Raw genomic sequence first — 72089 nt, forward strand, 5'->3', positions numbered from 1 at the left:
AATTAAAATATTGGGTGCGAAAATGTTTTAAGAAAAATGATAGAGGATAAAATGATCATTCATGCAAACGTTGGATGTAATTTTATCATTATACCTTTTAATTATTAATCAATATTTTAGATTGAATTAGACCAATTTAATTTTTCTTGATTAAAAAAAGTTGTCTAAAACTCAATTCAAGTATAGCAAAATCTACTTCAAAAATAAAAAGTGGTTAATGCATCATAAATTCAAGTGTAAAATAAAATTGTAACAGAATAAATCAATTTTCAAAATCCAAAGTTGATAACTTTTAGATAAATAAAATGAAGGGATTAATTATTTTAAAGAACTAATATATTTAAAGTTCATGATTGATAAGAGAGGAAATTGGTTGGAGATGCAGCCATAATGGTTACAATTTTAGGCCTAAAAGGCTAAAAGGACCCCATGGTTAGGATGGCAATGGGGCCAATTGGAAACCCTTTATTCAACTACCCTTTTGATTATATTAAACAATGATATTTTATACAACACTGAAAACATTAAAGTATGAAAAAATAATACAATATGACATAAAAATTAAAATTTTATGTAATACAAACTATTTGTGTGTTGAATTTTGTATGAACATAAATATATTAAATATGACATGAGTACATAAATAATTGAATTTATGTTTTACACACCGGTTATCAATTAAGTCTTAATTTTTTTTGGTAAAAAATACAAATATCTCTCTATTATAGGATATTATAGTCCTTCAATTATAGGACATTATTTTATTTTATCTCCTTACTATTAAAAGTTACAAAATGGTCACTCAACTATTCATATGTTCCAAACTCGTCATTCTCTGTTAAAAAAATGATGACCATCTGAGAACATGTTAATTGTATATATTGTATTCATATTTTAATAATGCATATTGGCATCGTCGTTGATTTCAAACACAGACTCGACAACATAATGTTTCGAGTAATGGCTCAATGATGTAATTTAAATGGAGAGTCAATCACAAAATAGAGCTCAAATGATTAATGTATCATTTTTTATTATATATTAGTCAACAAGTTAACAGACGATGTTAATTTTTTTTAAAAAAATGATAAGATTGAAACATATGTTGAATGATTATTTTATAAATCTTAATAGTCAAAAGACTCAACAAAGTAATTATCTTTGGGACTATTTTGTAACTTTTAATCGTCGATAAACTCAACAAATTAACATCCTATAATTAGGGGATGCTTTGTATACTATACCCCCATTTTCATGTCATTGAATCAATACTCCGTTGTATGAACTAAGGAGAAAATAATGTTGGATTGAAATATAATTTTTGAATGATGTTAGAAGGATCGTTATATTTAGAGGTTTTCGTAAGAGTGAAATTAAAAATTTATTAAGGGGGAGTCAAAATAAAATGAAGAGGCCTGATAATATATACTAGTACCTACTATTTTTCAATTGAGGGGCTGAATAGAATTTATTTTATTTATTTCTAAAAAGTTTAATTTTTTAATATTAAATTAATATTAATAAATTAATTGGTAGGGAACAAGACTTTTATTGATCCTTGTGATGATCAGTCCATTGGGTCTTAGATTTGAATACAAAATATTTAAACATTTACCGTTAAATAATTAATTCTCTCGTACATATACTACTTTATAATTACAATACATTATTAAAAAAATCGAATGATGTTATTTTTAAAGGTAAAAAGCCCTCCTCGCCATCAGTCGCCACCCTTCATTCACACCATTTTCTTTCCCCTTTTCAACTCCAAAATCCATCACTTCAACCTTCAATTCAGCATTTCCCAAACCCCATTTTTTTGCCATTCAATCCTTTGGGAGGGAACAGTTTTTTTTATCCAAACACAATGGGGAGAATTGGGAGGAATTCAGAGATTTCAGAAGGTGAAAAGCCAGAGTTGGTCCTTGAAATTTGTTCAATGTCAACCATTCCAATCGCATGTCCACATAAAAACCATTCCAACAACACTCATTTCGTCGATTGGTATCGCCTTTTGGGAGTATGTTTCCAATGTTTTTTTTTCTTTTTTCCAGGCTGTCAATATTCCCCAGAATGTTTTCCCGGATTGTCCGGGCCGTTTGGCTCAGTTAATTTTTTCTTTCTTTTTCGTTTTCCCTTTGCAGGTGGCTGAAAATGCAGGATTCCAGCTTATCAAAAGGCGTTATCATAATCTTGGTAAGCAAGAAAATGGAAAAAAAAATGAAAGAAAATACAATGAAAAATCAAAGTTTATTGAAATGGTTTGATTATTTTTTTATCATTATTAAAATTTATTTCGGGTTTTCCAGCTTTGCAACTTCATCCCGATAAGAATAAGCATCCAAAAGCTGAGATTGCCTTCACGCTGGTTTCAGAGGTTAGATTTACTTTTCTTTTCTTCTTTTCCTTTCTTCTTTTCCTTGAATTGGATGTTAGAATAAATTGGATTGATTGCTTTTGGTAGAAATATACAACCTTAAATTGTTGGGAATTTTAAATTAGTTTTCTGCATTGAATATCCATACGTACATCTCATCCATATTTGTTTAAGTATTGGTATTAACGGATTTAAATAATTATCCGCAATCAGAATAATGATAGTTAAATAACGGTGAAAGAATCGTCTGAAACCGTTATTTCAATATCGTGATATTTGTAATGAATGCAATAACATCTGTTATTGTCGCAATCGCAATAAACACAATCGTAATTATAATTTAGTGACTTCCAATGATTAGTGAAAGTATTATTCTCTTTAAGTGTTAGGTTCGAACCATTAACAAAAATTAGAGTATTATTGTCTTTAAGTGTTAGGTTCGAACCATTAACAAAAATTGTGTCTTATCAACGATTAAGAAAAATTAAGACAATTCTTTACTTGCACTTGCAGGCATATGCATGCCTTTCGGACAATACGAAGAGAAGAGCTTTTAACATAGAGAGATGGAAACACTTTTGCTACGAATGCAATGGAATCCCATTTTCAAATGACAATCCCCTCTTCATCTCCGAACGTTCATCAAATTATCCCGGCAACTGTTCAAAATCGGGTAAATTCCTGCGAAATTTAAGAGAAATTAGGGATAGATTCAAAGAAGAAATCAGGGTTATAGAGAATAGCCTGAGGGCAAATAGAAGGGAATTCGCGGCATCAACAAGCAGCGGTTATGGGAGCAAGGTTAAGATCGTAAGAGAAAGCCGGGTTTTTGTGCCATCGGATTATGTGTTGGAAGGTTACCCACATATGAGGGATCAAATGAACAAGAAAAGCGAGAGAATCTGGGAATTGAAGAGAGCAAGTGTAGATGAAAGAGGCAGACATCATTCACCTATTTTTCAGAATTCTTCAGAAACTGGAGGAATGTTTAGGGGAATGCTTAAGAGCAGATCTGTTTCTATTCATTCCTTTTCTTTCATTTAAAAAAAAATAAAAGAGTAAATTACACTTTACTATCTAAAGTATTATCTTTGTTCTGTTTAGTATTCAAACTTTTTTTTAACTATATCTAACGTTTGGTTTAAGTTTCATTTTAGTATCCCTTGTTAAAAATTTAAGGTGATGTTGACTTATAACCTCAAGGTAATGTTATGTCATCATTGAAAAAATAAAAAATATTTCATCATCAATTCTGTTAATTTTTTAACCTTGGGATATCAAATTAAAATATAATCTAAATATTATATATGATTTAAAAAAATAAAGTTTAAGTACCAAAATAAAGAAAAAGTAATAATTTAGATACTAAACATTTAGTTTATCCAAAAGAAAGCAGTCCAAGAAATTTCTTTTGCGAAAAGAGATGGAAAAAGATAAAAGGGTTCAATTGGTTTTAAAAAATATTTTATATTCTCATTTCTGTTTTTTTTTTTTATTTTTTAAAATTTAGAAAACATGTTTAGTTAATATAAATGAAAACTTGAATCCAAAACTAAAATAGTAAAATTGTATTTGATATCTAATTTTTTAAAATAGAAATACACAAATAGTTATTAAATAATTAAATTAAACTATAATTATTAAAAAAATCATTAATATAAATTTAACATGTGAGTTATCAAAATATAAAATAATAAAGTTGATGAGAAATTTTATAACCCAAAATTTATTTTAGTTCATAATAAGAATATAATATGAATGCATATTAGACATCGATTAAATTTTTAAAAAAAATAAACAAAAATATTGTTATAAGCAGGAGCATATAAAAAGTTTCATTAACATAAAGGAATATGTTTAGTGGTAATTGAAACCCTCAAACTTTTGAAAAAATAATTAGTATAGTCCCTGAACTTTTTTGGACCAAATATGATCCTTAAAGTTAGAAAAAAAATTAACTTAACCCTTTGAATAGTAAAATCAAACGTTGACTGTCACGACACTTATATAACAGTTCACAAACTTACATGACAATATACAATATTGATGTGACATTTCATGATATTATTGTGACAGTATACAATGGACGATGATGTGGTAGATAGACTTAATTTATTGTTTTAGAAAGTTTGAGGACTTATTTAATTTTAAAAATAAAAAAATTATTTAAATTAAAAATATAAAAAAATTTATTAAGATATTAAATACATTAAATATAAAAATGCTATAAAATTAAACTATTAACCAAAATTGTATCATGTTAACTCTAAAATAATTTTTTAGTATTAATCTACTTATAAGATATTTTTACCAAAATAACTAATTATTTAGATCACAATTTTTTCATCTTATATTAAATTAATATTAAAATATTAATATAAATAGTACTTCAATTTTATTAACTTTATGTTTATGATTATAAAATTTAAATATATTATTAATTCATAATGTTAATTTGATTAAGAGTATTTGATTAAAATAATATAAAAATAATATATTTTTATTTTTATACGAGGGTTTGACTTATAAGCCTATGACAATGAAACTATTATAAATTATTTGAATTTAGTTCGATAATAAACGTGTTAAATTCAAAATTCTACAATTACTTTACGTATGGGTTCTATAGAAAAATAACTTTATTATTTTCACTTATCGAAATGTTTAATCATTATATAAGGACAAATTTTTAACTCTAAAATAGTTTTTTGAAATAACTTAAATAATTATTTTTAATCGTTAAAATCATATTATAAATTATAATAAAAGTAAACAAAATAAATTTATTTATATAAATTTATCTTTTAAAATATTATTAAAAATACTCATTGTATTAATAATATGATAAGCATAAAAATTTTATAAAATTTAGACAGTGTAACAAAAAAAATTATAATTTTTTTCGTGAATATTTTAAATTTAATATTAAAAGTTTGCTTAAGTGATGGCCTTTGTCTAATGTGCGGCTCTGAAGAAGAGAAGGTAGTCCAGATTTTACGAGATTGCTCTTATACCCAAGAAACTTTTATTTGTGCAGGTAAACAGAATATGTTCTTGTCTAGCTGGTGATTACTAGTTTGGATCTAACTAGTCTTGCTTGTTTTCTTGTATTGCTTTCGAACCTCTAGAATAGGAGGAATCCCAACGTACATGATAACAAGATTCAACCCCATGGATACTGGCCATCAATGTTGCTTCCCTTCAGCACAACTACCTATTAGCCAGGTGTCGCGATCGTCTTTTAGGTGGGCCCAAAATTGGCCTTCGACTTGAATGAAATGATTTGAGTCGCCACCAATCATTTATTTTAAGAATAAAACGGGTTGATCAGACACTCTAATTTCTTATTTGATCTGCATCTTACCAGCAATATGTCGGATTCGGGAGTCGTTTACAGTTAAGGAAGGGTTAGCACCCTTAAACTGCACTTTCAATACTAGTTAATTCCCGGTTATCTTTAATTAAGAAAATTATAAGTTTAAATTAAAAGGTAAAAATATGATCCAGATTACTTACATCTGATCGATTTTAAAAGTGTACCCTTAAGAAGTCATGAAAAGCGTTAGATAAGAAAAAAAATAAAGAAAATGAAATAATGAAATAAAAAAATAAGTAAGAAAAAATAAATAAAAATAAAATAAAGATAAAGATAAATAAGAAGAATACTATAAAGATAAATATATATATATATATATAAAGAAAATAAAAACAAATATAATAAAGATAAAATAAAAATTAAAAATAATATATATAAAATAAATAAATAAATAAAGATAAAGAAAATAAAAATAAAAATGAAAATGAAAGAAAGATAAACAAGATAAATACAATAAAAATAATTAAAATAAATATATATATATATATATATATAATGATGATAATAATAATAATAAGGGTAATATATATATATTAGAATATTAATAAAAACAAACAGACAAATAATATATATATATACACATAAATAAATAAAATACCTAAAAAATAAAATAAAATAAATAGAAACTAGAAAATGATAAATAAAAATAATAAATAAAAAAAGTCCAAAAGAAATAATAAATATATATATATAATAAAAAATAAAAAATAAAAAATAAAAAAATATGAAAATATAATAATAATTAATAAAAGGGTTAATTTCGAAGAAAATCAAAATTAAAGGGCCAATTTTGAAAAAAAAAATTAATGTTGAATTTGCAAATTAGGGCAAAATGAAAGTTCCAAAAACGGGGGACCAAAACTGTAATTCCCCCTTCTTAAATAAAACACGCGGATCCCTTCAGGACCATGGGTCGGGTCACGGGTTGGTATAAATATCAACCTTCATAAACACATTTTTATTTTTTTCATTTTTTTCATTTGATCAAAAATGGATCAAAACCCTCCCTTTTTTTCTCTCAAATGTTCTTGTGTTCTTCATGAACACGAAGAACAACCACCGTGGTTTCCAGAAACCAGTGGCTCGCGGCGGCAAAATTTTTTCCTTTTTTTTATTTTTCGAAACCTTTTTTCCTCTATCTTTTAAAAATCAAAACGGTTTTTGAAAACAAGCCTCGGGGAGTGTAGATCTAGAAAAGAAATTTTGAAATCTTTTTTCCTTTTTTTTCAAACCAAAACGATGGGAAACAAACAACTCCTACATGCAAGCATCGACCGAAAAAATGTGAGATTTTTACCTTTTATTGCTTTTCGAAATTGTTACAAAATGCTTCGAATACTCTTGTATTTGCTTCGTAATATTTGTGCCTCTCTTGTGTAATATTGTGTGTGTTGATTTACATGTAAATTTATAGCCTAGGAGAAACGCTATTTTTAGATCTAAAGACTCCTAATGGGACTCTAACACTAGTCTATTTTTTTACTTTTTGGTGCACCGAAAAAATTAGGGTTGGCCGTTGGTTGCGTGAGGAATCGGTGGCGGCACTTGAGGAGATGGGTGAGAAGCGGCTGGAATGAAATGAAGGGTTAGGGTTTCAAAACCTTAATCGATTCGGGTTGCTCGGGCTGCTCCATTGGACCAGTTCGGGTCCTGGACCAAGTCGTATGTTTTGGCTTCTGTTGGGCCACTGTTGGGTTGTTTGTACTTGGGTTGTGCGCTTGGATTTATAAAAGGAAAAATGTATTATTTAAGTAGAATATATATATATATATATATATATAATGTTATATATGGACGAAAATTGGTGTCCACAACAGTCCCTCTTTGCCCATAGTCGTGTAACGGGAATAGGTAAAGATTACAAGACACAATTTTCGTCTATGAGTGTGTCCTTGAGTTTAGTATCGAATATACTCCGTCGTAGAGTTGAAATCCGATATTAAGACTGGTTTGTCAATTTAAATTGAATCACAAATTGAGTCCCTCGTCGCGAAGTCGAGTCCCTCTTGAAATGATATGGAATTGAAGCCGTAGTTCAGAATTTGAATCGAAATGTGGCTTCTTGTTGCCAAATCGTAGTCAACTTCAATATTCTTCTCGGTTTAAAGACCTTGGTTTGAAAACTTGATTGGAAAATGGTTCATTGACTCCACCATGTGGTTGATAGGTCCCCGAGCTGAACGGAATTGAACTAAAAAATCTTCGTTGACAGATAGTTTTTCTCGACTTAAGTTATGCTGCTAGAAAATGGTTTCTTGTCACTAAAGCACAGCTAGCCCAGGTCTTCTTCTCGACTTAAAGACCTCAGTTCTGGAAAGTAGTCGAGCTGAATGGAATCGAACCCGAAAGTTTTCATTGACCGACAACCCTTCTCGCCTTGAGTTATGATGTTCTAAGCTGGGAGATTGCCCCAGATCTTCTTCTTGACTTGAAAACCTCGGCTTCAACCAAAAAGTAGTTTCTCGATGATACCATGTGGTTGATGTGGCATCGAGCTGATGGAATTGAACTCGACAGTTTTTGTTGACAGATATTTTTTCTCTACTTAAGTTATGTTGTGAATTTGACATGCCCTTGAGCTGAATAGAATCGAACTCGAAGGTATTTGTTGATAGATAGCCCTTCTCGCCTTGAGCTATGCTGTAAATTTAATATGCCTCTGAGCTGAATGTAATTGAACCCGAAGGTCTTGGTTGACAGATAACCCTTTTCTCCTTGAGTTATGCTGTAAATTTGATATGCCTTTGAGTTGAGTGTAATCAAACTCGAAGGTCTTTGTTGACAGATAGCCCTTCTCGCCTTGAGCTATGCTGGAAATTTAATGTGCCTCTGAGCTTAATGTAATCGAACTCGAAGGTCTTGGTTGACATATAGCCCTTCTCGCCTTGAGTTTTGCCGTAAATTTGATATGCCTTTGAGCTGAGTGTAATCAAACTCGAAGGTATTTGTTGACAGATAGCCCTTCTTGCCTTGAGTTATGTCTGTAAATTTGATGTGCCTCTGAGCGGAATGTAATCGAACTCGAAGGTCTTGGTTGACAAATAACCCTTTTCGCCTTGAGTTATGTTGTAAATTTGATATGCCTTTGAGCTGAGTGTAATCAAACTCGAAGGTCTTTGTTGACATATAGCCTTTCTCGCCTTGAGCTATGCTGTAAATTTGATGTGCCTCTGAGCTAAATGTAATCGAACTCAAAGGTCTTGGTTGACAGATAACCCTTCTTGCCTTGATTTATGCTGTAAATTTGATATGCCTTTGAGCTGAGTGTAATCAAACTCAAAGGTCTTTGTTGACATATAGCCTTTCTCGCCTTGAACTATGATGTAAATTTGATGTGCGTCTGAGCTGAATGTAATAGAACTCGAAGGTCTTGGTTGACAGATAACCCTTCTCGCCTTGAGTTATGTTGTAAATATTATATGTCTTTGAGCTGAGTGTAAACGAACTCGAAGGACTTTGTTGACAGATGGCCCTTCTCGCCTTGAGTTATGCTGTCAATAGTTCCTTTACGTGAATGATGGCTCCCCTTCACGGGTCTAAGCCGGTCATAATTTTTCAGGTGGTTCTGTTGAATTAATCGATTGATGGATTTGGCCAAGAGGGGGGTGAATTGGCAATTAAAAATTTGATGGAAGCTTTTGCAGAAAATTGAAAGTAATTGCACAGCGATTTAGAGTGGTTCGACTTTCTCAATCAAAGTCTACGTCCACTACCTTAGCTATCCACACTAAGGATTTTCCAACAAATTCACTAATTTGTTCTTTCTTTTGAGGCCAAAGAGATAACCTTACAACGCCCTCAAGAATATACCCCAATTCTTGAGAACACTCTTTCCCAAAGAGAAGATTACAAATTTGCAAACTTACAAGGAAAACCTCAAAAGGTAAGATGTTTGCACAATTTTAGAACAAGAAAAGAACACTCAAAGATAATTACAAATGAGCACAAATGGTGTTCTTGAAAGAAAAATGAATATTGAAAGGAAAATTGGCTTGATTTGCACAAACTTAGTGTTTGATGCTTTCTCTCTTGTTTCTCTATGATTTCTCTATGATTTCTTGTTGATCAAGGGCTTCAGAACTTGTTTAAATACACCTTGAATCACTTATGAACGTTGGGGATGATTAGTGAAGATCATATAGCCGTTTTAGTGTGAAAACAATTAATAAAACAGCTTGGAGCGTGGGGGAATCGGTTCCTCCTCATAGGGAATCGGTTCCCTAAGTGTAAAATTCAAATATTTTGACCGTTGAACAGGGGGGAATCAGTACCCCCTATGGGGGAATCGGTTCCCTCCGAGCATTCTGGAAATCTCGGAGCCAAACCATTCAGGGGGGAATCGGTACCCCCTTGGGGGGAATCGGTTCCCTCTGAGTAATCTGGAATTTTTGGCTTTGAAATGGTTTGAAATACTTTGAAAGATTATTTTGAAATTTTTTTAAGATTAAAACTTAATTTTACACTTAAGTAAGGATTAAAAATGATTTTTGAAATATTTGGAGTAATATTTTGATATTCGAATAATTATATCGAATATACTTAGAAAATCATTTGGAAAATCTTAAAATTAATTTAACTTAATTTGTTATATCGAAATATCAAAATGTTTTCAACAATCTACCCCTTTTTGATATAACAAAACATTTTAGTAATTTTAAGATTTTGAAATCAAGTTTTGAAATTACTCCCCCTTACTTTAACACTTCTCCCATTTATCATTTTTAAAAATTTTAAAAACACACACTTCTCCCCCTTTTTGTTAAATCAAAAAGATTCAAAGAAACGTGAAAATCATTTAGCCAATTGATTAGGTATATGTATGCATAAGCTGCTAAGATCACAATCAAGAGAAACGTTAGCCATTAGTTCCATAATCAATATTCATAAGCAATGTGATATGGCAAAATTGGTCATATTGCTAATAATGATGTAAATGATGCAATAATGAATAAATCACACCAAACATATAAGTTCACACCATCCATAAATCCAAACAAATTCACAATCCACAAATTCAAACATTCCAAAATATTCAAAATGTTAAAACAATAAGTTTGGAGTTCAAAGCAAAATATAGAATCAAACATCCGTAGGAGGATCGGGAGGAGGAAAACGAGCTCGCATAGCGGCCATCTCGCGTGAGAGTGCATCAATACGTTCATTCATTGAAGCGTTGTTTGTTCGCATCTCTCGGAGAATCTCTAATTGTTGAGCTCCCATTGTGGATAAATGGGACTCTATAGAAGTAAAGCGCGAATCCATGGTCGCATATCGGAAATCAAATGTCTCCATAAAGGATTGAAAATATGGAGGCATTTGAGTTGATTGTTGTCCGTGCTCCTCGGGTTGCTCAGGCTCATCTTCGGCTTCATCGATATCCCTCATTAATTGTTCAAACTCTGGATCTTCGTCAGCTTCGAGTGGAGCTTGAGAAGAACTAGCTCCCGGAGTAGTTGCAGAAGATCGAACCCATTCACCGGTTTCTTTATTTTTGACCCATCCCGCTCTTGTTAAAGAAAGAAGATTGATTTGTTTCTTAAGAGGAAAGGAGGCATCTAGACCAACTCGAAGCTCGGCTTTATAAAAGAGATTACTAAGGATACAACCGTAAACTAGTGAAGAACAGAGTTTCTTATTTGGCACTTGGTTAACGGTTTCAACAATCTCAGCAAAGATAATTTTGGAAAGGTTTATTTTTATATTGTGTTCAAAACAATGCAACCACCAAAGATCTAAAGCTCTGAGAGTAGAATAACGACCCCCGGATGGTCGAAACCACCAAGTGATCATGAGATGAAGAAAACACTCATGAAGATCTAGAACACTTGCACTATCATTTCGTTTATATCGTGAGCCTAAAACTTGTTTTTCATTTGATAAACCTTCATTATCCAAGCCTAAGGCATTGGCTATGTAAGCCGGATCAAGATGGAAATATTGACCTAGGAGGTAGGAACGTACTCCTATGGTTTTGGTTTTGTCACGATTTTTGATACAAACGGCATTACAATAGAAGATACGAACAAGTTGATGATAGACAACGGGTTCAAGTTCAAAAAGTTTATCAAATTTCCATTCGTGCAAGATAGGGAGATATTTAAAGTTAATAGCAACCATAGCATGAAGAGATGGGATACGTTCTTCCCTAATCTTATACGAGTCAAAATATTGGTAAAACCAATAACGATAATCTTTAGGACCCGGTTGATTGAAACAAGAATTTTGGATAGTCAAGTTAGGATCAAGATTTGGAATAGGATTTTGAGGAATAAGAGGAGGATTTGGAGGTGGATTTGGTTGACGACTAGAACGACTAGATGAAGATTTAGCACGTTTAGGATTGGACATTGTAAAGGAAATCGGAATAGATTGAATAACCTACAATTTTAAAAGCAAATGTATGCAATTCAATTAATCCCAAAACTCAATTGAGTCCTCAATATTTCAAGGTTGTCTAAATCAATTCTAATAGGCAAAGTTTTTGAAAAACTTTTTAAAAATATGGTTTTGAGAAACAATATATGTATAGTTTTCATAACAACAACATAATTTAATCAAAACACAATAATTTGAAAATTAACATTTTTTTTAATTTCGAAAATTTAAAAATTTTTGGAAAATTCTTGTGTTTTTGATGAAATTAGTTGTAACATCTAGTTTCTAATCACTAAACAATCAATGCCCGATCACTATTTCAACCTAGAACTAATTAAAACTAATCCTATGTTCAAAATCAATGAAATAGAGAGTTTAGAAAAATTTACCTTGAAAGATGAAGATTGAGGGGATTTAGATGTTGTTTGCACGATTTTAATGATTCCAACAGGTTTAGAAGATGATATTTGATTCGAATTCCGATTAATATCGTTGATTTGAGGCAAAAATGGAGATTTTAGAAAAGTTGAGAGAGAACGGCGGAAGAGGGTTTGAGTATTTTGGGTGTTCTGCCCGATTTAACAGAACCCTAGGGGGGTATCGATTCCCCTGTGGGGGGAATCGGTTCCCCTTCAAAGGGGGAATCGGTTCCCTCATGAGGGGGGATCGATTCCCTCTGCACCAAAATGCTAAAATTTGATTTTTAAGCACACAAAATGCTAAATTAATCTTCTCTAGTGGTATAGGCAACTCATATATTGAAAAATAATTATGTTCAAACAATTAAATTAATCTTTAATCGATATTTGAACATAAAATTAATTTTTCATCAAGAATCATAAACTCCCCCTAACTAATAGCAATGAATGCAATCAAAAATAACTATTATGAGCATTTTTCAATATTTATTAAAAGTGCTGAATTATTTAAAACACTAAGTGAAGATAGGTCAGTTAAACCTAATTCTCTCCTAAGTGTCCAAAACCTTTCCTTATCTAAGGGTTTTGTAAAAATATCCGCTAATTGATGCAAAGTATCAACAAATTCTAGAACTACATCTTCCTTAGTGACATGGTCTCTAATGAAGTGATGTCTAATTTCAATGTGTTTAGTTCTAGAGTGTTGGATGGGATTTTTAGTGAGACAAATAGCACTAGTATTGCCACACTTGATAGGAATAGTACCTACTTCGATTCCATAATCAAAAAGTTGTTGTTTCATCCATAAAACTTGTGCACAACAACTACCGGCTGAAATATATTCCGCTTCAGTGGTAGATAATGCAACACAATTTTGTTTCTTTGAAAACCAAGAAATCAGCATATTTCCAAGGAATTGGCAAGTACCGGAGGTGCTTTTCCTATCTAATTTACATCCTCCATAATCCGCATCAGAGAAGGCATGCAAGCTAAAACTAGAGTCTCTAGGATACCAAAGTCATAAACTAGGAGTGTCCTTAAGGTATCTAAAGATTCTCTTAACAACTAGTAAATGTGATTCCTTAGGACATGATTGAAATCTAGCACATAAGCAAACACTAAACATAATGTCCGGTCTACTTGCAGTTAGATAAAGAAAAGAGCCAATCATTGACCTATATAATTTAACATCTACACATTTACCTCCTTCATCTAAGTTAAGCTTTGTTGAAGAGCTCATTGGAGTGTCATGAGGTTTCCCATTTTCCAGTCCAAACTTATTGAGCATATCTTTGACGTACTTAGCTTGATTAATGAAGATGCCATCTTTTCTTTGCTTGATTTGGAGTCCCAAGAAAAATGAGAGCTCCCCCATCATGCTCATCTCAAACTCACTTTGCATTAGCTTAGAAAATTCTTGGCAAAGAACATCATTAGTAGAACCAAATATTATATCATCAACATAAATTTGAACTACTAATAAATCTTTACCTTTATGCTTTAAAAACAATGTAGTGTCAACCTTTCTTTTTGAAAAACCTTTTTTTAATTAAAAAATTTGACAATCTTTCATACCAAGCTCTAGGAGCTTGTTTTAAACCATAAAGAGCTTTTGTCAATTTAAGAACATGATCTGGAAATTTTGAATCTTCAAAACCTAGAGGTTGTTCCACATACACTTCTTCTTTTATAAAAACCATTTAAAAATGCACTTTTAACATCCATTTGATATAATTTAAATTCATGAAAACATGCAAATGCTAATAACATTCTAATTGCTTCCATCCTAGCTACGGGAGCGTATGTTTCATCATAGTCTATGCCCTCTTCTTGAGTATACCCTTGAGCAACAAGTCTAGCCTTGTTTCTCACTATATTACCACTCTCATCAAGCTTATTCCTAAATACCCATCTAGTACCTACAGTAGATTTATTACCAGGCCTTTCAACTAATGTACATACTTTACTTCTCTCAAATTGATTTAACTCTTCTTGCATAGCCATAATCCAATGTTCATCATTTAATGCTTCTTTAATATTCTTAGACTCTATGCATGAAATAAATGCAACATAATTACAAATATTTCTAAGAGAAGATCGAGTTGTTACCCCTTTGGATGGATCACCTATAATCTCACCACCCTTGACATAGTTGTACTCTCTTGGATAAGATACTTCCCTTTCTTCAATGGTTGGATTCTCAAGAGGATCATGAGTTTCCTCATTCTTCGTTTCTTCCTTTGATGATGGTTCTCCAACATCATGTCTAACATCATTTGTATTTATAACACCTACATCATCATTCACACAAGAATCCTTCCTTGGAAGGGGATTATCATCGAAAACAACATGTATAGACTCTTCTACAACTAAAGTTCTTTTATTAAATACTCGATAAGCTTTAGAATTTAAGGAGTAACCCAGAAAAATTCCTTCATCACTTTTAGCATCAAATTTGCCAAGGTTTTCTTTACCGTTGTTTAAAACAAAACATTTACATCCAAAAGGATGAAAATAGCTAATGTTAGGCTTTTTATTTTTGAAAATTTCATATGGAGTTTTCTTTAAAATTGGCCTAATCATTACTCGATTAACAACATAACAAGCAGTATGTGTGGCTTCCGCCCAAAAATATTTTGGCAAATTATTTTCACAAAGCATGGTTCTAGCCATTTCTTCTAAAGTTCGATTTTTCCTCTCAACAACTCCATTTTGTTGAGGGGTTCTAGGTGCTGAAAAATTATGACTAATACCATTAGAATTACAAAATTCAATAAATCCAAGATTTTCAAATTCAGTGCCATGATCACTCCTAACACTAGTTATAGAGTAACCCCTTTTCATTTTGGATTATTTTTGAAAATGTGATGAACTGTTCTAATGCTTCATCTTTAGTATTTAAAAATAGAACCCAAGTATATCTAGAATAGTCATATACCAAGACAAATGCATATTGTTTTCCACCCAAGCTAGTAGTCCTAGTTGGCCCAAAAAGATCTACATGGATCAATTGTAATACTCTACTAGTTGATACGTCATTAATGGATTTAAAAGAAACACGCTTTTGTTTTCCTTTAGCACAAGCATCACAGATTTTATCATTATCAAATTTAAGCTTAGGCAACCCTCGAACTAAATCACCTTGAATTAGCCGTTGCAAAACACTCATACTAGCATGTCCTAGTCTCCTATGCCATAACCAACTATCATGTTCATCCTTAGCAACTACGCATAAATTAGTCATATCAAAAGAATCTAAATGCACCATGTAGATGTTCCCTATTCTATGACCAACAAGCATAATCCGATTAGATGCAATGTCAATGACTTTACAACCATTAATTTCAAATAAGACATTGAATCCTTTATCGCATAATTGACTAATACTCAATAGATTATGCTTTAATCCATTCACATATAAAACATTTTTAATTTGTATGGAAGAGGTATTACCTATTGTACCAATACCTTTAATGTGACCTTTTGAATTGTCTCCAAAAGTCACTTCTCCTCCATTTTTGGCATTAAGCTCAATGAACCGGCTTTTTTCTCCGGTCATGTGTCTTGAGCATCCACTATCAAGGTACCATGAATTTGAATTTGTTTCCCGTGCCTTGTAGCAATGCTCCTTTCCCTACAAACATAGATTAATTTTTGATTTTTGGTACCCAAATTCTTTTGGGTCCATATTCATTAGTTTCCAAAATCCTAGTCCCCTTAGGTATCCATTTGTGTAGGATATTTTTATCTTTAGTAGTAATAAGTTCTTTATGAACCCACATACTTCTAACGATTTTTCCATTAGAGGTTCTTTGGGGACCTCTATGATTGTAGTTTCTAAAACTTTTTCTAACAAAGTTGGATTTTGAATTTCCACCTTTTTCAAAATGTTTTGTTCCAACTTTATCAAAAGAAGTTTTAAGATCGTCAATATTTTTTGGATGATCAGCATTGATCTTTGAAAGTAAATTTTGCAAATCTAAATTTTTCTTTTCAAACTATTCTAGTTTGATTTGCAAATCTTTGATTTTACTTTCAAGATCGTTGTTGGTTTTGGATATGAGTTTGTTTTCATTTTTCAATTTTGAAACATCGTTTTTATATTTTAAAAATAATTTCTCATAATCCGAAGCCAACCCATTATATTCCTCTAATAACTCATCATAGGATAAATCATCAAAATCGGATGAGTTAGAGGTTACCTTAGAATCTTCCCCAAATACCATCAAGCACAAGTTAGCTACTTCTTGTTCCTCTTCATCGGAACTTTCTTCATCGCTCCATGTAGCCACATGAGCCTTGTGCTTATTCTTTGATTGACCCTTTTTCTTTAATTGTGGGCAATCATATTTAACATGCCCTGGCTTTTTGCATTCGTAGCAAATAATTGGGTCCTTCTCTTTCGGTTCATTTTTTAGGCCTTCATTTCATTTGAATTTTCTTCCTCGATAAGGTCTCATCATTTTTCTGAACCGTTTGGCAAACAATGCCATTTCCTCGTCATCGTCATCGTTATTCGAATCACTCTCATCTTTTGTGGATTTGAGAGCAACTCCAATGTTTTTCTTCTTCTCCTTCTCCTTTGGTGTCTCGTCAATCTTGTCGAGGTCCACCTCATCTTCGAGCATCATTTCATGAGTGAGGAGTGACCCAATTACCTCTTCAAGAGTTAAGGACGTTAAGTCCTTAGACTCGATGATTGTCGTCTTCTTTGATTGCCACGATTTTGGGAGGGAGTAGACTAACTTCCTCACAAGGTTTTCATTTGAAATGACCTCTCCATATGATTTGAGACCATTGACAATCATTGAAAATCTATCCGTCATAGCTTTGATATCTTCATTTGGTTTCATCCTGAAATTTTCATAGCTATGCGTTAGAATACTAATTTTAGATTTCTTTACCTCATCGGTACCTTCATGAGTGACTTGAAGTTTGTCCCATATTTCTTTTGCGGTTGTACACGATGAAACTCTTCCGTATTCATCTGGTCCAAGTGCACAAAAAATGATATGTATGGCTTTGGAGTTGAGCTGGAACATTCTTGTCTCTCCTTCACTCCACAACCTTGGATGAGTGAGAGGTTTGATGTATCCTTCTTCTACAGCATTCCATGCTCCCATGTCACTTTCTTGAATGAAGTACATCATTCTATTCTTCCAATAGGCATAGTTAGCTCCATTGAAGAAAGGAGGCTTGTTGACGGGCATCGAATCGAGACCGGAGTCGAAGTTTGAAGCGGAGGCCATTGATGACTTTGATTATCGATATAACTCTTCCCGAATCGACTCAAGAGGCGATTAAACCTTCAAATGAGTTAGGCTCTGATGCCAATTATTGAGTTAATCGATTGACGGATTTGGCCAAGAGGGGGGTGAATTGCCAATTAAAAATTTGATAGAAGCTTTTGCAGAAAATTGAAAGTAATTTCACAGCGATTTAGAGTGGTTCGACTTTCTCAATCAAAGTCTACGTCCACTACCTTAGCTATCCACAATAAGGATTTTCCAACAAATTCACTAATTTGTTCTTTCTTTTAAGGCCAAAGAGATAACCTTACAACACCCTCAAGAATATACCCCAATTTTTGAGAACACTCTTTCCCAAAGAGAAGATTACAAATTTGCAAACTTACAAGGAAAACCTCACAAGGTAAGATGTTTACACAATTCTAGAACAAGAAAAGAACACTCAAAGATAATTACAAATGAGCACAAATGGTGTTCTTGAAAGCAAAATGAATATTGAAAGGAAAATTGGCTTGATTTGCACAAACTTGGTGTTTGATGCTTTCTCTCTTGTTTCTATATGATTTCTCTATGATTTCTTGTTGATCAAGGGCTTCAAAACTTGTTTAAATAAACCTTGAATCACTTATGAACGTTGGGGATGATTAGTGAAGATCATATAGCCGTTTTAGTGTGAAAACAATTAATAAAACAGCTTGGAGCGTGGGGAGAATCGGTTCCTCCTCATAGGGAATCGGTTCCCTAAGTGTAAAATTCAAATATTTCGACCGTTGAATAGGGGGAATTGGTACCCCCTATGGGGGAATCGGTTCCCTCAGAGCATTCTGGAAATCTTGGAGCCAAACCATTCAGGGGGGAATCGGTACCCGTTGGGGGGAATTGGTTCCCTCTGAGCAATCTGGAATTTTTGGCTTTGAAATGGTTCGAAATACTTTGAAAGATTATTTTGAAATTGTTTTAAGATTAAAACTTAATTTTACACTTAAGTAAGGATTAAAAATGATTTTTGAAATATTTGGAGTAATATTTTGATATTCGAATAATTATATCGAATATACTTAGAAAATCATTTGGAAAATCTTAAAATTCATTTAACTTAATTTGTTATATCGAAATATCAAAATGTTTTCAACAGGTTCCCCTTAGCAGGTCTGAATCAAGTGATATGATTTTTGGATGACTCTCCTTCACGGGAAAGCAATATGGTATTCTCCTCAGATGGTTCCCCTTAGCGGGTCTGAACCAACTGATATGATCTTTAGATGACTCCCTCTCACAGGAAAGCCATGTAAGATGTTCTTCGAGTGACTCCTCTTTGTAAGAAAGACAAGTGAGGCATTCTGTCAATCAGATATCATCCGCCATTGAGTTGAAATCTAGCTTTTAACTGGAAAATAGTCGCTCGTCATTGAGTTAAGTTGAACTGAATTCGTTCTGAATTGGCTCTCGAACCCGTATGAAGTTGATTCTGAGATATGTTGATCTTTCAATATGTCAAGTTGGTTGAGGTGTAGCTTTTTGCTGCTGAGTTAAGCAACCACCATCGATCTTTAAAGGTGCTTTGGAATTGAGTATCTTTCGTCTTGAAGTTAAAAATTGACTCTAAAGCTGCAAAAATTATGTATGAGAAAAATGATAAATGTGATGCTCTTAAGTATGTCAAAGATGCATGCAACATGAATTAGTTATGTTTTATCTCCTGGATGAAGTCTCGTTCTTTGTCTGTCGATCTGGTCTTTGGAATCGATCGTGCCCCATTTTCTTCTCGGGTTTCAGCTTCAAGGACCTTAAATATTTGAGACTGTCCTGTTTGAAAATATTTTTGCCCTTTCTCTTATTTTAGGAAAAAAATATAAGAATTTTGTAAAACATTTCCTTTTAATTCAGACTCACAATCGAATCGAATCATAAACGTGAGTTCATAGAAAATAAAAGAATCAATAGCTCTTTCATGCTTTCAGAGTTATAGCTCTTTGAAAAATATTCAAATTGATGAGTTGGTTTTAGGTTGACCTCTATTTTCTAAGGTTTCAGCCATAAAAAATGTTATTTTTTCTCGATCATTACAACAGGCCTTTTTTCTTGGCTTGGCATTTTAATTAGATGCGGACAAAATGATGCAACTAGCATGATCAATTACTAGACCTTCTATTTCGATCCTCTGAAATCTTCCATCTTTTCAAGCTTTGTAAACTCTTCTAACAAAGGGAGTGCAAAAATATTGGTCTAAAAATGAAATTCTTGAGTGCTCATGTGAAATTGACTATAACAGGTGTTCCTTAACTCCCTTAGTCCATTTTTACCGAAACTCCTTATTTAGATAAATTTAATTTAATTTGTCATTGTTTGGCTAGCTGAATCCATAAAGTTGGGGCGTTTAACCAATTGCTCTAGAGGGACAGCTCGATATTATAATCACCTTTATTAGGCTAGCTGAATCTTATCCATAAAGTCAGGGCGTTTAACCAATTGATTTAGAGGGACAGCTCAAGCTTTATTGTATAGATATTATAATCACCTTTATCTAGTTAGCTAAATCTTATCCATAAAGCCGGGGCATTTAACCAATTGCTTTAGAGGGACAACTCAAGCTTTACTGTATATATATAATATTATAATCTGGGTATACGGGTCCAATTTCTTAAGTTTGTCAAGAAGAACCTGTTACAGTCTAGGTGTTGTTGAAAGCCAAGGAATCTCATTTTTAGAGTTCAATTTCCAAGTAACTAACCTAAACTAGATTCACCTACTCGAATATTCCATATGTGAAGATCATTATCATCATCGAACGTCTTCAAAAAAAGTATAATAATGTCATACGCAAGGGATGCCCCATGTTGTCCGCTCCTATGCATACCTAATACCAAGCCTCTTATTTATTCCCTTATGTGAGGAGAAGGCTATATCGGTTCTCGTAAGAGAAAGATATGTTGTTCGAGTATATCTTATGAGGTAAGTTCAGAGTCCTTGTTTTACCACTTTTAAATCATGTCACTTTGTCAAAGATCTGTAACTCTAAATTATTTACCGAGTTTTTTTAATTTAGTTGATATTCAAAGAATTTCAAGTTGTAAATTTGATTCAATGCTCATGCATAAATTCATTGAAATATCCTTATAAAATGAAATATGAGGAAGTTCAAAAGCAAGTTACAAAAAGAAATATGAGAAAGTAAAAAAACAAAGTTCAAACAGGATGCTACAAAATGGAATAAAACCTCATTAGGATGCCCCACTATTTCTAAAATGTCGAGGATTAGGTCCTTCATCTGTACTTTCTCCCCATTTTTCAACTGTTTCACTTGTCGGGGCTTCCTTTGATGTACCCTCATATACACCAATTTCTAATTCGGGAGTGTCCTTGCTTTCATCGTAAAATTACAGCTCTTTTCTGTCCATCATTAGATAGATCAAGGCTCTAAATTCAACACATTCTTGTACATCATGTCTATTCTTATTGTGATAACAACAATGATTATCACCTTCGGAGTCTTATGTGATAGGATGTGGTGCAAGAAACCTTGTAATTATCATTTGTCTCCATACCTAAGCAAGAGGTGACTTCACTTCGGAAACTCTGGTTTTGGCCTTTTTACCCTTCTCCTCGGTGATTGCACTTTCCTCATTCTCTTGATGATTAGGCAGAGGGTTATGTGCAATGTGGGGTGATTCTGTATTGTTGAAATGAATTCATCTCATGTTGTGCATTCTTTGGATAATCCTCTTAAAGGCGAGGCGATTTTCAATAGCATGCCTTGGAACACCACCATAATATTCAAAGTGTGCATTTTCTTCATACCACCTGGGGTATGGGGGCTTTAAAGGTTACTCTCGATATGGTGACACCACATGTGCATCGAACAGCTGTTGATAAAGCTCCTTATATGTCATGGGGATGGGATCCAAATGCTCCTTTTCTTTTCTTGGTTCCCTCTGATTTTGTTTAGAAGTAGCTGACGGTACAGCAGCAGTTGTTTTCATGCTTGAGATCGTAACACCTTTTTTATCATTGTAGGTGTTGACATTTTTGATCTCTCTATCTTTGTTCTTCAGAGGAGGTTTTCTACTCGACCTACCTCCTTGTTTAATGGTCGTTTCTACCATCTTTGTTTTGACTTCTTCACTAAATTTTGGAATGCGGTAACCATCTGAATTATTTTAAAGTCTTGGTAAGACTCCAAGTGAAATTTCCAACTACGGAGTAGACGGTACAATTACTCTCTCAGATGCCCATGCCCTAGGAGCATTCTTTTGATTCAAGCCAGACAACCTTGAAATAATTTGGTCAACCAAAACGTTTTAGTTCCTAGTGATGGAATCCAATGTATTTTGTTGATTTTGACTTATTTTTTCTTCCAGTTCCTTCTGTAATCTTAGCATGTTCTCTTCAAGTTGAGCAATTTTGGCTTCCATTTTCCTTTGTGCGGGTGTTGTGAGGATGACATGGGTCTGAAGCTTCTGGAGGTAAACCTGGTGTTTGTTCCATTCTTTTATGAGACATCTCTTGTTAGTTAATATGAATGTAATGAAAAAAGAAAAAAAATAATGCGAAAAATGCAAGAATGCATGATGCATGAAATGTTCGAGGCATTGATCCAAAAATGTGTCTGTTATTATATATAATCCTTATTGGGGACAAAATTGTTATTTCTTAAGAGACAAAAACATTTTAAAGATAAATTCTTCTAGACCCCAAACAACTTCTGACAGGTTGATTCATCTTTTGCCTTTTTCTGTCACCGGTTGAATACACTGTCGAACCGTTCCGGCTCCTCTGGCTAAACCGTGCAGGTGACGAGCTACTTTTTGTACTTGTCCCAAGAAGTCTCAAATGGCTGCATCTCTGGTTTTCACTCTCTGTTGAGTCTTCCCTCAACAAAAGTGCCTTTGGAAACCTCCATTGAAGGGAACTATCTAAAACTCACTTGTTTGCTTCTTGGATTTGTCAACAATGGCATGTTGTCTTTGAAGTAGCACTCCAGGTCAATAACTTTTTTTCTTGTCTTGCCCTTGCAACCCTTGCCAGCTCAAAAAGTTGACTTTTAATGTGCACAGTGTAAATCCCGGTCCATTCTGAGTATTCTCTGACCATAGCTGGACTTCTGAGTTTTTCATCTCTTGTATTATAACTCCTTTTTCCGTTAATGTAAATTATTTATGTTTAACGAACAAGTTTTTTGTAGATCAACACCTTTTTTGAATAATGTAAATGATAAAAATGAAAGAGAACAAAAAATGAAAAGAGACAGTGAGGTAAATCAAAACAATAAAGAAAATAAAATGTCCTACCCCATATGATATCTACCCCACATGCTTATTATTCCTACTCGGACATGATCTCTATCCCACATGTTAATTTTGAACCAGTCTTAACCGCATAAATTTCTAGTTCACATGCTTTGAACAGAAAATAGAGCAGGAAATAATCTCAAAGTAGTCTAGGGTTTGAAATGAGGTTTTGGGGTGGGCTCTAATACCCTGTAGTCTCCCGGTTTAGGTTCTAAAGAAGGTACCCGAGTTCTCCTTGTTGGTGCCCCCTTGGGCTTGCCAGACCCTTAGTCCTAAGCCCATTACAAGCTTATGTGGACTAGTTTAAACTCGAGAGGATATATTCCCTTATGCCCATACGGAGAATAAATTTACACGAAGACACAAGGTATATGAATCCCGAATGCTACTTACTAGGCCCGCATAGAGAATAAATTCTCACAAAGGTGTCACTTTTACCCCCACTTAAACAGGGTTTGGAGCTCGGGTATAAAGCCTTAGATGAAAAACAAGTTTGATAAACAGAAACCATTGAAAGAAATCGTCAGTACGGCTATTTATTTCAAAATATATTCAAAAGTAATAAGGATCGAAAGGTTACCTTAAAATTTAAACTTACCTTTTTTATTAAAAAGACAACTAGAAATTAACCTTAGCCTGACTCACTTGCTTGTCCCTAGCGGAGTCGCCAACCTGTCGTGGTCGTCTTTTGGGTGGGCCCAGAATTGGGCTTCGACTTGAATGAAATGATTTGAGTCCGATCATTTATTTTAAGAATAAAACGGGTTAATTGTACACCCTAATTTCTTACCTGATCTGCATCTTACCAGCGATATGTCGGATTCGGGAGTCAGTTACAGTCAAGGAAGGGTTAGCACCCTTGAACTGCCCTTTCGGTACTAGTTAATTCCCAGTTGTCTTTAATTAAGAAAATTGTAAGTTTAAATTAAAAGGTAAAAATTTGATCTAGATTACTTACCTCCGATCGGTTTTAAAAGTGTACCCTTAAGAAGTCATGAAAAGCGTTAGATAGGAAAAAATAAAGAAAATGAAATAAAGAAAATAAATAAGATAAAAATAAAGAAAATAAAGATAAATAAGACGAATACTATAAAGATAAAAAAATAAATATATATATATATATAAAGAAAATAAAAATAAAGAAAATAAAAATAAAGAAAATAAAGAAAAAAATAAAATGGGAAAATGGAAAATGGAAAAAAAGTAAAAATAATATATATAAAATAAATAAAATAAAGATAAAGATAATAAAAATGAAAGAAAGCTAAACAAGATAAATAAAATAAAGATAAAAATTAAAAAAAATTAAAAAAAAATAAAAAAAAAAAGTATATTTAATGATAATAATAAAATAAGGTAAAAAATGAATATATATATATATATATATATATTAGAATATTAATAAAACAAATAAATACATAAATATAAATAATATATATATATATATACATAAATAAAATACTTTAAAATAAAATAAAATAAATAAAAACCAGAAAATGATATATAAAAATAATAAATAAAAAAGTCCAAAAGAAAAAAAATAATATAAAATAAAAATTATATATATATATATAATAAAAAAATATGAAAAATATAATAATAATAAATAAAAAAAAGGGCTAATTTCGAAGAAACTCAAAATTAAAGGGCTAATTTTGAAAGAAAATTAATGTTGAAATTGCAAATTAGGAGCGAAATGAAAGTTCCAAAAACGGGGGAGACCAAAATTGTAATTCTCCTTTCTTAAAGAAAACACGTTGATCCCTTTAGGCCCATGGGTCGGGTCGTGGGTTGGTATAAATACCAACTTTCATAAACACTTTTTTATTTTTTTCATTCGATCAAAAATGGATAAAAACCCTCCCCTTTTTTTCTCTCAAATGTTCTTGTGTTCTTCATGAACACGAAGAACAGCCACTGTGGTTTTCAGAAACCGGTGGCTCGCCGTCTCGCCGGCCTCCATTCATCGGTGACCAAATTTTTTTTTTATTTTTTGAAACATTTTTTCCTCTATCTTTTAAAAATCAAAACGGTTTTTGAAAACGAGCCTCGGGGGAGTGTAGATCTAGAAAAGAAATTTCGAAATCTTTTTTCGAACCAAAACGATGGAAAACAAACACAACTCCTACATGCAAGCATTGACCGAAAAAATGTGAGATTTTTATCTTTTATTGCTTTTCGAAATTGTTACAAAATGCTTCGAATACTCTTGTATTTGCTTCGTAATTTTTGTGCCTTTATTGTGTAATATTGTGTGTGTTGATGTGTTTATTTACATGTAAATTTATTTCCTAGGAGAAATGCTATTTTTAGATCTGAAGACTCCTAATGGGACTCTAACACTAGTATGTTTTTTTACTTGTTGGTGCACCGAAAAAATCGGGGTTGGTCGTTGGTTGCGTGAGGAATCGGTGAGGGCACTTGAGGAGATGCGTGAGGAATCGGTGGCGGCATTTGAGGAGATGGGTGAGGAATGGTTGGAATGAAATGAAGGGTTAGGGTTTTAAAACCCTAACTGGTTCGAGTTGCCCGGGTTACTCCAGTGGACTGGTTCAGGTCCTGGACTGGGTTTTGGCTTCTACTGAGCCACTATAGGGTTGTTTGTACTTGGATTGTGGGCTTGGATCTGTAAAAGGGAAAAATTGTATTATTTAAGTAGAATATATATATATATATATATATATATATATATATATGTTATATATGGACGAAAATTGGTGTCCACATCAAGAAGCAGGCATCGTGGAGAACGAGGATTGTGCGGTCTTCTTCAGAAACAACTTCATGTATTGATTAGGCAAAGTGGCAACCTCCCCTCCAAGTTATGGGAAGATCAATTTGGATGATGTTTTTAAGTCTACTGGGCGTATAACGATTGTGGAGGTTATTGCCCAAGTTGTCGTTGGCCAAGTACTAGGCGTCATGGCTGCGTCGTCACCAGGTTCTGTCGAAGTTGGGCTTTCGGAAATTCGTGCTCTGAATGTAACACTTTCTTTGGCAAGTGAGTATCGGTGGACACATGTAATCTTTGAATTGGATTCAACGCTTGTAGTCAACAAGATGTCTTGACCGAAGGAGGACTTGTCCACGTTGGGTTATCATCTTTGGGAAGCTCATTGGATTTTGAATGCTATTTTAAATTTCCTAGAGCTTGTAATATTGTGGCATATACTTTGACTAAGTGAGCTCTCCTTTTTGGAAATATCTTGTATTCTGACTTTATTTATCCCTAAAATTATTATGTTTGTTGTATCCAATAATTTTTATTCTGAAAATACAAGATCATAGGACACTATTTTTCCTTTATAGGTCTTAAAAGAGTTCTTAAGGAGGCTCGTTTTCTTTAAAAAAAACACTTAATAAAAATATATGATAATAATAATCGATAAATTTTGCTTATAAAGAATTTCTATTTCTCCAATTAAATAATACATTCTAATATTCTTATCAAAATCAAACAAAATAATATAACAATCCAGTATATTCTTATCAACTATTGTAAATGTTTTTTTTTTTTCTTTTTATGAGTTTTTAATTCATATTTTATTTTTATTTTTCAAAAATAAATGAAACACATCCGATTCGTCCCCAATTTAATTTTCAATACCAGACTAAATCATGAGTTTGCTTTACATTTTCGTAGAATGGAAGAACAAACATGAAACAAAGTTTTAGCTCATAAGTTCATGCGTTAAAGATGAAAACCAAAAATTCAAAACGTATAGTACTACCTGAAATTCCTTAACCCTATTTCAGTTAAGAAAACTCCCCTGTATATTTCATAAATTCATTCACCCAGTATTATCGGCAGTCCGACCAGCAACAGGTGTTTGACGATCAAGATATTGATCAACCTAATCCTCGTTTTCCGGTTGTTTATTTTCATGGATTCTGAGAATGCCACCATCAATCAAGGGCTTCAACTCTTCTTCCGCCATTTTACGGACCTCGGAGTCCAAGGATTCCCAATATGCAGACAGTATCTTTGAACTGCAAATAGGGCAATGGGGACGATATCAAAATATGTAATGCCAGAGATCAAGTGGATGTTTATGCTTTGAATGTGAAAGAAGCTTTACAAAGTCGAAACAAAGCAGCTAACCTGTGACCTTGGGCCCATAATTGACACTTCCCTTCCAGAGATTTCTTCCATAATGTGGAAGCAAATGCAGGGCAGTCTAATATTAGTTTCCGTATGGTGCGACTGGAATGGAAGTTTTCGAGCACATGTTCTTCCTCTGATTCTTCAGATTTAGGCTTCGCTGCAAGTGCAGCTATAGTTTCATGCAAGTTATTCAATTTTTGATCTAGTGTTGGGTGGAGAATTCCATCAGAACCACCCATTGCAACCTGTGCATTGTTTCCAACATATGCCAGGGTGATTAAATCAAGAGATTGGGGATTGAAAATGGTTCAATAAAAGACAAAACAAAACTCAGATTTGGATGGAGCGCATGTCCTAATGTTCAAGCGAAAATATTCAGTTATAAAGTTAACACGTTATAGAAGATATAACTGTTCAGTTATCGACAAAGTTCCAGGCTTCTAACTTAACCTACTTCTGGACTTTATTAAAAGAGTACAAACTCCATTAAGAACAAAATTGATTACCTCAAAAATTACTTCTTTGCCAAAATTTGAAGTAAGCAATTCTCCTGCGTCCTCTATGCAAACATCAACAAGGTTCTGTAAAACCGAGCATCACAAAAGTTAACCAGAAAGATTTTGATATCTTCAGTGAAAGGACCAACAAAAGATTTTCCTTTAGAAACACAAATAAGGACATATCACCCCCTAATGGGCAAGAGGGGCCAACGAACCTCAGCGAGCCCACTCTTGACTAGCAACTCTCTCCTCCTTAGCGAAGGATCCTTCTTCCCACCTTCAGCTGAGAAGAGGTTCTCTTCAGGAATATCACTTTTACCGGACTCGGATTGTGTCATATCAGGATCGGATGTAGCTGTCTCCTTTGTAGGTTCTTCATCAAGGTTCTCTTCAGGAATATCACTCTTAGATGCCTCCTTACTAGATTCTTTATCCCTTGAAATTTTTCTCAGATCTGACTTCGGAATCATTCTGAGAAAGTGAAAACCCATTGTAAATTTCAGGAAAGGTTCGCAGTCTATGATAAATGAACAAAATATCACATCTATTAAACTACCTTAGCACTGAGCGACGGAACAGATAAATTTAGAAAGGCCAGGCCATCGGAATTAAAATAGCGTGAACAATTTGGATGAAGCAGCTGCAACAACAAGCGCCTTCCACTCTGAAATTCACAAAATGCAAGCAGAAACCCATAAGGAACACAGTACTAAAAACTGAATTAATGTCAGATCCAACAAATGACGCAACTTCAGGGATACAAACCATTCCACGGACATTCTAAAATAACTGTAAAATATGAACATTTACACGGCCCAAGCTGAGTTGACCAACTCCTGAATTTATCAGTTTCGATTTTAAGGACCCTCCGGATAGTTCAGATAATGAGGGTATAAATATAAATAATTCTTTTATTTGTTTTAGAGGTCAAGAACCCATCATTATTGCCTGACCAAGATATCTTCTTAAGCATCTGTTGTTAAGATAACAGGTTTAGAAAGAGTAGACACCTTGTCCACAGCAATCTCTTTCAATGTTGCTTGGAGCTCACGGATGATGAACTGAAAACAGAATATTAAAGTCAGACACTACAGTAAATCAATATTACATTACATAGAGATGTAGTAACGAAAGGCGACATAGCAGAAGCTAACCTTAGTTAGAAGCTTAGTGTCATCAACCATTGAAACAATGCCCACGAGAACCTAATAAAATGGAAATCAGAGACAAAAGGCTTTAGCGTTTTAAATCTTAAAGAAAGGCCTCATGACATACACTCGTAATGTTAGTAGTGCCGTAGTTGAATTTATCAAGAGCCAATTACAATTAAGACATAGGAATGTGCAAAACTCGTGAAAATTGAGTTAACTGAATTAACCTATACAAGTTGATTCATTTGGTTTGGTTAATTCGGTTTTGATTTAGGTCAGTTATAGGAGTCGGTTTAAATATGTTAATTTGGTCCATTATCGGTTTATATAATCGATAGTCAAACTGACTGAATTAATGGCTTAATATAAAAACATTATACCTGTATATATTTTTAAATATATTTATAATAGAATATATATGTGGACAAACATTACAATAGTAAATTGATTACATTTCTCCAATGATTATAACTTTTTAATCAAATATAATTAAAATATGAGTCTTAATTTCTTAAATATATATTAATTATAGAAAGGGTAGCTTAGCTCATTTATTTTCAGTTAATTCAATTAACCAATCAAACCGATTAACTTAAGTTAGTTCAGTTATTTCGGTTTTTCCTTAAGCCAGACCGGTTTTCGGTTATTATTTATAGGAAGTAGGTTAATTTGATTTTTGGTTTTTTCAACCAAACCAAATGTATATACACTCCTATTTGTAGAAGTTAAGGTTAAAATAAGTAGTATAAAAAGACTTCCAATTTAGCATTTCTAACAAAAGAAAATCAAGCAGATAGATTTCCATAAACAACCCATACCATGCACCCGCAATGATCATGTGTTATCTTGCTTATATGGCCTTTCATTCCTTTGATGATTTTCTTTCTTTCCTAAAATGAAACACAAAAAGGATCTTAAGTCTTTCTAGAAAAGGGTATCCTTATGAATAAGGTTTTATGGAACTCATACAACCGACTACAACAAACCTTAGCACTTCCATGTTTAACACAGAGCATCCCAATCTTAGATCCCTCCCGGGTATGGATCATACGAACTAGGAGTGGACCAGACAGTTGTTGAATTATATCCGCAGCAGAGGACTATAGACAAACTAAATTTAGTAAGAGAAATCACATGGAAAAAACAGCGCTATGGACAGAAATTTCTTTAGAGAATGTTCCAATAATGTGTTAAGATCATAAATACCTGATCAGCTATGCTCAAATACTCTACTAATACCCTGTGTATAATTGAGTGATCCACTATTCCTTTTTCAAGGATTGGTTGAATCACTGAACTCATGTGTCGCAAAACAGAAGACTTCTGCAAGCCCAATTTCGATATTACATCTATTAACCTGACATGAGATCAGAATTTTTTGTCAAAATATGTTCTCGACTTGCTGTAGAAGTAGGATATCACTGTGGAACCACATATATCTGACAATCTACCAACAAAGGTGTGAAAGGAATAACATCACAAAATTTAATGACAGCCCATCAACCTCCGTTATAAGTTTTCAGTTCTTTAGAACTTTTTAGAGTACGACAATCATGGCTAGAAAGTAAAAAATTATGTAAGTTCTACCTGCTTTCTTTGATGGATGTGAGGTCCTTAAACAGATGAAGCTCAGTAGAAAATAATTCCATCAGAAGCTCTTGTTTTTGAGAGGCATTTCCAAGTTGATATGCATGCTCAATAACTGCAGAAGGTAAGCGAGGATATTGGATGTTAGCAAGGCTTCAGAACAGATTTACTTCTCAAAACCTACAGTGAAATCCTCCAAACGAAAATTAAACCAGTTTTATCACTCAATTTAATACAAAACACGTGCACATAAAATAATTAAGTAAACTTAAGACATACATTACTCGGACTCAGGTAAGAGTGCCGGATATGAGTATGTTTCTAGTACAGGTATTTTTTTCAAGTTTTTCAGTATTTGGAGGATCATTACAAAGTCACCCCATACTCATGTCGGTACATGCATCAGACCTATGCTACTCAAACTCAGGCGTGAGTGTTGGATTACAATTATGTTTCCTACACAGGTAGTTCAATCTTTTATAAGTTTTTCAAATTAGAGAGTATCCTCATACCAATGTTGGCATACAAGACATAGGAACTTCAAGAAATATAAAGTTTGGGCAACTTAGATAAGACACATGTTCAAAGTAAATGCAACATTAAATTTTTTTGACAAATTTAGGTGAGAAAAAATAAACTCTATCTTACCTACAGATCCAACCATGTGCCGAAGAAGCGAAGCAACATGCCCACGGAGAGATGATATAACCCCTGCCAGCTGCTTTTTAGATGCTGCATGCATTTAATTGTAATGTAAGGCTATGATAACAATAGGATCAGCATCACCTACAAGATAATTATACAAACTAGTCCTAGAAGTAACATAAGTATACCCGCATCTAACATTTTCTTCACAAGATGCACAGCATAGGCATTGCACGAGAGGGTGAGAATGTGTGGCTGAAGCTCAGAAAATACAGCATCTCTTTCTGTTTGCAAGCAGTGTTTAACACAGGTCTAAGGCCAAACAAAAAATGGGTTAGACAACCATAGCCTATTGCAGTGGAATTAATTCGAACCTTAATGAAAGGCCAAAAAAAACCCACCTGCAGAACACGAGACGAAACATGGGAACCAGCAATTTCTGGGATCTTTCCCTTCATCTTTTGCAGAGCTTCAGTTATCAGCCTAAGAACAATTCAAATAAAATTTAAGGCCAAGAAAAGCCATGTTGAATCACAAAGCATTATATTTGTTCTCGAATACATACTTTGATCTGTCTTCTTTAGCAATATTCCGACGTCTCATCTTTTCCCATAGAGATGCAAGCTCCTAATGCAAGTAAAAGAACAAAAATTTGAATTAGACAAAAAAATGTTAATTGCCAAAATTTCAGTCAGCCATCAAATAAGTTCTAATCAAATCATAAATAGTTCAATTAAAAAAATCTTTGTATTAAATGGGGGTTTAAGAGCGATGTTTATGCTCATACGCTGTTTTGGGTTAAAAAAAATATATTTCGGCTCAGTCATTCTTGAGTTGAGTGAGCTCCAACACAAAGCAGTTTGAGTATCTAAATAATTGAATTCAAATGTCATAATACTTGATTCAAGCACGGGAGTAATATGTTTTTTTTTCTTTGAAAAACTTCAATTCAAACTCAAACTAATACTCATGCTTGAGTTGAGTACGAATGACCAAGATTGAAATCAAGCATGAGAGTTGAGCTCGTCTTTTACCAAGTAAAAGAACCTAAACGCGCCAGCTCAAGCAATTCAACATTTTCTCCAATGGAGTTTGAGATTTACAAATCCAACTCAGCTCCAGCCTCGAATTCAAGTCGAGCTTACTAAATAAGCTTAAACTCAGCTCAACTCGATCACACCCTAAATAAAAAAGAAAAGACACAGAATTTACTTGTTCAAGAGTATAATGCGGTTTCCTCTTCTTCTTTCTAGCTTCTGCCAATTCCTATCAAAACCGATAAAACAACAAACATTAAATAGCAAACAAACAAAAAAATCGGTTGCCTTCGATTTTTAACGAAAAACACGGGGAGAAAAAGTCGAATGACCTTTGCTTGGATTCGACGCTCTCTCTTAGAAAGCTCTTTATTTTCACTCCCATATTCCGGTTTCTTAAACTTGGAATGACTTGGGTGTTCGTGTTTTTGTTTGGACGAGTTGAAAGGTTTTTTCAACGGCTTGTTTGAAGGGAAGGAAGCATGTAGCTTCGGCTTCTTGGATTTCGAGCTATCTCGGTCGGTGTTTGAGCTTGAAATTTGCTTTCTCTTGTTGGATTTGTGCGTTTGTTGATTCTTGGCCGCCATTGAAGCTTTTAGCTCTAAGCTCTCTCATTTGGGATGAGAATGTGGGGTTTTAGCCTTTCTTTCCGAGGGTTTTCCGTGTAGTTTGGAGGGGGGAGAGTTGGGCCTGCTTATTGTTGAACCCATGGATGCCCGTTAGGGCGGCTTTGCCCGGATACAAGTTTTATTCTAGTATAAATTACGCGTTTAGTATTTAAATTATTAATTTTTTATCTATTTTAACATTTTTACTTTCAATTTTTTTAAGAGTATACATAATGTTTAGTTTTTGTTTCATTTTAGTATCCCACCGTTAAAAATATAACGCATTAAGTACCTAAATTATCAGTTTTGTTTCATTTTAATACCTAAACTTTTAAATTTTTTTCAAAACTTAACGTTAAATTTTGAACAGATGTACTAAAATGAAACAAAAACTAAAGTTCAAGTATAATTTTAAAAAATTGAAAGTTTAGGTATTAAAACGGGTCAAAACTGATAGTTTAGGTACTAAATGCATAATTTTCCCTTTATTTTTATCTAGCCTTAAATATGCTATTATTCCTTAAGTTATATCGAGATGTCTTTTAAAATATTTTTTGAGACGTTTTATCATAAAGTTTAAATCATTAATTCCGTTAAAAAAATTATAATAATAAATTATATACTTAGTCACTCAATTATTTTCATTGTTATGTTTTGGTCACCCCAAATGTTTTTTTTTTCAAAATATCACACTAGACACTTTGTATCATCGATAAAAAAATCAAGGAAAACGATGAGCGCAGAACCAAAGCAGTTTCTGTTTTCTTAATATTTAGCAAATTCATATCCAGGCCCGTAAATGAATTGAACGTTAAGCGAACCGTTCATGAACTATGCGGCGGGAAGTTTGTTTATGCTCGTTTATTTATTAAATGAACGAACATAAACAAGATTTTGCATTCGTTTAATTAAATGAACGAACACGAACAAAGGGCTCGTTCGTTTATTTACGTTCGTGAACGTTCGATTATATGTTCGCTTATGTTCGTTCATTTATGTTCATTTATGTTCGAACATATGACAAGTTGAATATGTTACGAAGATTATTGAAGTTGTTTGGATTTCAAGAAGATTGTTTTGTTGAACAAATTAACTTTAAGACTTTATTATGTTCGTATAGTTTATTTATGATTTATGTATGTTTTTGCCGTATTCGAAACAAATTAACTCTAAAGTTATAGGTTATATTAATTAATTTTAAGTTGTTATTCTTGTTGTTTACTTCTTTTTACATTCATTTGTTGTGTTCGAATAAGTTTGTTTTTTGTGTTTGTGTTGTTCGTTTATGTTCATTTATTATATTCGTTTATGTTCGTTCGTTTGTGTTTGTTTACGTTTGTTTATGTTCGTTTATCATTTAAATGAACGAACATGAACAAACTGTATTTCTTAATGAACGAACATGAAAAATAAAATTTTGTTCATTTATGTTCGTGTTCGTTTATGTTCGTTTATTTATTAAATGAACGAACATGAACATTCCTCTATTCAAATGCATTTAGTTCGATTACATGCTTATCCCCAGCAACGCTCCCCTTGGCGGGTCAAAGTTAAAAACAGGAAGAAAAGAAATTCAACAATTTTGAATGGCTCTTGAACTCGTTGAAACCGGCGTACAACAAACCGTCTTTTCAAAGGGAGCAACGAGACAAAGCTAACGCCACATTCATGGCCGACAATGCGGGGGCGGAAACTAGGAATTTATTATAGCTAAGTTAAAGTATTTTTATTTTTTATAAATATAAATTTTTAATTAAAGATCTAGCAATATTTTATTTTTAAAAATATATATTTTAATAGTAATTAATATTTTAAAAAATAATTGACGAGAGTTCGCCTTCACTCCCACTATGTTCTTCCCCTGCGGCGGCCGCGATGACGATTACGTTAAAGGCGTTGTAGCGTTAGCCAAGTTAGAGATGTTTTTTAAAGAATATGTTTCAGAAATACACATCTCACATGAACCGTCCTTAGAATTGAACTTGAACGCATATACTTTGAGCATGTCATTTACACACCACAAGCGCAAATTCGACCTTTTTGCATCAACTTTCTTATATTTTTAATTTTTTTATTTTTTTATTTTCTATTTTTCATTTAATGTATTTCATTTTTACTATCTTTTTTTTATAATTTATATAATACAAGTTATATTATTTTTTATATTTTTATAGTATTATGACAAGAAAGAGGCCATGTTTTTTTATTGTGCCAAGACACAATTAGATGTTTACTTAGACGACCCCAAATTTGATAGAAAAACAGAGCTTGACATCCTTAATTTTTGGAAAGAAAATAAGAATCGATATGGACAACTTTCTCATCTTGTTAGAGATATTTTGATTGTACCTCTTACAATTGTTGCTTCAAAACCAACTTTTAGTATAAGAGGTTGAATTTTGAATAAGTGGAGAAGTTCTTACATCCCAACGTTAAATTTTAGTATAGGGATATTTCTTATACCTCTTACAACTTTGATAACGTCTCGTAGTTGGTTATTCAATTATGAATGTAAGTTTTTATTTTCGTTTAGATTTCTTTCAATTTCTTATAGTAAAGTTTGTTTACCACACCATCTTTTTTTATTATTATTAATATATTTCATTTTTTTATTTTGGTAAACAAATTAATAACTTATTATTTTAATTTATGTAGCTACGAAGGAAGATGAGTTTGTCGGTTCTGATGTGGATTGGATTTAATTCAACAATTGATGGATATAATATTTATGTCTCCTTATATTTTAAGATTTAAGAGGGTTGAATTTGATTCTTTCAAACTATTTTATTGATCTTTTAAGTTTATTAAGAAAGTTTTATTGAGAAACTCAATATAATTAAGTTTGATGTGCAAGAGTAGTAGCTACATGTCACTTTTGATTCTTTGAATGAGAATTCTTTATTTGAGATTTGTGTTTCATGTTAATTTGTGTATATAAAAAAATGATTTTTCTTTCTTTTAAAGTTAATTAAAATATACAGTATTGATTATACTATATAAATGATGACAATTAATGTTAATCATATAAAACAAAATACTAAATAATAACTTTATTTATAATTCTTCATTCAAATAATTTTTTAATTGTTTTTAAAAATTATCGAATCAAATATGAATATAATTTTTTAAACTAAAAATTAATATTAAATCATTAAACTATTATCAAAGGTGATACTGGTATTCATTAAACTATTACCAAAGTTGGTGGCTAACTAGGAGTATAATTAAAAAATAGAATAAAATATATATTATTTTACTATCCATCACATTGTTAAAATATATATAATAACAATAAATCACTCGTCCATTTTTATTCATTTATCAAGTAAAAAATAGGGCAATGTTCGGTTCAAATCAAATTGGGTAAATTAAAGTCGGTTTGCTTTCGGTTTGGGTTACTTTCGGTTCAGATTAATTTTTGTTTAGGTTGTTTTCGGGTCGAGTTAAATTCGATTCAGGTTACTTTTGGATCGGGTTAAAATTCAGTTTAGGTTTCTCTCAGTTTGGGTTAAAATTCACTTCGGGTTTCTTTCGGTTCGAGTTAGTTTTGGTCCGGGTTGCTTTTGGTTTGTTAATTTCAGTTTCGGTTTAGGTTAATTTCGATTTGGGGTGCTTTCATTTTCGCTAAATTTTCGATTGGGTATGGTTCGGGTTGGGTATGGGTAGGGTATCGGATCAAATTTGATTAGCATATTCGGGTTACTATCGGGTATTGGGTCAGGTAAATCAGTTGGGGTAATCGGGTTCGGGTCAAGTTTGCGAGTTCCAACTATAGATTCCATCCACAATATTTTCATTTCAACATTGCTGCAAAATAATCATTAATTTAGCTTTCAAATTTATTGAGTTAATCGATCGATAGAATAGGCCAAGAGGGGGGTGAATTGGCAATAAAAATTTCGGTGGAAGCTTTTGCAGAAAATTGAAAATATTTGCACAGCGATTTAGAGTGCTTCAACTTTCTTAACCAAAGTCTACGTCCACTACCTTAGCTATCCACACTAAGGATTTTCCACAAATTCACTAATTTGTCTTTCTTTTGAGGACAAAGAGTAACCTTACAAATCCCTCAAGAATTATACCCCAAATTCTTGAGAACACTCTCTCCCAAAGAGAACAATACAAATTTTGCAAACTTACAAGAAAATCCTCACAAGGAAAGATGTTTGCACAATTCTAGAACAAAGAAAGAACACTCAAGAATAATACAATTGAGCACAATAAGTGTTCTTGAAAGAAAAAATGGATATTGAATGAAATAGGCTTGAAAATGCTCAAACTTGAGTTTGATGTTTTCTCTTTGATTCTCTCTTGATTCTTGATAATTGTTGTTGATCAATGGCTCCTAATCTTGTTTAAATACTCCTTGAATCACTTCTGAACGTTGGGGATCATTAGTGGAGTCAATAGAGCCGTTATTGTGTGAAAACAATTAATAAAACAGCTTGGAGCGTTGGGGGTATCGGTACCCCTGCATAGGGTATCGGTACCTCCTGGGGGTATCGGTACCCTCCGAGCAATCTGTTATTTCTTGGAGCCAAATATTACATAGGGGTATCGGTACCCTCTTGGGGGCAGTATCGGTACCTTCTGGGCAATCTGGTTTTTCGGTTTAAGATATATTAAGAAAATATTTTTGGCTCGATTAAGGCTCGAAATACTTTGTAAAATTGTTTAAAAGATTAAAACACACTTTTACACTTGAGTAAGGATTGAAATTGACATTTGAAAAACTTGGAGTAATATTTTGATATTCGAATAGTTTAATTGAATATATATTTGAAAATGATTAGAAAATCTTGAAATCTAATAACATTTAATTTGTTATATCGAAACATCAAAATGTTTTCAACAATCTCCCCCTTTTTGATATAACAAAACATTTTAGTAATTTTAGGATTTTCTAATTGAAAAACATTTTTTTTTGAAATCAAGTTTTGAAATTATTCCCCCTTACTCTAATACTTTGATACCTTACTCTAATACTTTGAAAATAAATTACTCCCCCTTACTCTAATACTTCTCCCCCTTTTTTGTTAAGATTATAAAAAAAATTTAAATAAGGTTTTTAAAAAACATAGCCAATTAATACCTATAGATATAGCTTAAGCTGCTAAGATCACAATCAAGAGATATGTTAGCCATTAGTTCCATAATTCAATATTCAAAAATATTGTGAAATGGTAAATTAGTCATATTTACTAATATGTAAATGATGCAAATCAATCATATATATTTAAGTTCAAACATCCAAAACAAATTCTAACATCCACAAACATCCAAAATGTTAAAACAATAAGTTCTAAGTTTCATCAAGAAAACTAAAGCAAGGCAAGGTTCAAGCATCCGTAGGAGGATCGGGAGGAGGAAAATGAGCTCGCATAGCGGCCATCTCATGTGTGAGCGCATTGATGCGTTCATTCGTTGTTTATCAAATTTCCACTCTCGTAGGGCAGGAAGATTCTAAAATCTTTTTCTAGCATAGCTTGAAGAGAATGAATTCGTTCTTCTCGAATTTTATATGACTCAAAGTATTGAGAATACCTGAAGAAGATATTTTGTTTACGACCAGGTTCATTGAAGCATGAATTACGAATAGTCATATTAGGATCATCGAGATTAGGAATTTGTTGGATAGGAGGTGGATTTAGAGGTGGGTTTGGTTGACTAGTGGACATCCTAGGGCGTTTGTGAGACATGACTTAGGAAATCGGAATAGAAAATATTAACTTGCAATTTCAAAACACTTGTATGCAATAATATCAATCCCAAAACTCAAATGAGTCCTCATTATTTCAAGGTTCTCTAAAATAATCCTAATGGGCAATTTTGAAAGACTATTTTTGAAAACAATGTTTGAAAAATCAATATATGTATAGTTTTCATGAAAACAACATAATTAAATCAAAAACAATAATTAAAATCATTTTTTTAAATTTCAAAAATTTCAAAACATTTTGAAAAATCTTGTGTATTTGATGAAATTAGTTGTAGATTATAGTTCTAAACCAAAATATAAACAATGCCCAATATACATTTCAACCTAGAACTAATTAAAACTAGTTTTATGTTCAAAATCAATGAAATAATGGGTTTAGAAAAATTACCTTGAAAAATTCGGATTTGAGTGAGTTTTGTTGTTGATTGCACGTTTTTAATGATTCTAGTAGGATTATAAGTTGAAAATTGAAGTAATTCCGACTTGTATTTCATGATTTTGGCAAAAGTGGAGATTTAGAGAGAAAGAGATGAGGAACGGCTTGTAAGAGAGAAAAGAGGGTTTTGAGAGAAAGGGTTCTTCTGGGTGTTTAATAACCAGAACCCATGGAGGGTATCAATACCTTAGGGGAGGGTATCGGTACCCATTCAAAGGGGGTATCAGTACCCAATCAAAGGGGGTATCGATACCTCATATGCCAAAATGTCCAAAAATATGATTTTAAACACTTATAAAGCTAAATTAATTAGCTCTAGTGGTATTGGCAACTCATATTAGGAAAATTAACAATGTTCAATTAAAGTAAATCTATCCTTAAACATTATTTGAACATATAATTAATTCTCACTAAGAATCATAAACTCCCCCTAACTAATAGCAAAGGATGCAATCAAAAGTGTTATTTTTATAAGCATTTTCCAAAACTAATTAAAAGTGCTAAACTTATTTTAAACACTAAGTCAAGGTAGGTTGGTCAAACCTAATTCTCTCCTAAGTGTCCAAAATCTTTCTTTATCTAAAGGTTTTGTAAAGATATCCTCTAATTGGTGCAAAGTATCAACATATTCTAGAACTATATCTTCTTTAACGACATAATCTCTAATGAAATGATGTCTAATTTCAATGTGCTTAGTTCTAGAGTGTTGGATGGGATTTTTAGTGAGACAAATAGCACTAGTATTGTCACACTTGATAGGTATGGTACCTACTTCAATTCCATAATCAAAAAGTTGTTGTTTCATCCATAAAACTTGTGCACAACAACTACCGGCTGAGATGTATTCCGCTTCAGTGGTAGATAATGCAACACAATTTTGTTTCTTTGAAAACCAAGAAATTAGAATATTTCCTAGGAATTGGCAAGTACCGGAGGTGCTTTTCCTATCTATTTTGCATCATCCATAATCCGCATCAGAGAAGGCATGCAAGCTAAGGCTAGAGTCTCTAGGATACCAAAGTCCTAAACTAGAAGTGTTCATAAGGTATCTAAAGATCCTCTTAACAGCTAGTAAATGTGATTCCTTAGGGCATGATTGAAATCTAGCATATAAGCAAACACTAAACATAATGTCCGGTCTACTTGCGGTTAGATAGAGCAAAGAGCCAATCATTGACCAATACAATTTAACATCCACATATTTACCTCCTTCATCTTTGTCAAGCTTTGTTGATGGGCTCATTGGAGTGGCAAGAGGTTTCCCATTTTCCAGTCCAAACTTCTTGAACATATCCTTGACGTACTTAGCTTGATTAATGAAGATGCCATCTTTTCTTTGCTTGATTTGGAGTCCCAAGAAAAATGAGAGCTCCCCCATCATGCTCATCTCGAATTCACTTTGCATTAGCTTAGAAAATTCTTGGAAAAGAACATCATTAGTAGAACCAAATATTATATCATCAACATAAATTTGAACTACTAATAAATCTTTACCTTTATGCTTTAAAAACAATGTAGTATCAACCTTCCATTTTGAAAAACCTTTTTCAATTAAAAAGTTTGACAATTTTTCATACCAATCTCTAGGAGCTTGTTTTAAACCATAAAGTGCTTTTATCAATTTGAAAACATGATCTGGAAATTTTGAATCTTCAAAACCAGGAGGTTGTTTCACATATACTTCTTCTTTTATAAAATCATTTAAAAATGCACTTTTAACATCCATTTGATACAGTTTAAATTCATTGAAACATGCAAATGCTAATAACATTCTAATTGCTTACATCCTAGCTACGGGAGCGTATGTTTCATCATAGTCTATGCCTTCTTCTTGAGTATACCCTTGAGCAACAAGTCTAGCCTTGTTTCTTACTATATTACCACTTTCATCAAGCTTATTCCTAAATATCCATCTAGTACCTACAGTAGATTTATTACTAGACCTTTCAACTAATATCCATACTCTACTTCTCTCAAATTGATTTAACTCTTCTTGCATAGCCATAATCCAATGTTCATCATTTAATGCTTCTTTAATATTCTTAGGCTCTATACATGAAATAAATGCAACATAATTACATATATTTCTAAGAGAAAAACGAGTTGTTACCCCTTTGGATGGATCACCTATTATTTCACAATCCTTGACATAGTTGTACTCTCTTGGGTAAGAGACTTCCCTTTCTTCAATGGTTGGATTCTCGAGAACATCATGAGTTTCCTCACCTTTCATTTCTTCCTTTGATGATGGTTCTCCAACGTCATGTTTAACGTCATTTGCTTTTATAATACCTACATCATCATTTACACAAGAATCCTTCCTTGGAAGGGGATTATCATCGAAAACAACATGAATAGACTCTTCTACAACTAAAGTTATTTTATTAAATACTCGATAAGCCTTAGAATTTAAGGAATAACCAGAAAAAATTCCTTCATCACTTTAGCATCAAATTTGCCAAGATTTTCTTTATCGTTGTTTAAAACAAAACATTTACATCCGAAATGATGAAAATAGATAATGTTAGGCTTTTTATTTTTGAAAAGTTCATATGGAGTTTCTTCAAAATATGCCTAATCATTACTCGATTAATAACATAACACGCGGTATTTGTGGCTTCCGCCCAAAAATATTTTGGCAAATTATTTTCACAAAGCATGATTCTAACCATTTCTTTTAAAGTTCGATTTTTCCTCTCAACAACTCCATTTTGTTGAGGGGTTCTAGGTGCTGAAAAATTATCGCTAATACCATTAGAATTACAAAACTCAGTAAATCCAAGATGAATTTTGGAGTAACTTCATTTTCCCTAACACTAGTTATGGAGTAACCTTTTTCGTTTTGGATTACTTTTGAAAACATGATGAATTTTTCTAATGCTTCATCTTTAGTACTTAAAAATAGAACCCAAGTATAATTAGAATAGTCATCTACCAATACAAATGCATATTGTTTTCCACCCAAGCTAGTAGTCCTAGATGGCCCAAAAAGATCTATATGGATCAATTGTAATACTCTACTAGTTGATACATCATTAATGGACTTAAAAGAAACTCGGTTTTATTTTCCTTTAGCACAAGCATAATAGATTTTATCATTGTCAAAATTTAGCTTTGGCAACCCTCGAACTAAATCTCCTTGAATTAGTCTTTGTAGAACACTCATGCTAGCATGTCCTAGTCTCTTATGCCATAACCAACTATCATGCTCATCCTTAGCAACTAGGCATAAATTAGTCATATCTATAGAATCTAATTGCTCCATGTATATGTTTCATATTCTATGACCAACAAGCATAATCCGATTAGATGCAATGTTAATGACTTTACAACCATTAGTTTCAAACATGACATTGAATCCCTTATCGCACAATTGACTAATACTCAATAGATTATGCGTTAATCCATTCACATATAAAACATTATTAATTTGTATGGAAGAGGTATTACCTATAGTGCCAATACCTTCAATGTGACATTTTGAATTATCACCAAAAGTCACCTCTCCTCCATTTTTGGCTTTAAGCTCTATGAACCGGCTTTTGTATCCGGTCACGTGTCTTAAGCATCCACTATCAAGGTACCATGAGTTTGAATTTGTTTCCCTTGCCTTGTAGCAATGCTCCTTTTCCTACAAACATAGATTAATTTTTTATTTTTGGTACCCAAGTTCTTTTGGGTCCATATTCATTAGTTTCCAAAATTCTAGTCCCCTTAGGTATCCATTTGTGTAGTATTTCCTTATCTTTAGTAGTAATGAGTTCTTTAGGAACCCATATACTTCTAACGATTTTTCTATTAGAGGTTCTTCAAGGACCTCTATGATTGTAGTTTTTAAAACTTTTTCTAACAAAGTTGATTTTTGAATTTTCTCCTTTTTCAAAGCGTTTTGAATCAACCTTATTGAAAGAAGCTTTAAGATCATCAATTTTCTTTTGATGATCATCATTGACCTTTGAAAGTAAATTTTGCAAATCAAAGTTTTTCATTTCAAACTCTTCTAGTTTGATTTGCAAATCTTTGATTTTACTTTCAAGATCATTGTTGGTCTTCGATATTGAGATTATTTTCATTTTTCAATTTTGAAATATCATTTTTATATTTAGAAATAATTTCTCATAATCAGAAGCCAACCCAGTATATTCCTCTAATATCTCATCAAACAAATAATCTTCAAAATTAAATGAGCTAGAGGTTACCTGAGAATCCTCCCCAAATGTCATCAAGCACAAGTTTGCTACTTCTTGTTCCTCTTCATCGGAACCTTCTTCATCGCTCCATGTAACCATGTGAGCCTTGTGCTTATTCTTTGATTGACCATTTTTCTTCAATTGTGGGCAATCATATTTGACATGCCCCGGCTTTTTGCATTCATAGCAAATGATCGGGTCCTTTTCTTTTGGTTCATTGTTGAAGCCTTCATTTCGTTTGAATTTTCTTCCTCGGTTTGGCCTCATCAATTTTCTGAACCGTTTGGCAAACAATGCCATTTCCTCGTTATCATCATCTTCATCCGAATCACTCTAATCTTTTGTTGATTTGAGAGCAACTCCAATGTTTTTCTTCTTTTCCGTCTCATTCTTTGGCTCGTCTATTTTCTCGAGATCTTCCTATTCTTTAAGCATCATTTCATGCGTGAGAAGAGAGCCAATAAGCTGATCGAGGGTTAAGGATTTTAAGTTGTTAGCCTCAATGATCGTCGTCTTCTTTGATTGTCAAGTTTTTGGAAGAGAGTAAACTAACTTCTCACAAGCTTGTCATTTGGAATAATTTCTCCATATGATTTGAGACTATTGACAATTATGGAGAATCTATCTGTCATAACTTTGATATCTTCATCCGGTTTCATCCTAAAAATTTTATAGCTATGAGTTAGAAAACTAATTTTAGATTCTTCTACCTCGTTTGTGCCTTCATGAGTGACTTGTAGTTTATCTCATATCTCCTTGGCGGTTGTACAATATGAAACTCTCCCGTATTCATTTGGTCCAAGAGCACAAAAAATAATATGGATAGCTTTGGAGTTGAGCTGAAACATTCTTGTTTCTCCTTCACTCCACAATCTTGGATGAGTGGAAGGTTTGATATATCTATCTTCTATAATATTTCATGCTCCCATGTCACTTTCTTGAATGAAATACATGATCCTATTCTTCCAATAAGTATAATTAGCACCATTAAAGAAATGAGGCTTGTTGACGGGCAATGAATCAAGACCGAAGTCAGAGTTTGAAGTGGAGGCCATTGATGACTTGATTATCGATGTAACTCTTCCCGGATATACTCAAGAGGCGATTAAACCTTCAAATGAGTCAAGCTATGATATCAATTGTTGAGTTAATCGATCGACGGAATAGGCCAAGAGGGGGTGAATTGGCAATAAAAATTTCGGTGGAAGCTTTTGCAGAAAATTGAAAATATTTGCACAGCGATTTAGAGTGGTTCGACTTTCTCAACTAAAGTCTAATCCACATTAGTAGCCACACTAAGATTTTCCATAAATTCATAATTTGTCTTTCTTTTGAGGACAAAGATTAACCATACAAATCCCTCAAGAATTATACCCCAAATTCTTGAGAACACTCTCTCCCAAAGAGAACTATACAAATTTTGAAAACTTACAAGAAAATCCTCACAAGGAAAGATGTTTTCACAATTCTAGAAAAAAGAAATAACACTCAAGAATAATACAATTGAGCACAATAAGTGTTCTTGAAAGCAAAAATGAATATTGAATGAAATAGGCTTGAAAATGCTCAAACTTGAGGTTTGATGCTTTCTCTTTGATTCTCTCTTGATTCTTGATAATTGTTGTTGATCAATGGCTCCTAAGCTTGTTTAAATACTCCTTGAATCACTTCTGAACGTTGAGGATCATTAGTGGAGTCAATAGAGCCGTTATTGTGTGAAAATAATTAATAAAACAGCTTGGAGCGTTGGCGGATATAGGTACCCCTGCATAGGGTATCAGTACCTACAGTGTAAAATTCAAATATTTCGAATGTTATGAGACAGGGGGTATCGGTACCTCTTGGGGGGGTATCGGTACCCTCCGAGCAATCTGTTATTTCTCGGAGCCAAATCTTACATAGGGGTATCGGTACCCTCTTGGGGGGTATCGGTACCCTCTAGGCAATCTGGTTTTTTGGTTTAAGATATATTAAGAAAAAGTTTTGGCTCGATTAAGGCTCGAAATACTTTGTAAAATTATTTAAAAGATTAAAACACACTTTTTCACTTGAGTAAGGATTAAAATTGACATTTGAAAAACTTGGAGTAATATTTTGATATTCGAATAGTTTAATTGAATATATATTTGAAAATGATTAGAAAATCTTGAAATCTAATAACATTTAATTTGTTATATCAAAAAGTCAAAATGTTTTCAACAAAATTTTCATATGTTTGGAGCTTAATCATTAATTGTATCAGCTTTCAATTTAGCACGCTTCGATTAATAGTTCATTTAAAAAGGTTTTTGAATCTCATCAAAGTGGTTACTATTGCAACTCGAGTATACCAGATTTTGGAAGCGCTTTGGTAAGGATATCCTCCCACTGATGTTTAGTAGGGACATAGTTGAGTTTGACTAGTCCACTATTCACCTTTTTTGAGATAAAATGTATATCGATCTCTACATGCTTCTTTCGATCATGATGAATTGGATTCTTCGTAATACTTATCGCTGATTTAATATCGCTTTGAAGTTTAAAACAATCGTTTTCATATAAACCCAATTCAGTTAAAAGTCTTTGTAGCCAAATTCCCTGTGGCACAACCAGTTCTGGAAGAGTCAGTTATTTAGTCTTCAATGTCATATTCGAACATCCAAACTACAAACAGTCACCCACACTGCCCCAGTGATTTTATCCTTCACAAAACATTTATCATAGTAAAACTCAATATAAACATTATTATCCTGAGTAATACGAGACACAAACATTAAATTCCTTGTTATATGAGGTACACACAACACATTATCAACCATCAAATCACAAGAACCAGTAGGTAACACAGTATGTCCAATATGAGAAATTTGTAAAGTAGAGCCATCTCCAAGATACACTTTACCCTTACCTGTGTATCATTATGAAGAGGAAATGGCAAACTTTGCATTTGTAACATGATGTGTAGCTCCAGAATCTGGGAACCACTTATCAATGACATTCAGAAATCCTTTTGCAATGAGCACATTGACCTGAGTCGTATCATCAGTGACTCTATTATTATGAGTGTCTAACCCTATGGAAAAGCTAACAAACGAGTTATAACAAGAATTAGTAGGCTTAGATGTAAATTTACAAACATTGGCTTATCCATCATTGTTGGACCCTGACTGATTAGTGTATCCTCATTTGATTTTTTTTATCAAATATATGCCAACATTTATCCACAAGGTGTCCCAATTTACCACAGAGTTAACACTGATACCTCGATCGCCCATGATATCGATTGATGCTCTGACATTTCTCACGATAATCACTAGATCTATTATCAGAGTAATAACATTCTCTGTTACCTTAACTTATGTGATGCTCAGATTCGATAGCACTACATCTGTTATCATGTTTAGCCATATTGATGCTAATAGTAGCCCTCAGAGGGTTGCGAATATGAGACTCAAAATCAATCAAAACAGAGGTAATTGTCTCAAATGTGTAGTGTAGACACCCGTTTTTGTCCGGATCTTTTTTTTTATTATTATTATTATTATTATTATTATTATATTAATTACATTTTGCAGGCCCATTGGAACCCAAATTACGTGCTACTCAACACAACCCGAGGCCCAATACATCAACCCAGTAGCCTCAAACATTTACAAACAGACCAGTTCCAGAAACCAATCCAACAAGTTGACCCAATCAGCAGACCCAGACTCAACCCGACTGAAGCCCAACGACCCAACTCAAATGAACCGATTCAACTAGGGTTTTAAAACCCTAAAATATCAACAAGCAACCATCACTTCCAGCAATTGAAGCAACCTCCCAGCCACGCATGGACTTCACCAATCAGTTCTCATCGGCGCATGAGCCGCGCCGAACACTCTTGAGCTACCGCCGACATTTCCCGCCCGATATTATCATCCACGGTGACAACAAGCACACCAAATCGGTCAAGAAACAAAGAAAAATAGAAAAAAAATCATATAAGTACAAATAAAATCCCGAGGAAATCGGGTATGACAAAGACTCTATCTATATATCAATGTCAACAATCTATCAAAGTTATCACCAAACTAAAGACATACAACCATAGAGCAAAGCACATAGAAGAAAGAATGGAACCAAGAGAGAAAACGAGGAACTTTTCGGTGAAAAAAACCAGAGCGAAATATCGAAGAGAGAAACAAAAGCAAAAAAACTCCATCAAAAAAATAGAGGGAAACCCTCACCTTTTTGTCGAGATCTGGTCGGCTGTGATCGTTGCCACATCGGAGTCAAGGTTAAGTCGTACCGAAAGAAAACTCTCGGCTTCTCTTTGGGTGTTTTGGTATGGGGTTCTCTGAGTTCTAGAATTTCTATTTAGGGGGCTATGAGGGTTCAAAGGGTTTGATTTATAGGGATTAGGAGAGGAAAATGAGGGGTATAAGGTTGTTTTTCTCCCTATGGCAACCGATCTATGGTGGATGGGGAGTTGTGTTTATCTCCTCGACGAGAAAGCAAAAAAGAGAGACGGGGGAGAGGAAAAGTTGGAGCATTTGCTCTTTGTTTTGAACATAGAGAAGTGGGAGGGGAAAATGATAATTTGGCCAAATTTTTGCCTTAGGTTAGGCCTTAAATATCAACACCTAAACTATGTCGTTTTATAGAGTTTAGGGTCTGTGTGTTTTTGCGTGAAGGGTTATTAGCAATATTAGTCCTTCTTGCTTTATAAACTCACCCGCATGTTTTGGGTTTTTAGGGAATAATATCAATTTTGGTCCCTATATCTTTGTAATCTCACACACACGTTTTAATGTTTGGGGGTTAATTACATTCTAGGTCCCTCCTTGTTTGTAACGATTTGTTGTAGCCATTAATAAAATTTCATCCTTTTATTTTAAGCCTTTTATATGTTATGTATTACATTTTAGTCCTTTATGTTAAATGTTATATCTGTTCAAGTGTTTATATTTCTAGTTGCTAATTTTGTATAGTTTTATTTTGGCCATTATTCCATGTTTTCTGTTTTGTTTCACTTTGGACTCCATATTTGTTTACATTGTATTTTGATCATTATTTTTTTATTAATGTGTTCATTATTGTGTTTTAGGCTAATTTCATAATGAGTCCTTATTAATGTGTAATTTTTTTATTTTAATCATCAATGAATCTTTGTGTTATCTTGCTTTAAGCCTTTATTTTTCTAGTGTTTACATTTAAGTCACTAGTACATTTATTATGCAATGTTTGTTAATTTTTTAATATGGCCTTGTGTTTGCTGTTTATTTTGATTTAATCACCAGTTAATAAATACATCTAGGTATATTTATTATGTACCCCTTTTATTTTTCTGTTTTATTTCATTTTAATCCTTAATATTGTATGTGTATTTTAGTTTCCAGTACCTGTACTGTTTGATATTTTTGTTTTTTAGCTCTGGTTTATGTATATTTATAGTTTAGTCCTTAACTTTCTATTTTTTAATTTAATCATTTAAGCTTTTGTTTTTGTTATTTTAGTCCTGTAAATTCTTGTTATTACTATTTAGTCCCTTATGTTATTAAGCATGTCTAATTTTATTTGTATTTTAATTTATCATGTTTGTAACCAAATTTGTAACTTTGTTTTATTGATCGTTATAATTTCATGCGTGTGCGTGTGTGTGTGTGTGTGTGTGTGTGTGTGTGTGTGCGCGCGCGTGCGTGCGTGCGTGCGTGAGTGCGTACGTGCGTGCGTGCGTGTGTGTGTGTGTGTGTGTGTGTGTGTACATGGAATTTACGAAGACATCTCCCAACTACAAGGGAAGGTGTCTTTACGAAGATTTTTCGTATAAATGTTGTTATGTATTTGATATTTCTCTTTGTTCCACGATTATTTATTTTGAGTATTTTTCACATCTTTTCATTTTCATTTCATTTTGGTTTATTTTATTTTATCTTTGCAAAAATTGCAAAATAAAGTTTTCGTGAGGGGAATCTATGGGAAAGTCTCCTAACAACAAATGAAGTGCTTTTCCCGGAGATTGTTCACACAAAAAAGCATTCGTAATCCGAATTAAAACTTTTTTTTGAATAAATTCAAATAAATAAAAGGATCATAATTTAAATATATTTTCGAGTTTGTAATTTCCAATATATAAAGAACATATAATTGTTTAGGTACCAAAATTTGGGCGTTGTGGGGGTGCTTACCTTTCCCCACACGTAATCGACTCCCGAACTCTTAAAAATGAATCTTTGGTAAAATGCAAATCATTTTTTATCGTTTAAGGTTTCCAGCCTACCTAACTTAAAGGTTGGTGGCGACTCTAAAATCAAACCGTTTTTTAAATGACATTTCATCACATTCCCTGAAACTAATATTTTTAAGTCTAACGGATCCCCCGGGGAGACGTTATTACAGCTTGGCGACCCCATTGTTGATTTCAAGAGTCAGGCCATAAACGATTGTACGTTGTTTTTATTTTTGGGAATTACAAATTTAAATTGTATTTAATTTACGATTCTTTTATTTATTTTGAGTTTCAACATATTTTTTGATTTTAGTGATTTTCATATTCGAACAGATTTTTTGGAAATTATGAGAGTGTTTTTTTGTCGTGTTTTTAAAGGTTTGTAAGCTTCTCCGCACACACAACACGTGCATTTACATATCATGAGCTCACTTACGAGCTTTGTCCTTTTTAAGTTGAGGTGAAAGCTTAGCCTACGTGAGATAAATTATTTTTTCGCATGGGTTTTAGCTAGTAACCTTTGGGGTTCATATGCTTTATGTTTACATGAGATAAATTGTTTCTCCGTATGGACATAAGGGAATGTATCCTCTCGAATTGAACTCAAACCGTACGAGCTTGTAATGGGCCATGATGAGGGTTTGGCAGCCTAAGGAGGCACCAACATGGACAATTCAAGTACCTTTTTCTTAGAACCCAATACTGCATATAGTGAGCCCTAGTAACCCAGCACGATGAAATTCATGCCGAACCTTACACAAAGAGAAGCATTTATGAACCTTTCCTTTTGCTTTAAATTTTGTTGAACAAAAGCATGTGAACAGGATACCATCAATTAGGATCATTTTATTGAAAATAATTATTTTGGGTAGAAAGCATGTTTGAGTAAGATCGTTATCTAATAAAAGCATGCTCGGGTAGATATCATGATTGGGTAGGTGTTATATTTATCTGAGATAGCATCTTTTAACTCTATTGATTATCTTGATGATACTAATTCATTTTTCTCTTTTGTTTGTGGTATTTCTTTTCTTTTGTGTGTCATTTTTCATCATTCTTTACATTGCATTTCAGAGGATCATCACTTTTACATCTGCATGTGCATCTTTGCATTCTGCATGATCATCATAAATAAAAGAAATGTGTTGATTAACTGAGTAATAATTATAGTAGAAGAGCGATCATTGAGATGGAAAAGGGTTTTCATAACAGGGAAGAACCCAATCCAGTAGTCCGAGCCTGGTATGAAGAAACAAAGTGTAAAATGAGATAGTTTGCCTGGGGATTATGTATCACAGATGTCCATAGAGGTCAATGTTAATTTCAAGAAGAATGATCTATAAGAGTTGATTGAGATTTGGGAGAGCTTAAGAGTAGTAACCAAAGAGAAGTTCCACAAGAAAACGAATATTTTCTGTGGCATTGTCTCAAGAAGATTTCTTTGACATATTAGAGAGAGTCGATTCAGAGGCTGTGCTCAACTACTCACTGTCTAGATTTTGAGTCATTTCTGGAAAGAAGAGAAAGTTGTTGGGATCATGACTGAGATCATGGAGCTAAATAAAAGGGCCAAATCGTATTCGTAGATTGATCTCTCTTGTAAAGATGGTTACTTTTGGAAATCGATACCTTTTGCATTTTCATTCTGCATCACATTCATTTAAGCATTTTCACATGAATCATTTATAAAAACATGATATCAATCTATGGAGGATTCGATGAAGTGGTACTAATCATGTGTCATCACATTGAGAATAGAATCAAGATTTGAATAATTAAAAGAAAAACCTGAAATCAGTACGGTGGGGGCCTGTTCAGCTGGTTGTAGGGTTGAGCTTTCCAGGATGATCTGAGAAAATAGTCCCCATATCCTGAGTGCTACGATGTGATCTCGTGTACAGTTACCATTTAGGAAGCTCCAAATATTCCGCTGAAAACTGTAAAGCACTGAAGCGCAAGATCCAGAACCTGGTAGATTTAGGGGCATGGACAATAAAAAAAATGGGGTCATTACATCTACCGATTGCACTAAGATATTGTTTTGTTTGAATTCATTTTGTTCTGTCTTTAATATGTGCTTAAATATTTTTAATCTTAATGATTGAATTTATGCTGCCTTCAAAGGTGACTAATTGAACTAGTTTTAATCTTTAGTTCTTCGAATATCAAATGAATTACGGATTCTCTTAATTCTTCAGGAATTATGGATTTTTGATATATGACAAGATTAGACCTTTTTATCATGTCTAAAACCCCAGAAATAAAATCTCTTGATTTTTTACCAGAAATAATTCTTGATCACTACCAAAGAACCAAATTTTGACATTCCCTCTCTTTTGGACCTCAAAACATTATTTTCGACCCTGAAACATTGCATATATCCTTTTGATATAAAAAATTCATACCTTTCTTTGAGCCAATAAAGTAACACCCTTGTCTTCCTAGAAGCAAAACAAATGTTTTTTCAACCAATAAAACCTGAAGACATTGAGTACAAGATGTTCACTTGAACATGAACTTTCTTCTAAGAAAACCATGTGGTGCATCTCGAAACAATTTTTTGAGGATGAGCCTGAACATAGAGACATACTGAGAGCAAGAAGAAGAAAAAGGAAAATTAATTCAAAAATAATTCTATCATGCATTTATTACACCGTTTTCATGTGAATAAAAATTAATCCTGAAAATCTATCCCCCTAGGGATACCTCTTCTGTAAGGAATTCTGTGTATGAAATGATGAACGGCTTTCTTTCTATATCCCTTCACAACAGGAGAAAATATATATCCATTGTGTCCCCATTTGAGCCTAAATTATGTTTTCTTCTGATTCAATCCTAACCAAGGATCACCCTCTACACTAGGACCAAGGTGGAGGAATCTGCTCGAATGAGTGAAGACCATCAATCTAGATGAGATACTGAAAGGTGAACCTAATGCTAAGTGCAAAGATTCAATCAAAGAACAAAGAGAAAAACAACAAAGAGCAAATAAACAAAGCAAAGAAAGAAAAAGAATACAAGAAGCACATGCAAAGAGTCCCTCGACTTAAATGACGTAACTAGCTTCAAACCATGAGATTGGTCAAGCACAGTCATTCCAGAAGAACTTCACTTGAAGATCATAGAACATCAAGAAAAAGACTCATACGAGCATATCCAAATTGAGCAAGACCAGATTGAAGGTATCATAATGAATTGATCCTTGGTGGTTCAATTACCCTTAAACACTTGTTTGGGTCTATTTATCCATTTTTTTCATAACCGTGAACCATGGTCTACATTACGTGCCTAAAAGGTTCATTCTAATCATACATGGATTTCTAAACAGAAGAGACTATCTTCAGTTTTCATCCTGACAATCAGGATTAATCTTTTATTTGCAAAAGGTTTTCTAAAATCTTTAATGCATGATAGAAAAAATAACAAAGGGGGGTTCAAGACGTAAATTCTGAATAACGTCTTGAAACCAAAGGAGGATTTGAATTAAAACCCTAAAAATACGACTCGAATATGAAAAATGTGCAGCTATTGCATATGATGTGATCTCACAAATCCCTTGATGAGGCATCGCACAACCCAAATGAGAACATGAGAGCTGGGAGTCGGAGAACACTTTCAATAAATGAGTACAGAAGCTACTCCATCAGATCAATGAACATCAAATAAATGAGAATACCAAACCATTGAGACTTTTTTTTATCCTTTTCCTTACTTAACCATTCCTCAAAGATAACATTGATCTTGACACTTGTCAAATAGCTATGATTTATTGAAGGATTAACATTGTAATTAATTCTTTGATATACAAATAACTTTTGTTTTATGAGTTGTCAATTGTGAAACCTCGAAAGGGGCAATATTTTCAAATCTTTGAGTAAACATTTTTTAAAACTCTTTTAATGGATATTTTCAGACTTTTGAAAATAAAAGAAGAAGAAAAACGATTTTCAAACAAGACAATCTCTCTAGAGTGGATCTTGGTAGTTGACATGTGGTTGTTAGACACGAAGCTCATGCTTAGAATCAGTGTTGAAGCAATCAACATCAACTATTGAGGCATCTTTGAAGCAATCAACATCGAATGTTCAAGCATCTTTGGGGATTCAACATCCTGATATGAATGATCAGATCTTCTGAAGGTCTTTCCTCCACTAGCAGAGACAAGTAGATTACCAGTATCCTTTAGTTGTTTCTCTTGAAACAAATTTTGTCTCTTGAAACAGTTTCTTTTAAAAAAATTCTTTGAGTCTGTTTCTCTGGAAACAAAGTTTTGTCTCTCTTGAGACAATTTTCTTTAAGGAAAAACCTTTGAAATTGTTTCCATTGAAACAAATTTTATCTCTCGAGACAGTTCCTTTTGAAAAAAATATTTGAGTCTGTTTCTTTGGAAACAAAGTTTTGTCTCTCTTGAGACAATTTCCTTTGAGAAAAAAACCTTTGAGATCTTTTCCATTAAAACAAATTTTGTCTCTTGAGCCAGTTTCTTTTTAGAAAAATCCTTGAGTCTGTTTCTTTGGAAACAAAATTTACCATCTTTGAATTTGTTTCCCTTTAAACAAAACACCTATCTTTGAGTCGTTTCCCTTGAAACGAATTTGGTCTCCCTTGAGACAACTTCTCTTGAAGCATCATCTTTGAGTCAGTTTCCCTTGAAACCATTATCCCTAAAGATGGTCTGTCATCCTCATCGCGTAGGAATCATGTCATCCCCCGACTAGACCTCCTCATCGCGTAGGAGTCGTGTCATCTCTAGATAACCAGTCGTCCTCATCGCGTAGGAACTGTGTTATCACCTTTCCCTAAATATGGTCAAGCCGTCCTCATCACGTAGGAACATTGTCACCCACCGACCAGATCTCTTCATCACGTAGGAGTTGTGTCACCCTTAGACGATCAGACCTCTTCATCACGTATGAGTCGTGTCGTCTCTAATAACAAACACATTAAATTTTTAACCCAAAAAATAGAACCGAACAAAAAATGGTTGCCTTTTTCGTCTTTGCCCCATTCTTGTTAACACAAGAATATGCAAAAAGGGGCAGCTGTAAACACCCGTTTTTGTCCAGGTCTTTTTTTTATTAATATTATTATTGATTATTATTATTATTAATATATTAATTACATTTTACAGGCCTATTGGAGCCCAAATTATGAGCTACTCATCACTACGCAAGGCCCAGTACATCAACCCAACAAACCCAGACATTTATAAACAGACCGGTTCCAGAAAACAACCCAACAAGTTGACCCAATCAATAGACCCGGACTCAACCCGGCTGAAGCCCAACGACCCAACTCAAATGACCCGATTCAATTAGGGTTTTAAAACCCTAAAATATCAACAAGCAACTATCGCTTCCAGTAATTGAAGCCAGCTTCCAACCGCGCTTGGACTTCACCGTTCAACTTTCATCGACGAATACTCCTGAGCCGTCGCTGACGTTTCCCTCCCGATATTGTCATCCACAGTGATAGCAAGCACACCAAATCTGTCAGGAAACAAAGAAAAATAGAAAAAAATCATATAAGTACAAATAAAATCCCGAGGAAATCGGGTATGACAGAGACTCTATCTATATATCACAGTCAACAATATATCAAAGCCATCACCAAACCAATGACATGCAACCATAAAACAAAGCACGCAGAAGAAAGAAGGGAACCGAGAGAGAAAACGAGGAGCTTTTCGGTGAAAAAAACATAGAGAAATATTAAAAGAGATAAACAAAAGAAAAAAAAACCATAAAAAAGATAAGGAAACCCTCACCTTTTCGTCGAGATCTAGTCAGCTGTAATCGTTGCCTCATCGGAGTCAAGGGTAAGTCGTACCGAAAGAAAGCTTTTAATTTTTTTGGGTGTTTTGATTCGAGGTTCTTTGAGTTTTAAGAGATTTGTTTGGGGGCTTTGAGGGTTTAAGGGGTTAATTTATAGGGATTATGAGAGGAAAAAGAGGGGTATAGGGTTGTTTTACTCCCCGTGGCCACCTATCTATGGTGGCGGGGGAGTTATGTTTATCTCCTCAGCGAGTAAGCAAAAAGAGAAACGGGGGAGAGGAAAAGTTGAGAGCATTTGCGCTCTGTTTTGAAGAGAGAGAAGTGGGAAGGGGAAATGATAATTTGGCCGAATTTTGGCTTTAGGTTGGGCCTTAAATATCAACACCTAAACTACGTCGTTCGATCAGGTTCATGTCTGTGTGTTTTAACGTGAGGGGTTATTAGCAATATTAGTCCTCATTGCTTTGTAAATTCATCAGCATTTTTTGGGTTTTAGGGAATAATATTAACTTTGGTCTTTTTATCTTTGTAATCTCACACACGCTTTTTAATGTTTGGGGTTAATTACATTTTAGGTCCCTCCTTGGTTGTAATGATTTGTTGTAGCCATTAATGAACATTCATCCTTTTATTTTAAGCCTTTTATATGTTTTGTATTACATTTTAGTCCTATATGTTAAATGTTATATTTGTTCAAGTGTTTATATTTCTGATTGCAGATTTTGTATATTTTTATTTTGGTCATCATTCCATGTTTTTTGTTTTGTTTCACTTTGGACTCCATATTTGTTTACATTGCATTTTGATCATTATTTGTTTATTAATGTGTTCATTATTGTTTTTTGGGCTAATTGCAGTATGAGTCCTTATTTATGTGTAATTTTTTTATTTTAGTCATCAATGAATCTTTGTGTTATCTTGCTTTAAGCCTTTATTTTTCCAATGTTTACATTTAAGTCACTAGTATATTTATTATACAATGTTTGTTAATTTTTGACTATGACCTTGTGTTTATTGTTTATTTTGATTTAGTCACCGGTTAATAAATACATCTAGGTATAATTATTATGTACCCCTTTTATTTTTCTATTTTATTTCATTTTAATCCTTAATATTGTATGGGTATTTTAGTTTCCAGTACCTGTATTGTTTGATATTTTTGTTTTTTAGCTCTGGTTTATGTATATTTATATTTTAGTCCTTAACTTTTTGATTTTATTATTTTAGTCATTTAAGTTTTTGTTTTTGTTGTTTTAGTCCTTTAAATTTTTGTTAATACTATTTAGTCTCTTATTTTATTAAGCATGTCTAATTTTATTTGTATCTTAATTTATATTGTTTGTAAATGTGTATATTAGTCCCAAATTTGTTACTTTGTTTTATTGATTGTTATAATTTCATGTATGTATGTATAAAAATTGGAATGTTTCATGGTGCGGGGAATTTACGAAGACATATCCCAACTACAAGGGAAGGTGTCTTTACGAAGATTTTTCGTATAAATGTTGTTATGTATTCAATATTTCTCTTTGTTCCACGATTATTTATTTTGAGGATTTTTCGCATCTTTTCATTTTTATTTTGTTTTATTTTATTTTATTTTATTTTATCTTTGCAAAAATTGCAAAATAAAGTTTTCGTGAGGGAAATCTATGAGAAAGTCTCCTAACAACAAATGAAGTGCTTTTCCTGAAGATTGTTCACACAAAAAGACATTCGTAATCAGAATTAACACTTTTTTTTAAATAAATTCGAATAAATAAAAGGATCGTAATTTTAATATAATTTCGAGTTAGTAATTCCCAATATATAAAGAACATATAATCGTTTAGGTACCACAATTTGGGCGTTGTGTGGATGCTTACCTTTTTCCACACGTAATCGACTCTCAAACTCTTAAAAACGAATATTTAATAAAACGCTGATCATTTTTTGTCGTTTAAATTTTCAACATATCTAACTTAAAAGTTAGTTACTACTCTAAAATTAAACCGTTTTTTAAATCACTTTTCATTACATTCTCCGAAAATAATATTTTTAAGTCCAACAGATCGGGAGACGTAATGACATGTAGGTATCACAACTAACTGTAATAGCTGCCACAACGGGTTCAAACTCGACCGGAACACCGTTGATAAGAGTAGCAATCCGTTCTGCCTCAGATACCTGGCTACCACTAGTCGAGAGGAGATCACAGATCTCTTTAATCTGTGTGGAAAACTCACGAATGGTGCTATTTCCCTTTTTTAAAGATTGAAGCCTACAATGTAGACTAACAATCTTAGTCGTAGTTAGCTTGGAATAGAGGCGTAAAATTGTGGACCAGATCTTGGCAGAAGACTCCGCACCCACCATTTGAGGCAAGATCGACGGACTGATCGTCGATAGCAACCACGATGCCAGAGAAATGTCTTGTTTCTTGTGAGCACGAAACGCTAGATTGACCACAAGCTTACCACTATCATCAACAATTGTCTATGATGTAAGAGGTAAGTTCTCATCAAGCAAATATTCCAGTTTATGGCCACGTACCATCAGAATCACCTGTTGCTTCCAGAGTAAGAAGTTGTGTTCATCTAAGCGAACGTTTACATACTTGTTTGCAAACGGAGCCTGCACCGGACGACTACCAGCGAACACACCACCACTCTCACCAGAAGGAGAATCTGTAGCCGAGGAAATAGCCTTGAAAACTCAACCAAGCAAAGATCCAAAACCGAAAAGAAGAAAAAAAACAGAAGGCCAAAGAACTTCCCACAAGCACTTGAATCATTAGGCTCCAGATACCATGTTGAAAATCCCAAAAATAGAAGGATATTTACCACAGTAAATTGACAAAGTGCATTCATTTAACCAAGAAACTAATACAGCTCACCTCTATTAACATAAAGCTTCTAGAACGTGTTGAATCACACGCCATCTGACTGACAGGTTGTTACTCCTCATCCCACGTGAACACAGCATTAAACAAATACCCATGTAACAAGTAAAAAACAAAATAAAAGAAATGTAGGCCAAATGTTAATTTGACCCTAGCCATAAAGCAAAGCTCAAAACTTAGCCTGGTGAGTCAACACTTTTAAGTTTGACCTAGGTGTGACTAAGCTGGCTTAACAAACAAAACCAAATTGGTTTAACAGCAACAACGGCACAAAAAAAAACTTCAACAGAAAACCACACTTCAATACCACTCTTGAATAGCGAGTATAAAACGTTGATCTATCATCCATTAGCCATCGATCAATCATTATTTTATAAGAATTTTGGTTGTCAGGAGAAGCGAGGTTGAGTGGAATTTCGTCAACGGTAAAAAAATCAATCAATTTGGGTTTAGGTTTTGAAAAGAAGATTTTTAAAATTTTGGATTTATTTCAAAATTTGTGTGTTTTTTTTAAAAAATATATATGATTTTAATTGTTAATTTTAAATAATTTTTTAAAATTACCAGGTTACAAACACGTGTCACTCAACGGAGGAATTAATAATGTTGATTGCCCGAACATCTAATTGGATAACATTTATAACGTTAAGCACTAGAATGAGTAAAAATATAGTTTAAACACCTATTTAAAAAAAGAGGTATAATTTGAACATTTATTTTAATATTAAGTCTATAAATAATGTTCAATTGTAATTTTCTCCTAAAGGCCCGAAAGCTTGAATCAAGTTTAAATCCCGGATACATGCCTACAATAATTATGCCTTTAATTTTTAAAAGTACATCATAAAATTTATTTTTCTTTATGTCACATTTTCTACACTAATTTTATAAATTAATTTCTTTTCAATTCTAATCAAATTTTATGTCATTTTTTTAGTTTTATTTCTTTACATTACATGGAAAATGAATTTCTACATGGATAAAATAAAATAAAATTCACATCAACCTCATCGTTACTCAATTTGATAGTGATTGATGAACTTACACAACAATATTGTCTTAATTGCCAAAACGTTTTGTTCAATAACCAAAATATAAATATGGTAATAGTTCAAGGACCAAAAGGGTATTTTATCCAAATCAAAATTAACAAGCGAAAAAATGAGTGGGGGGGAGCTGGAGCGCCTTAAAATGGTAATTTACTCTTAATCATATGGAAAACAAGAAAACCCTCAGCCCAGCTCTCGTAAAATTAAAATATCAAATTCCCTCTTCGCCTTTTGAGTTTGGATTTGGATCTTCAGTTTTCCCAAACGCCGGCAACTTCTGGTACGCCTTTACTCTCCTTTCTTAAACCCTAGTCGTTGTTTAGGGTTGCTTCCCGTTGATGCTTTTCATGCTAGGTTTTATTTATTTTTTTATTTTTTTAATGTTTATGTTTTGCATTTTTTAAGAGAATTTGAACCTTTTACCTATTTTTTCTTAGTTAATGGGTAAATTTTGCTAATCGCCTTCTTTTTGGTGTAATTACTTGTTCCTAATTACGTTAATGGCTGAATATTGAGCTTTTTCGTGTGTAAAAATCCACTTTCCCTTTGTTGGTAATATCCTGTTAGATTAATGAATGGTCTGATTGAACATTTGAATGCAGAACATACACACACACACACATATATAAGATGTCAAGTAAGAACGAGGAGAAAACTCAGCCAGCCGCCGATAGAATCAAGGCTGCAGCACTGAGTGCTGCAAAAGGCCTAAGTCGAGCTCAGGCGGAAAGGGCGGCTGCTGCTGCCACCCGAAATGTCAATGCCTACGGGCAAAAGGAAGAGGGACCTAGCAGATGGCAAGAGAAAAGGGAAGCAAAGAGGCAAATGTATTTGATGAGTACCGAGAAGGCGGTTAGATTAGGCGAAAGGAAAGACAAGACTTCGACTATGTCTGCTATTGGTGCTTCACAGTGTCAAAGGTGTTTCCAGGCGGGGCATTGGACGTATGAGTGTAAGAATGAGCGGGTTTATATGTCGCGACCCTCTCGAACTCAGCAGCTTAAGAACCCGAAATTGAGAATGAAGCCTTCGATCCCTTATGAGTTGGATAACCCAGATGTTAAGGATGAGAAGGATGATAGAAGGTCTAAGAAAAGCAAGCAAAAGCATCGGTCAGATTCAGGTTCTAGTAGTGATAGTGAAGCTTCTGTTTCCGAGGCCGATAGTGGCAGTGCATCATCTGTTACAGGATCAGGTTCTTCAGCAGAGAGTAGTACAGATTACAGCTCGTCATCGGAGTCTGAGAAGAGACGTAGGAGGAAGAAGAATAAGAAGAAGATGCAGAAGAAGGTGAGGCGGACTAGGTACAGCTCTTTTTCGGAGTCTTCCAACTCAGAATCTACATCGGATTCTGATTCTGATGGTGACAGCAGGCGACAGAAGAGGCGGAAGCATAACAGAAAACGATGAAAGGAGAATCATTGTTGTCTAGGTCAGATTTGGGTGTTTTAAGATGGGATAATTTTACCATCTCTGCTTGTGGTTTTCTGTTGCCTTTACAAACGCTGGAGATCAAACACTATGGCATAGGGATGCTAGATGTTTTTGTTGCTTTTCCGTTTTGTACGGGATGCTTTGTTATTTGTTGTGTGTTATGAAATGATTGTACTTCGAAAATCCTCTTATTAAATTCACTTTGGATTCTCCATCACTATTTTTTTTTTGTGTGTTCATCACTAGAAATTTATGAAATATGCTATTTGGACACAAAACTGTAGTGTTGAATGTCAATAAATGTATTTACAACTTTAGCTCTAACATCTTCCTATGTTTATGAATGCCGACCCTCTTGATTACTTGAGATTGAACAACATTCGTACAAGCATGTAAAACGCACCCGAGAAACGATTTACCTGTTTGTAAAATTAGACGTGTGAAACTTGCTTCATTTCATCTACTGCATGTTGATCCTGAAACATTTAAAAGCAAAAATTTACAAGAATTGCATGCAATAGTGTGACTTGAACTTAGCTTGAGTGATAAGTGATTTGGTAGGTCTCAAAAGTTGAAGCTTGGTTGCAAAATTAAATGTGAAGACCCGAAAGAGCATGGAATGAAGTTCAGTTAATAAGCAAGGTTTTTTGTATGCAAACTCATTTGCATGTTTATAATAGTCTCTTATACTCGACCATTTGTTCTTGGCATATACGACATAAAACGATTGATGTTCGCACCCCAGTTAAGGATGGATGATCTTCACATATACTCTCACAGTTTTTAAGGACGGCAATAATAAAAAATTTGGCATTTTCTAGATGACACCATGCATAGAATGAAGTTGCTCCTGATTTTGATATCTCAACTTTAATAACGAATGAATGTAGGAGGTCATTGCACAAACAGGGATAGATAGAGAAGGGTTGGTAAGGTCGTGTCGTTCCTATGAAATTATTAAATTCTCATATATTTTTTATATATGCTTTCTATTAATAATATATTCTTCTGTCTCTTAGAATTTTATAAATCTACATCTAACATAAAATTTTGTGTCCGATACATAAATGCATTAATTGCATGTCATTATATTATCATGCATGCTGGTTCACTATATTTCTCAACTAGTCACTTGAAAAATGAGCTTTTGGAGGCACTGAAATTTTGTTATGAATTGCAAAATCTGACTTGATTTATATTTTCCCGGTAACTGTTTTCTTTTTCTTTCTTTTTTTTCTCAAAATTCTAAAATCCAGAAAAGTAATATTTGTATTATTATTTTTGGGCAAACTACATGTTTAGTACCTAAAGTATCACTTTTGTTCTGTCTTAGTATCTAAACTTTCAGTTTTTCCAAAACCATACCCAATTTTTACTTTTTATTTCATTTTAGTACCCGATATTTACTTTTTGTTTCATTTTATTACCCCATTGTTAACTTTTTGTTTCATTTTAGTACCTAAATTTTTAACAGCAGGGTACTAAAATGAAACAAAAATTAAACTTTAGGTATGGTTTTGAAAAATTGAAAGTTTAGGTACTAAAACGGAACAAAAGTGATACTTTAGGTACTAAACATGTAGTTTACCCTATTATTTTTGTTTTATCATTTTGGTCTGAAACCTGCACAGCAGCCTTTTATTGGAAGAGATCTGCGGTTTGGGCACTATGAGATGGCATAATGCGCCTGTTCTTAAGCTACTTGAAGATTCTTCTTCACCGAGACTTTGGATTATCCTTACTCTTTTCTAAAGTATCTTAACCTTAAACATTTCATTTTGAACCAAAATAATCTTTTTATAATTAAAAATTATTAATCAACTAATTATCAACGTCTTCAGATGATATAATAAATCTACATGACATCGCCACTACTATAATAATCCTACATGTACAAATATACTGAGTTGATATAATAGCATATCAGTAAAAAATATATTTTAAAAAATAGTTTTATATATAATTACTTACACAATAGATCAATTGTTTAACTAATAGGCTAAACTGTGGACTTGATTTTTTTTTATCAACATATGTTATATAACACATTTTAGAGCCCTAATTTTATCATCAATTCCAGCTCAAATTAAGACCAATTGGAAATGATGAAGACTGCTCCATGGTCCCCATCAAAAATTAAGAAAAGAGAAAGCATATATATATAAGTTACCGGCACGAACTAACTTATTTCAGTGGTTAAAGGAATCGTTATTGTTCCTAGAGGTCAATGGTCAAATGATTTAGAGTATTTAAAACAGATACTACTTTGTAATCACTTTAGCTTAATAAAAAAAAAGTTAACGTAGGTGTAAAGATTTCGATAGAAAAAATGATTCGATAGTCTCGTTAATAGGTGGATGAGTGGGTATAAGACTGATATTGTTACTGATTTTTCTCTGTATGGAAAGTATTAATACCAATGTAATTCCTTTATTTTCCTAAATGTTGAATTTTTATCATGTAGGTTTCAAAAGAATCAAAACCAAACATAACTTCATTAAGGCATCTTTATCATTTTCATTGACAACAAAGAAGTAGGCCAACCAAAATTTTTATTATATTAGCGAAGAAGACGATGGTGAAAGTGATAACGAATTTTTAAATTATATTATTTGATATATGTTAACAAAAATTTCTAAGTTCACAGTCAAGGACGAAGCTACGTGAGAGGGTAATTATCCCCCTCCAAACTTTGATGGTTTAATTGATTTTTGGTTCCTAATGTTTTTAAAATCATTAACAGTTTTCCCTCCCAAATTTATTGATTTAATTATATTTTAGGATCCTTTTAGTTTCAAAATAAAATTTTGAGTTCTAGCTTTTTTTTGTTTAATTATGTTTTAAGACCCTTCAATTTTAAAATTAGTGAAATTAAGTTATAACTATTTTTTAAAAAATATTATGGTTTATTCAATTTTAAAGATCATAATTATTTCAATGTTGAACAATTTGCCCTCTAATAGTTTAATCATGGCTTCGTCCATGTTCACAAGTTGACTTAATGGTTAAGAAATTGATTTACCCACATAATGCCATGGGTTTAAAAAATATTTTTTAAATTTATTATTTTTTAAATTAATATGATATATTACGTGTAATTATTTGATTGATCATTGTGTCACGTCCACACCTTTATACATGTAGCATTACTAAGTTAGTATGTGATGTCATGTGGGTTTGTCATATCATCTTAAGACATTAACCATCAGTAGACATTAACCATCGGTAGGGCTGTAAAAAGTTGACCCGGCTGTAAATTGATTGAAATTGACTCGAGTTAAAATTGTTTTTGACTTGCATTGTGGCGATCCGAAACCGACTCGAGTCGGAACTGGTGTTAACCTGAACCCGATTTGAATCTGAAAATTGTGGATCCGAACCCGACCTGCATTTGACCTGATAATGATCTGAACCCGAATTGAACCGAAAATATGATACCCGAACTGCATCCGACTGATATGAACTCGAACCCGATATTGTCCTGATAAATAACTAGTATTACCCGACTTGTTTTCAATCTGACTTGTTTTTAACCTGACCTGTTTTTAACCTGACCTGTAAATGATTCGACTTGTTAATGACCTGATCTGATATTTATCTGACTTATATATTACCATGGAAATCTTATAAATTATCAGTTTTTTAACTTATGATATAATTAAAATATTAATATGATTACTTTTTAAATGTTATAATAAAATATTTATTATGATAATTATATTAATAATTAGACCTATTATATAAAATTATTTAATAAAATTAATAAAATTATTTAAATTTAAATTAGATAAAACATTATTAATAATGCAAAGGAAAATTAATATAGTTTAATTTATATAAAGAAAAATAATATTAATAATAAAAGTATTTATTATGTAATATATATTAATGGTTTACATTAATAATATAAATAATTTTGGTAATAAAATAATAATTAATTTGATAATAAATGAATATTAGTATTAAACGTGATTAATTCTCTAAAATATAAATATAAATTATACCATTTAATTTTTGTACAAAAATTATCTAACAATTATAACATAAATGAAAAATAATATAAATATAAACTATACCGTTTATATAAACTACATACTTTATTACTTTACATAGTTTATGCATAGTGTTTCTATAAATTGCATCGAATTGAAAATTTAAGAAGATATTTACAATTAAACCATGACTAAAATGAAAGAAATTAAAAATCAAATACAAGTGGAAAATGATGATTGTTGGAGGAGCATGAGCCTAATTAACCCAAAATATCTTGTTGGACACTATATTTAGCGCCAACTTCCCAAAATTTTCTATTCCCTCTAAATTTCCCAATTTCCCTCTAATTTCAAAATTTCCTAATTTCTCTCTAAATTCTCAAATAAAATAAAAAATTTTCACACAAAAATCTTTCTTTTAAAAAGTTTTCTCCCACCACTCACTTTGAATAATATATATATAAAATTAAACATAAGTGACTAAAATAAAAGATTTTAAAATTAACATTAACGTTTAATAATTATCCTACATGTATTACAAATATATGCATTTAATAAATAAAACAAAAAACCCTAAACTACTCCTAGTCGTCGATTTTTGTGGTGTATGAGGGAAAATTTTGACTTTGATTTTTGAAAAGAGACAAAACACTAAATGTTGACCTAACTTTTTAGGTGGTGTGATGTCACTGATCCATGGCTAAAGGTACCAACAAATTCCAACCCTTGTATCAAAAGTATATCCAATGACCAAGATATTGTCTTCTCCAAGAAGACTCCAAGCTTCATTAACGTCCTATATATAAATTCTATTTATCTTTAATTTTCTCTTCTTTCTTTAATGTGCATAATTATTAAATGTTAATGTTAATTTAGAATCTTTTATTTTAGTCACTTATGTTTAATTATATATATATATATATATATATATATATATATATTTATGTATATACTTTTATATATATATATTATTCAAAGTGAGTGGTGGGAGAAAACTTTTTAAAAGAAAGATTTTTGTGTGAAAATGTTTTATTTTATTTGGGAATTTAGAGGGAAATTAGGAAAATTTGAGAATATAGGGAAATTGGGAATTTAGAGGGAATAGAAAAATTTGGGAAGTTGGCGCCAAATATAGTATCCAACAAGATATTTTAGGTTAATTAGGCTCATGCTCCTCCACCAATCATCATTTTTCCACTTGTATTTGATTTTTATTTTTTTTCATTTTAGTCATGGTTTAATTGTAAATATCTTCTTAAATTTTCATTTCGATGCAATTTATAGAAACAATATGCATAAACTATATAAAGTAATAAAGTATATAGTTTATATAAACCCTAAACCCTAAACCCTAATATATGCATAAACCATGTATAATATATATATACACTATATATATACCTATATATATATAAACTATATAAAGTAAATTACTTATATAGTTTATAGAAACCCTAAACCCTAAATAGACTAATGCATACATATATATACTATATTAATATAAATTATAACATATAAACTATATTATATATATATATATATATACTATATTAATATAAATAATATTTTATAAGCTATATACTTTTTATAGTTTAAACATATATAGTTTATATACATAGTTTATATATATAGTTCACATAAACATAATTTATATATATAGCTTATAATAATTATATAGTTTATAATATAAATATAATTTATAATTTTATAAACATAGTTTATATATATAGTTCACATAAATATAATTTATATATATAGTTTATAATAATTATATAGTTTATAATAATTATATAATTTATAATATAAATATAGTTTATATATAATTTTATATTAGATATATATTATATTTTTTCAATTTTTTAAATGAATGCAAGTTAGTATATTTTTCATTATTTGTTCACATTTTGCATTTATTTCGATTTAATCCTTTTATGTTTTTTTAATTTATTTCAATTTTAAGTCTTTCACTTTTATATGTATTCAATTTAGTCCTTAAATTTATATTTACATATTCCATTGTTTGTTGTTATTTATTTATATTTTTGTAATTGAGCCATAATATTTTAAATGTGTTTAGTTTAGTCCTTTTTTATATTAATTTAAACCTCACATTTTAAATTTATTTCGATTTAGTCCCTTACCTATGTGTGTTGTTTAATTTATATTTTAAGATTTTATTTGTAATTTTACATTTCTTCAATTTTGTCATTAAATTTATATTTTTTACAAAATTGATCTATGAATATTTATTTTTCTCTTAATTTACTCGAAATCATATACAATTACAACTTGCAATTCAACAATCACGAAAGATGACAAAATAATTAATCCAAAAAATAAAAACGACCCGACCTGAACTCAATTTGTATCCGATAAACATCCGACCTGAATTTTATCTGTCAATGATGTGACCCGATCTGAACGATATCCGACTGAAGTCCACCCGAACCTGAATTAACCTGGTCTTTATCTGCTTCAGACCTGAACTGTTGTTACCTGAACTGACATCGATCCGAACTGAAAATGACCCGACCTAAACCCGATCTGGATCTGGTGTCAAATCAACCTGAAAATAACCCGAACTGATTTGACCTGACCTGAACCCGATCTGGATCTGGTGTCAAATTAACCTGAGTTGACCTGTACTCGATTTTACTCGACCTGCCAAGATCCGACTGAAACCTATCCAATTATCTGATTTTACAGCCCTATCCATCAGTTGATTAATGGCTCCTATCCACAGAGAATTTATTTTGACCCAAAATAAAATGATGAAAGTTAAAGTAGTTAAAAAAAATGATTTATAAAAATATGGACCAAATAGATTATTCAGCTAAATAATAATTTTTTTTTTGACATTATATCCCTTTTTAAAAATCATCAATAAAAAATATGTCTAATCTCTTTTGATCCCTAAAGACCTATTAAATATTTTTTTAATTAATCACTGGTATTTGATTTATTAACTGGTTAATCTATAACGGGTACTGTAAAGGCGAATGCGACCCTCCTAACCCAGTTTACTCTATTCGCAAACGTCAAGATTCGAACCTCTGATATTATTTAAGGGATTTAATACCTCATCTTAATAGACCAACATGTAGTAATAGAAACAAGAAGAATACGCCGTTCCACTCAAATCGATTACTGCAATAATATTGGTATAGAATAAAATAGTGTTCAATCAACAATTGCAATATAAGATAATATAATCGGTTTAACGAGTCAATGCTGCCGGACGGCTCATTCATAAAATAAAAAAGAAAAATCTGGACATTAGCCAAAAACAAACAGTTTCATACAAGAAAAGCTTGGAAGTGCTGTTTAGATCGCTCTCTACTAAAACGTGGTTTCCGATGGATCTCAGCCGTTGATCATCGAAACACAGATGGGGTCTAAGGTATCACCCAAAAGAGTTTTGATTTCCCATATTTCGTTCATATGTTTTATTGTTGTTCCTGGCATCAGTGCATCAAGTTCAGCCGATAGAGTAATCGGTCTGCCGAACCAGCCGCACACACCGTGGGTTTCACAGTTTGCAGGATATATCACAGTAAATGAAGAGCATGGAAGGGCACTTTTTTACTGGTTCTTCGAAGCTCAATCCCAACCATCTCACAAACCTCTCCACCTATGGCTTAATGGAGGTTACATACATGCTATGGCCTATGTGTTTATGATTGACTTTTGATCTGATCTGTGTTAAAAGGACCTGGATGTTCTTCAATAGCCTATGGTGCAGCCTCGGAGTTGGGACCACTAAGAGTTAGTAAAATGGCGTTGAGCTTCAGTTCAACCAGTTTGCGTGGAACCAAAGGCTTCATTCTCTCTCTTCATCGTCATTCTCTATATGAATTTGTTGAATTAATTCTGCATGATTTTGTTTTGCATGTAGAGGCCAATTTGCTGTTTGTAGAATCCCCGATTGGAGTTGGATTCTCTTACACCAATACATCTTCGGATCTCACAAAACTGGATGATGCCTTTGTTGGTAATTCACTGGTTAAGTGGCAATAATATATATTTGGTATTAAATATTAATTTGAACGTCAAAGTAACTTGAAAGCATTTATGTTCGCTTAGCTGACTACAATTTCATGGTGAATTGGCTTCAACGATATCCGCAGTTCAAATCTCGTGATTTCTTCATCTCAGGAGAGAGTTACGCATGTACTATTTCTTCAAAATAGGGTTTATTCAAAATGATAATACGTATATATATAATCATCATTCGCCATGTGTTGCAAGCCATTATATGTGTTGTGGAATACGGCTATCGGATAGAGCAAAATCGAAATTGATAATTTGAGAAAATAAAAAATAGACAAAAATTTTACGTGAAAACCCCCTAAATAATATAGGGTAAAATCCACGAGCAAGGATAGAAGAATTTCACTATGAGAAAAATAGAAATTACAACTTCTCTCGATCTAACAAGGAGAAAACAATAACAATTCTCTCTTGATAAAAAAGAGAAAACAACTTTCAAGAAAATTCTCTAAATTCTCTAGTTTTGGTTGAAAGCTAGAATGATTTGGGATGATATTGAAGCTAAATAAGTTAGGGTATTTATAGTTGAAGCTTAAGAATTAATCTTGTAAATACCTTAAAGTGCAGGGACTAAATTTACAATGTTCCACTATAAAAAATAACAAAATTTGCTCCTAATTTTGACAATTTCTGTAGCTTTTTTTTTCCTGTGCTTTCGGTGCATGTGCATTTACACCAATTTTCAACAATCTCCCACTTGAAGATTTGATTGGAACAATCATATCTTCACACTATTCTTTCTACCTTGTACCATCATGTTGCTTACGTTTCTGACAGGCCACAAGATGATCGACACCAAGTAAATTTATCAGCATTGATCGCCTTCGTCATGAAATCTGTTATGTTGTCTTTTGTATGGATTTTCTGCATTTCTACTGTCCCTTCTTCCACCTTTTCAAGAATGAAATGGTACTGAACTCGTATGTGCTTTGTCATTGAATGAAATGTTGGATTCCTTGCTAGATGCAAGGTGCTTTGATTGTTATAAAATAGAGATACATACTCTTGATTGTGCCCAAGCTCCTCCAATAGCATCTTCAACTAAATTGCTTCTTTACTGGCTTGTGTAGCTGCTACATAATCTGCATCTATTGTGGATGTAGCCACAACTGACTGCAATTTTGAAACCCAACTTACAGCTCCACCAGCAACTTTGAATACATATCCTGTAGTAGATTTGCTTTTTCCAAATCCCCTGCATAGTCAAAATCAACATACCCATTGATAAGTAAGTTTGATCCTTTGTAACATAATGCAACATTTTATGTCCCTTTGATGTATCTCAGGATCCTCTTTACTGTATTCCAATGCTCTTTGCTTGGATTCGCCATGTATCGACTAACCATTCCCACTGCTTGTGCAATGTATGGTCTTGTGCATATCATAGTGAACATTAAAATTCCCAATGCCGATGCATACGGTACTCGAGACATCTTCATCATCTATTCTTCATTACTAGGACTCATACTGGAAGATAATTTGAAGTTAATAGGAAGAGGGGTAGAAATTGGCTTATAATCTTGCATGTTGAATCTTGACAAGATCTTCTTCAAGTAATTATTCAAGTAATTCTTTTGTGAAAGCTAAATCTTCCTATTACTTATGTATCGGTGAATTTGCATCCCTAGAATCTTGTTTGCTAATCCCAAGTCCTTCATTTCAAATTCCCTATCCAATTTTGCCTTCAATTCTTCAATATGATCATTGTTGGATCCTGCAACCAAATGTCATCCACATAAAACAATAATATAACAAAATCGTTATCACCAAGGCTCTTGAAATAAGCACAAGGGTCTGCATTAAGTCTGTTGTATCCAAGGCACATAATAAAGGAATCAAATCTATTATACCAACACCTTGACACCTGCTTTAGACCATACAAAGATTTGTTCAACCTACAAACCAAGTTCTTTTTTCTTTTTCTTCAAAACCTTCAGGCTGGAGCATGTAAATTTATTCTTCAAGATTTCCATGAAGAAAAATAGTTTTAACATCTAGATGCTCTAGATGTAAGTTCAATGTAGCACACATTGCCAAGATTACTCGAATTGTTGTTAGTCGAACAACAGGAGAAAAGATTTCATTGAAATCAATACCTTCTTTTTTAGCATATTTTTTGACCACCAGTCTTGCACGATACCTCTCAACTTGATCGTCACCATTTTGCTTGATTTTGAAGACTTATTTGTTACCAATTAGTTTCCTTCCTTGTGGTAGTGGCACAATGTCCCATGTATTATTTTTATGAAGGGCTTCAATTTCTTCTTGCATCGCCATTATCCACAGTGAAACATCTGAGTTGTTTATTGCCTCTTGGAATGTTGATGGCTCACCGTCCTCTGTTAAAAGGCAGTATGCAATATTTCATTCTATAACAAAATCTAAGTGCCAATTGGGACGTCTTTTCACACGATCTGATTGACGAGTTGTTGGAGCTTTAAAACTCTCTAGTTCTTGTTCATCATGTGTTGGTTCTGTTTCAGAAAAATCTACTTGTTTAAACTCATTTTCCACATATATATGTGTAGTCTCTGACTTTTCAGCGCTACTATCTTCTTCTTTTCTTTGTAGTTTATCTTCTACAAAATAACATCCTTGCTGATGATCACTTTACGGGAAGTGGGATCCCACATGCGATACCCTTTTACACCATTAGCATACCCCAAGAATTTGCATTTTCTGGATTTTGGATCCAACTTTGAAATTTCTTGGGAGTTGTACATCACGTACACAATACCTCCAAATACATGGACGTTTGAATAATCAGCTGGTTTACCAGTCCATATCTCCATTGGTGTCTTTAGCTCTATTGTAGTTGATAGAGCTCAATTCACCAAATAACATGCGGTATTGACTATTTCTGCCCAAAATGATTTTTCTAGGCATGTAGCCCTCAACATTGCTCTTGTTCTTTCTAATAAGGTTCTGTTCATCCGCTCTGCCATTCCATTTTGTTGAGGAGTGTTTGCCATTGTGAACTGTCTTTTGATGCCTTATTTCTTGCAAAAGTCATCAAATTCTTCACTTGTGTATTCTCCTTAATTATCTGTTATGAAACACTTGATCTTATTTCCAGAATCAAGTTCCACCTGCGATTTGAAGTTTTTGAAAGTTGAAAACACATCTGACTTCTTCTTAATAGGGTACACCCAACATCTCCTGGAGTAGTCATCAATAAATGAGACAAAGTATTTTGCTCCACCTAGAGATGTAACTGGTGTTTGCCATACGTCAGAATAAACCAATTCTAGAACACTTTTACCTCTAGAATTTGACGTGTTGAATTTCAACCAGTGCTACTTACTTGTTATGCAATTCTCACACAAAGTAACTGATACCTTTGTTAAGCCTGGAAGTAGCTTTTGCTCCACAAGGTCTTTCATTCCTTGTTCTGACATGTGGTGTCCAAGTTTCTGATGCCATAGCATTGCAGAATCTAAACTACATGATGCAACAGAGGCTTCTGCTTCTAGCAAAGTCTCTCCCTTCAGCATGTACAAGTTTGTTACTATATTTTCGCCTTTCATCACCACAAGCGCCCCATAGAACACTTTCATGATTCCTTTCCGTGTTTCAATCTTGCTTGCATTATTATCCAATAATCCGTAGGATAATAAATTTTTCTTCAGGCCTTTCATGTGCCGCACATCTCGAACA

General features: G+C 32.9%; 3 protein-coding genes across 3 annotated transcripts; 2 read left to right on the plus strand and 1 right to left on the minus strand.

The window, feature by feature from the left end:
- Nucleotides 1–1743: 1743 nt before the first annotated feature.
- LOC120126035 (chaperone protein dnaJ A7A, chloroplastic-like) lies at nucleotides 1744–3428 on the plus strand. The gene is made up of 5 exons (XM_039144335.1): nucleotides 1744–1810; nucleotides 1865–2020; nucleotides 2145–2196; nucleotides 2310–2377; nucleotides 2891–3428. The coding sequence occupies exons 2-5, from the start codon at nucleotides 1868–1870 to the stop codon at nucleotides 3419–3421; spliced, it is 804 nt and encodes a 267-aa protein (XP_039000266.1). The 5' UTR covers nucleotides 1744–1810; nucleotides 1865–1867; the 3' UTR covers nucleotides 3422–3428.
- Nucleotides 3429–26665: 23237 nt separating this feature from the next.
- LOC120126009 (pumilio homolog 24-like) lies at nucleotides 26666–32735 on the minus strand. Its single transcript, XM_039144314.1, is given in 18 exon segments — nucleotides 26666–27074; nucleotides 27187–27434; nucleotides 27696–27770; nucleotides 27905–28135; nucleotides 28137–28160; nucleotides 28246–28353; nucleotides 28700–28750; nucleotides 28844–28894; nucleotides 29659–29730; nucleotides 29827–29940; nucleotides 30047–30197; nucleotides 30428–30542; nucleotides 31076–31159; nucleotides 31261–31384; nucleotides 31474–31555; nucleotides 31638–31699; nucleotides 32285–32338; nucleotides 32442–32735. Coding segments are annotated over 18 exon segments (2037 nt in total). The 5' UTR covers nucleotides 32697–32735; the 3' UTR covers nucleotides 26666–26938.
- Nucleotides 32736–59136: 26401 nt separating this feature from the next.
- Nucleotides 59137–60564, plus strand: LOC120126055 (zinc finger CCHC domain-containing protein 10-like). The gene is made up of 2 exons (XM_039144356.1): nucleotides 59137–59236; nucleotides 59559–60564. Exon 2 carries the CDS (start codon nucleotides 59587–59589, stop codon nucleotides 60364–60366), a length of 780 nt encoding a protein of 259 aa, XP_039000287.1. The 5' UTR covers nucleotides 59137–59236; nucleotides 59559–59586; the 3' UTR covers nucleotides 60367–60564.
- The last annotated feature ends 11525 nt before the right edge of the window (nucleotides 60565–72089 follow it).

Source organism: Hibiscus syriacus, unplaced genomic scaffold, assembly GCF_006381635.1.
Source record: "Hibiscus syriacus cultivar Baekdansim isolate YM2019G1 unplaced genomic scaffold, ASM638163v2 tig00110450_pilon, whole genome shotgun sequence".
In the NCBI taxonomy this organism is placed as follows: Eukaryota; Viridiplantae; Streptophyta; class Magnoliopsida; order Malvales; family Malvaceae; genus Hibiscus; species Hibiscus syriacus.

Excerpts from the sequence above, each read along its gene's own strand:
- LOC120126035 (XM_039144335.1), top strand. The coding sequence starts at position 1,868 with ATGGGGAGAATTGGGAGGAATTCAGAGATTTCAGAAGGTGAAAAGCCA. Across the intron at positions 2,021-2,144 it reads ATTGGTATCGCCTTTTGGGA|GTGGCTGAAAATGCAGGATT; the intron begins GTATGTTTCCAA and ends TTCCCTTTGCAG. Across the intron at positions 2,197-2,309 it reads AAGGCGTTATCATAATCTTG|CTTTGCAACTTCATCCCGAT; the intron begins GTAAGCAAGAAA and ends CGGGTTTTCCAG.
- LOC120126055 (XM_039144356.1), top strand. The coding sequence starts at position 59,587 with ATGTCAAGTAAGAACGAGGAGAAAACTCAGCCAGCCGCCGATAGAATC.